General features: G+C 41.5%; 3 protein-coding genes and 3 non-coding genes across 6 annotated transcripts; 1 reads left to right on the forward strand and 5 right to left on the reverse strand.

Annotated features, from left to right (window-relative positions):
* Nucleotides 1-21,734: 21,734 nt before the first annotated feature.
* LOC114436462 (adenosylhomocysteinase B) lies at nucleotides 21,735-29,204 on the reverse strand. Its single transcript, XM_028406734.1, has 11 exons — nucleotides 29,047-29,204; nucleotides 27,103-27,293; nucleotides 26,127-26,202; nucleotides 25,883-26,035; nucleotides 25,331-25,443; nucleotides 24,351-24,558; nucleotides 23,856-23,943; nucleotides 23,660-23,777; nucleotides 23,203-23,325; nucleotides 23,017-23,088; nucleotides 21,735-22,884 (listed from the first exon to the last, which is right to left on the reverse strand). Exons 1-11 carry the CDS (start codon nucleotides 29,072-29,074, stop codon nucleotides 22,753-22,755), a joined length of 1,302 nt encoding a protein of 433 aa, XP_028262535.1. The 5' UTR covers nucleotides 29,075-29,204; the 3' UTR covers nucleotides 21,735-22,752.
* Nucleotides 23,464-23,600, reverse strand: LOC114436940 (small nucleolar RNA SNORA17). Its single transcript, XR_003670826.1, has one exon. It is a non-coding gene; the product is annotated as a small nucleolar RNA SNORA17 (small nucleolar RNA).
* On the reverse strand, nucleotides 24,648-24,780 carry LOC114436941 (small nucleolar RNA SNORA17). Its single transcript, XR_003670827.1, has one exon. It is a non-coding gene; the product is annotated as a small nucleolar RNA SNORA17 (small nucleolar RNA).
* LOC114436939 (small nucleolar RNA SNORA17) lies at nucleotides 25,552-25,687 on the reverse strand. Its single transcript, XR_003670825.1, has one exon. It is a non-coding gene; the product is annotated as a small nucleolar RNA SNORA17 (small nucleolar RNA).
* Nucleotides 29,205-29,728: 524 nt separating the features above from the next.
* On the reverse strand, nucleotides 29,729-35,820 carry chmp4ba (charged multivesicular body protein 4Ba). The gene is made up of 5 exons (XM_028406490.1): nucleotides 35,445-35,820; nucleotides 32,839-33,016; nucleotides 32,519-32,633; nucleotides 31,957-32,077; nucleotides 29,729-31,705 (listed from the first exon to the last, which is right to left on the reverse strand). The coding sequence occupies exons 1-5, from the start codon at nucleotides 35,626-35,628 to the stop codon at nucleotides 31,641-31,643; spliced, it is 663 nt and encodes a 220-aa protein (XP_028262291.1). The 5' UTR covers nucleotides 35,629-35,820; the 3' UTR covers nucleotides 29,729-31,640.
* Nucleotides 35,821-46,201: 10,381 nt separating this feature from the next.
* pck1 (phosphoenolpyruvate carboxykinase 1 (soluble)) lies at nucleotides 46,202-49,906 on the forward strand. The gene is made up of 10 exons (XM_028406003.1): nucleotides 46,202-46,317; nucleotides 46,508-46,788; nucleotides 47,029-47,213; nucleotides 47,285-47,488; nucleotides 47,568-47,755; nucleotides 47,835-47,997; nucleotides 48,086-48,310; nucleotides 48,397-48,528; nucleotides 48,614-48,709; nucleotides 48,800-49,906. Exons 2-10 carry the CDS (start codon nucleotides 46,565-46,567, stop codon nucleotides 49,255-49,257), a joined length of 1,875 nt encoding a protein of 624 aa, XP_028261804.1. The 5' UTR covers nucleotides 46,202-46,317; nucleotides 46,508-46,564; the 3' UTR covers nucleotides 49,258-49,906.
* Nucleotides 49,907-52,996: the final 3,090 nt, after the last annotated feature.

The raw sequence follows: 52,996 nt of genomic DNA on the forward strand, positions 1-52,996 counted from the left end.
ATACGGTGTTGCCATGCGTGCTGCCCCATAAAATATACTGTTCGGCTTTATGGCTCTTAGATGACATCTTAAGTTTCCTTCCTTTGGAGATGTCTGCATCACTGGAGAGCATATTGAACCGATGGCTGAAGCCATCAATTACTTTAATCGGATAGTATCAAATGAATATATACAAAATCAACAATGTTAATATTTATAGCGGCATTTCACTCTGTTTTTCTCTTACTTTTATAGTATGATGTAACACGATGCTGAGTTATAACCATCACTCCAGGCTCAAGTGATGAAGAGTGTGTGAGGTACAGTGGATCATTGCCGTAAATGCTAACCACAGCTAACCTGATGCACCATCTGGTTTGTTTCAAACAGCTATCGGGAAATTAAACCTTGTGGAGGCAGCTGCATTCTCATGAATTTTGTGAGATCACATCCTCACATAAATCCATCTTTACCACAGGTGGTTAGGACATGTCAGTGCACTGCGAGGAAGGACCAGCAGTTACGACTGCTGTTTTACTCAACATGACGGCATCACCTATGGTGAGAAGTGACTGCTCATTTGTAAACATCTTGCACATGCACCCTTGCATGTCATTGGGGTTTGTTTTTTTTCTGTTGTAGTGCACTTTTATTCTCAGCAGCCTGTTGTGTATCCTCGTTGGTCTGACTGGTTCCAGTTAGCTCACAAACTGTCTGGTGCAGATTAACGTCAACCAATGAAATCGCTTACAGTAATCTCAGAACACATCTTTAACTGTTGCCACAGTAGCTTGGATATATAAGTGCGTAGTTTTGAAGCCTAATCTCAGGAATCTTAAGGGAATCCAGATGCTTTTAAAGCCCCACTATGGTCATAGTGACAATGCTAACATGCTAATGTATATGTTTGCCTTGTCACTAAAAAAAACAATATGATAACGCCGTTGCCTGGCACTAAACTCTAAATCAGTGTGATTAGGATTCATCCTCAACATAATGTCCCGCAACAATTTTCTACAAATGGAAACATGTGCACTCACACACACACACACACACACACATACAGACAGCAGGACTGCTTGGAGGATTTGGATGATGGGAGTGTCATTTGTTCTGCAAATTTGTTTTCTGGTAGTCAAGTCCAATTCAGGAACACATTAATCAGCAAAAAAAAAACAAAAAACAAAAAAAAACAAATCACAAAAATGAAAACACACACACACATGGATGGTTTCCTAGATGGATCAGAGTGTACACCAGGGTCATATCACTCTTTAACAAAAGTATTTATTAACTCTGTAGGTTATAAGCCTGGTTTTTAGTCAGAAATGCTCATTACACGGTGGAAGAAATATGTGTATATGAAATGCAAGGCTGTGTTTTTTTTTAGTGTATTTGCTCCTGAGACATCCTGAATAAAGTCAGAATTAAAAAGCACAAAGAGAGATGTGGCTCATTTTTTTAATCACTTTTAAATATAGAGTTCAAATGCATGCACCTGGCTGCCAGAAAATTAAAGTTGTTGTTTAAACTCTGTACACCATACAGATGTTATGTCATGTGATTCAGTATCAGTCTTTGTATCACTTAAATAGTAGAAGAAAAAGTTTTTTTCTTCATTTTCATTGTTTTCATTGTAGATTAATACTAAGGACATCAAAACAACGAAGGAACACACATGGAATTATGTAGTCAAAAACTAGACAAACTAAACAAACTACAATATGTTTTATATTTGAGATTCTTCAGAGTAGGCACCTTTTGCTTGGATGACAGTTTGGCACACTCTTGGCATTCTCTCAGTCAGTTCCATGAGGCAGTCACCTGGAACGGTTTTCCTACAGTCTTTTAAGGAGTTCTCAGAGTTGTTGAACAATTGTTGGCTGGCTTCACTCTAAAGTCTAACCCATCCCAAAACATCTCAATTGGGATTATGCCAAGTAATTGTGGAGGCCAGGTCATCTGACGCAGCACTCCATCACTCTCCATCTTGGTCAAATAGCTCTTAGAACCCTTTCAGACTTGTGAAATCAATTGCACTGGCCAGATTGATGTTTTCTCAACCTGAACAGCGTAAATCTGGATAAAGATCTGAAATCTGGCTAATCCGAATGCAAATGGGACTAGCAATTCGGCTAGCGCCGTCATACTTCTGGGTTCACAGGGACAGTATTTAGGCTGCATACAAAAGCCGCATGTAAACATCCGTCAAACTACAAAAGCTTTATTTTCATCCCTGTCCTGCCGTGGTCTGAATTATTATGATGCGACACCTAACGGTTTAGAGTACAGCAAAGACGCCGGTTTGAGCCGGATTAAGCGCGGACGTGGGTGTGCAAAAATCTGATTTAAAAATAGATCTGAACGTATCCGGCTTAAAAACAATCCAGATTTGATTCCACCTTGACTGGTTTGACTTGCACGGCCTGGAGGTGTGTTTGGGGTGGTTGTCCTGTTAAACCCTCAGACACTCACACAGTCTCCTCTGAAAAGCACTTTGTTTACAAGCGTTTTGTTTACAAGATGCTAAAGCTTTAATCACTATTACATTGTTTGCTCCCACATCTGGATGAGATAAAGCTGAGGAGTACTTAAGAGCGTCAGCGGGATGAGATGTGATGTATGAACAAGACACAGCATGGATCTTTCTCCTGTGTGGATTATGACGGCTTGATTAATCGATTAATTCATCTGTTTGCCTCAGTAACATCCGCAAACATGCATTTTATTCCAATAAATCCTGCTTAATGCGAAACGCTGTCTGTTGTGTAACACCGCTGGGACTTATTGGAGATACTATTATCAGGTTTTAGACTGAAACATTTCCATCAGGCGTAAGTTCCATCTTCGCAAAAAGCATCTACTGGGAAAAGGATTAGAGTGGCGTCTTTACAGGCTCATGGTTTGCAGGCTTCCTCTGGAAATGTTTAACAACATGAAGTTACTGGATTTAACGTCAAAAACACCACGCATCTACTCTTAATGATTTCTTTCCCTGCAAGATTAAAGTTCCTAACCCCAGTATAAAGGTCAACCAAGGACACTTTCCAGACCACAGGTATTTGGACAGCATTTGTTAGACATTACTGTTGTTCTTCCTGTTCTGCAATTCATCAATCTGAAATAAAGAAAAAATCCATTTAAAGAGCCTGGTCTCCTTAATTTGATTGGGTTTGATGAATGTGGGTCATGTGTCAGCCATTTTGCTAATGAGGCACTCTAGTCTCTGTGGAAAAAAAAGGTTTTTGGTGCTGCAGTCTTCATCAAAAGGATGCGTATCCCGGTGTGAATGGTTACATTCTCACCTTCGAATAAATTGCTCATTTTTGTTCCTACAGTTCTCTAAAACTTTGAGCCTTAACATAATTCAGACTGGAGAATTCTACATGAAGGTCAATGGATGTCAATTAACTCACTTTTAAGGCCAGCCTCAAGTGGCCACTCATGTGTACTGCACGTCTATCTCTCAGCTCCAGAAGCTGCTGATTGGCTACAGCTAGTCACATGAGCTTGTTAAATGTATCCATGCATGCATATTTTGAACTTGCAAAAGTAACTGTAGTTAGGATTTAATTGTTCTTTTAATTTCCAACAATATTTCTGAAGAACTGAGATGCTGCATCCACACTGCTTCTTGTTTGCAGTGTCACTGGAGGACTATTGTAGGATTTAAGGCTGGCAATGTGTGAAACATTAGTTACTTATTAATTGATTTATAAAATGCCTGGGGTCTATTGATTAAAACCAGGTTCTCTTTCTGCAGCATCAGTAAAAAAAAAAAAATCTAACTGAATGGAAAATCGCGTTTGTACTCTTGGCCCAGTCTGTTCGGTCATGTGGTTTTCTTATGCATCCTGCTGGTTTCCTGGTTTCTCTAGTGCATCTCATAATGAAAAGACCTGAACTTAACAAGTCTAATAACTTCCTTAAAATTTGACTTCCTTAACCCCAATTAGCCTCAACAATCAACCAAACAGGAGGAAAGAAAGGAAGAATGTGTAAAATCTAAATTTCCACAGCTTTTAACATCTATCCGGTTAAACTCAGACGCAACCAGCTGTGTGAAATTAGCATTTATTAGCCTGTGTTGTTGGAGATGCTGTTGGTAAATTTTACAGCTCTCAGGCTACCAGTTGCACCTAAATTTAGAAACAAATCAAAAGGAATTATTTATCTACCTTAAAAGAAAAACTGGCATAACACATTTAATGAGTGATACAGCTGTTCAAAGCATCATCTCACAGCTACTTTGAGATAGCGCTTGGACAATTACAATGCTTAATTTCCTGGGGGAATCCCTGCATTCCAGCATCACTGCTTTGTTTTTTAATATTGTTCATATTTACTTTGTAGATGTTCAGATAACACTTCATTTGTCTGTAACTCTGGAGACAGAAATCACAGGCAAACACTACTTTAGTAGTGTACTTTTTTTTCTGCAGGAGTACTTTTTTCTGCAGGAAAAGTACTCAAACACTACTAGTGTTGAGTTTGTTTTGACCATAGGAGTCTATGGGCCTTGACTCAAATTTGGAGCCAGCAAAGTGAAATGTCTGCAGGAGTATAGTCCACTAACTGTTCTGACCAGAGAAGGAGAGTCTCTCTGTGCTTGATCATCTCTCTTGCTCTTGTCTCATCTCAAGCAAACAAACGCTAACTTACTTACTTACTCCAGCACGCTAGTGTACTCTGCACATGTGCTGTTGAGATCAGTTCTGCACATAGAGGAGCAGAATCACTTGAGCATAATGAAACTTGGTTTCCTCTTCTCCAGCCTGTCAACAGTTTTTCCTACCATCTACCATGGTGACAAGTCCCAATAAAAACACTGAATATTACATTTTTGGCCATATCTGATATGCTGATGAAGCAATATCACCATGGCTGTAATTTACCTTCTTCCAAAAATACAATCTTGTTTGGAGAAACCTTAAAAACTGTCAATTCTTGATGCTCCACAGAGGTAGGAACGAACATTCCTCAGGAAGAAACCACCATCTAACTGACAATAACAGACCTAAAGCATCCACACACAGGATGGCTTTTATTCATCACCTCAGAATGACCCATCAAGGACGACAAATGCTCCGGAATTCCAACTCTTTCTCCTCACAGCCATGGCATACCAAAAAATAAAGACTGACCAAACAGCCATAAAACTTTCTGTTACATTTCAAAGGGACACCTCACTATAATGTGCTCTTGGTTTTACACAGTGTCACAGTTATTCATTCTAACTTCCATCCTAACAGTTTAGGCAGATAATCATATTTAAATAGCGATAAGACATGTTTGTCATTATCAGCATGTTTCAGGCTTAATTTGTCTTTCCATATTCTGAAACCAAATTATTTGCCATAAAAATCACGTTATTTCTCACAATCATCTTAATTATTGAGCAATGGGTCATGGTGATACAGAGCGTGTGATCTTAGATTTAACTTCACCATGTCTCTAAAGCATAGACATCACTTCGAGACAAAGGAATTTGTAATTTGACTCTGAGCGTGAAGTTGACCAGCTCGCTCCACCCAGAAGATACGCCCAAAACCTGCTTGAGATAAAACTTTTCGCTTGCTTTGTTCATCAGAAGAGAGGTTCAATGCAGATCAAGAAGTGAAGGTCAGATCAACAACACAGATTAGATGAAGAAGATGAAGAGGCTTCTTCATCTCAGACTCAGCCCAGTCCAGCTCAGCCCAAAATGAGACAGAGGTAGAGGTAGACACCTCGCTTCTATGGCCCATTTTAAGCATGTGCCTGGCTCCTCCATGTTTTTATGTTTTTTTGATGTATTTTTAAGGCCACATGTGTGACTTTATTTTTGACTCTTTTACAAGCCTAACGTCATCTTGAACCTCAGAATCAAAAATTGTTTGTTTTTTGGACTTTTAAAGAAACTTATCACATAGACCCACAACTGAGGATCCAGCAGGAGGACTAGCTGCCTACAACCTGAGCACACCACCCGGTGTTACGACAGAAAAACGTCTGCTCTATTCTATGGCACTGCGCAGCACCAAGCCCAGTGACATCTGCTGCCTAGCAACACATAAGAACCTTCTTCAGGAGAACCACCCGGAGCCATCGTGAGAGGACAGCCCCACCGGCACTGAGGCTCTGATCCTAATAAGCATCCAGCTCCACCATCTCTTCAAAGTAGGCTACAACCTCCTCACACCTGCACCTTGATAAGGGTTGATGTCAAAGTTCTAATAATTACATTCTAACACCAATTCACAGCTTAGGAGTAGTTTATTTTCTTTGTAGAGACTTCACTACATTCTTATATCCTTTAGACCAAGTTGTTGTTCTGTGCGTTCATTTGAGATATGAGAGCTGAGGTCACTAAAGCTGAGGACTTCCAGCCTCTGATGTGAGATTGATTTAATTGATTCTTTAATATTTTTTATTAATATTTCATTAATTGGAAGTATTACTGTCCCAGGCCGAACCCTGGGTGGTGCCCCTTCTAAACAAGTGCAAACTTGTATTCAAAGTGTAATCACACTACAATTAGTTGTTGCCTTGTGAGGCTACATAAACCTCTGTACTCTACACTGATATTGTGCATCTACTTTTGGCCAATTGTCAATAGAACATTTTGGCCATATGCAGAAAAATATGAGTTTCTAAACAGTATCTCCACTAAAACATGCCCAAAGGACTCTAATTAGTCCATGTTATCTGCAAGCACACAGCTTGATGCCTGGCAAGATGAACGTCTGTGATGCCAGCCACAGAGAGTGTCCATTATTAAATATGTTTATTAATGTTGATGGTATTTATTGCTTTCTGAATCAGTTTTTATTATGAATTTTTATGGCATCATTACATTATATGTGTTCCAGGAAGTATAAATAAGACATGAAGCCTGCAGCACACGCTGCCTTGCAGGACGCAGCAGGGTGATGATGGTGGGGTTAAGTAGGGCTGCCTCCGCTGTGAGGGCGCAGTGGGAGCGATGACACACTACGGTCTGACCACTGAAGTGGATGGTGATTGAGAAAGTTACAACAGGGCTGGCATGTGTCTGTATTTATCCACCCACAGCGGGTCAGTGCTGGTTTTTCATGGGACAGCTGCGCTGACACAGATTATGGCTGAGAGTTAAAACGGCTACTCTGAACATGGCCCCAACAGTGTGTGTCCACATTCCAGCAGCATGTAAAATGACCACTGCTCAAAGAATGCTTTTCTCTTTCCTTCCAGCAGGCTGTTGGCTTTTAGCCATGTGATCACAGTATATCAACGTTAATCTGCAGAAACCTTTGGACCACGCTGAACATCATTCCTGCTTTTACTCTGTTGACACGTGGCCCTTTAAAATGAGAAATGATGTGCAAGGAAGAAACAAGTCTGCTCGTATTTTCAGCACTTTTGGTTTCTGCAGCTTTGTTCCAGGCTAGAAGTCAAAGGTGGCCTGATGAGAAAAACGCATCCCATAAAATGAGCTCACATCATATTGCTTTACTGCCTTTACCTTATTATAATATTTCTGTTCAAGCATTCACAGTTCTGTTTTCTTTGTGTGTGTGTTTCTATACATCACACTTTCTGTGATGTTATTGAACAGCTGCTTTAACACTCCATTGACATTTCAGCGCGAGTGAGAACCTTAAGCAGGAGGGTTAAGCAAGCAGTGATCCTGGATTGATGTTTTGGCTGATGGCGTTCTTGTTTGAAAGGTTTTTGGCATTCTATCAGATTTCCCATCATCAGATTTTTTGTCTTGATAGACCAGGTCAATTAAGTTCACCAGTGATTCTGTCATCACGTCTCTTCTCGGCAGTGATGAGTCTGATTGTGATCCACTAAGAGCAGACTTCAGGGACATCACTGCGTCCCAAAAAAAACTGATGATGGATTTTGTTTTAATTTTGTTAGGAAGAGGCCAGCAGCCAAGTCTCCCATTAATGAAATAATATGGCTGTCTGTGCAGCAGTACAAATTTCTTGATAAAACTGATAAACTGACCTTGATGCAGATCCTGTGAGCAGAAAAGTCTGTCAGTGCGCATACTTTTATCAAAAGGGTCAAAGTTTTAATGTCAACAAGACTGTTAGGTTTGACCAAAACGAGATCCAAGATCAAATGGCTAATCCAGAACCTGCTGCTCGGGATGATGATAATCTTAAATTAATGATAAGGCTGAATTTATTCATCAGTGATAATATAGCACACACACCATCACTGAGTGAATATACACCAGCCTGACTATTTCATTCCATCCCTAGTACTAAAAGGCTCCAAGTCTGAAAACAATTGTTTCACTAGAATTACCTAAAGAAGCAGCTGGTAGGTTTATACACAAATATAGTAAATTTATACAGATCTATAGAACTCAAAGAACAAAGAGAGCCTGTGAACTGTGAGTGATTTATTGATTCGATGGTGTGATGTTCTTAAGCACTTCACCAGGGCCAGCTGTGTTCTGTGTTCATCAAAACACCATTATAGGTTGTGCAGACTGAATGTGCTGTTTTGTATTGCTACCCTTTTCTCCTAGCAGTAATGTTCCTCATCTGCAGCTGAGTATAGGGGCATTGCTTGAATGAGTTTCAAACATCAACAAGCCCTTTTATGTCTTAGTTTATAAAACACACCTGTTGATATTGTGTGAGTTCAGAGAGGACCCAAAGGCAGACACAAAGAGCTGATGCATGCGTTTCAACTAGAGGTGAGCTTCAATAAGCAAAAATACAAGGAACAACAAAAAAGTCCAATGATACAGAAACTAACCAAAGTCGGGCATACACTGTGCGATTTTAGGGAAGTCTGTGTTTAGCACCAACTCACACAGTACGAATAAAACGCATGCAATGTCAAGTCAAAGCTCACGATGTATGTGCTCACACTGTACAGTGCAATGGTCGGCTGCAACATCACTGCTCACACTACACGCAAATTCAGGTGCTCAGGTGATCACATTGAACCGAAAAATGTGGGTGCTGCCATGTTTGTTATCATCTGAAACAATATCTTGTAGGTGCAGTGACGTCGAGCGTGTTCGGCAAACGCATGCAAGGTGGGGGAAAAAAAGACTTCGGGCCGTATCTCTGCTTAAACTGTGCGATACTGATCATGAGGGGCGAAAAAAACATCAAACATGTCAGAAATTCAACAGATTATCCGATCGCCATTCGTGCGACCTCTCGTGTCCTCCACTGGGGCTCACAAGATGCGATTAACGTTGCACGAACGGCGATCGGATAATCGGTTGAATTTCTGATTGTTTCAGATGATAACAAACATGGCAGCTCCCACACGACATTGGACAGAATTGATGGAGGCTATATTTGATGAGCTGAGGCAGCAACACGCAGCACAAACTCTGACTGACTTCGATTTTTACTTTGAAACAGCAACAGTTCTGGGTTAGACATGTTTAATTTCAGGTTCAAAGTGATCGTGTGAGCAGTGACGTCGCAGCCGACCATCACACCGTACAGTGTGAGCACATACATTGTGAGCTTTAACTTGACATCGCATGCGTTTTATTCATACTGTGTGGGTTGGTGTTAAACACAGACTTCCTCAAAAATCGCACAGTGTATTGGAGGCTTTAGGGAGTCCAGAAGAGCACAACACAGACAAAGACACCAGTAAAATCACAGAGAAACTGACAAAGACAAAAGGGGAGCACAAGACTACGAGGGTAATAACAAGACATAGGTGCGCACAATCAGGGTGCGGATGGTAATCACAGAGGGAAACGAGAGGAGGCAAAACACACAGGGAAACAGGTCTTTCAAAATAAGACAGGAAATAACCTAAACAAACCATGAAAACACAAAGATACTAACCATATATGACCAGGAAACTAGGGGTTAAATGGAAAACAAGACCAACAGAACACAGGATCATCACACCTGTGTTTGTTTGCTGACCTACAGTCTGAAGAGACTCTATGTTCCAGACACAATCACAAAAACTCCCCAAAAAGACCGCTGAGCATATGTTTGTGTGAACCTGAAGTCTGTGTTCCCACATCATTATTATTATGTGTGTGTGTTTAACAGAGCAGATGAGGTGATGTGGTGCTCTGGTCTTTGTCAGGGCAGAAGCAGCACCTTCTTATAAAAACCAAGTAAACAGTGTGGTCTGGTGGTTTAGACAAAGCATTAAAACACTGCTCCAGTGTAGGTGAACATGGTGTGAACATAAACATTAAAATGCTTGTAATCACTATATAATCACTATAGGCTGTCATCAGACCCAGAACACTCCTTATACACCACAGGACCAAGATGGACACCACATGCAGCTTCAGTGTACTGCTGTTCTGTTTTAAGTACTCTTGATGCAGCAGTAGATTTACAGCTGGTGATTGTTGGCATTATTGATTAATAATAATAATAATAATAATAACTTTATTTATAAAGCACTTTTTTAAACACTCAGCTTCAAAGTGCTGTACAATAAAATCCAAGCAGGAACAGCAGAACTTGGTTAAAATACCATCCAGTAACATTCATAAACACAAGGTGAGTCAATAAGACGTAAAACAATTTAAAATATTAAAAATAGAATAAAATACAAAATAATGATAAAAATAAGAATAAAGCATAAAAACAATTAAAAAGCAATAAAGTAAAACAATAAATGAATGGATAAATAAAACCAGTTTATGAAAACGCTAAACAATAAAAGTGAGTTTTAAGAAGAGATTTAAAAGAAGTCACTGAGTTAGCCTGCCTGATATCCTCTGGCAGGGAGTTCCAGATTTTGGGCGCATATGCAGCAAATGCGCGGTCACCTTTTGTAATTAGCCGGGTTTTGGGGATAGTCTATAATTAATCAGTCAATGCAATGGTAACTTTGAGTGTCTGTCAACTTCCTGGTTCAACGTGGCACAAAATAAAGCCTCAGTTTGGAATAACTCACCTCTCATCACCCCTCACCAGTCTGGGTTGAACACAGAACCAGAAGGACGGAGGCTGCAAACACATATGGTGGCTGGATGTGCACACATTTCAGCAGACGCATTGTTTTAGATTTAAAAACAGGCTCATTCAATGACCGAAGGAGAGAAAAAAGGAAACAAAATGGTTCCATATGAATGTGATGAGATGAGGTTGAATGTGAAAGGGCAGTGTCTCAACACATTACAGCAAAAAAAAAAGTATAAAAGGCAATCAGTGTCCTTTTAAGGCAAGCGTGTGACAGCTTCACATGATAAATTACCGTCTGTTTTGTTGCACACATGCAGCTTTTTAATTGTGTGATAACCATCTGTTCACCGCGGATCAGAGGAACTCTGAAGTCCACCAAGCTGTTTCATAGTTTCAGACTGAGAATTTGTCAAACCACGCTGTTAAAGAAAAAAAAACACATCACATTCGATGTAAAGTGCACCACTCAGTCCATCATATAAGAGGCAATAAAACACACAAGTGGGGGTTCTCAGATTCACACATTCGCACACATCTCACTGGATTCCCGCCCTTATCCTAATCACACCCATGCTCCTGAGCTCGTTCCAAGGTCTGCCTTCAGTTTTCATTTAGTGGGATTGTTTTTATTGTCTTGATGACCAGATATGAGACGAGGGCTTTGTTCACTCTTGACAGTTGTGCTCGGGTATATAATGTACGCGGGGCGGCCAAGACCCAAAGATGAGTGCCAGTTTGGCTGCAAGTGGGAGAGCTGGTGGGACGCCAGCCACGGAGAAGAGAATAATGAGCTGTCTCAGAATCCTGTCCAGACCTGAAGTGCCTGTTAAAGCTCCAAGGGCGGCGTTCACGTCATGTGACACATTCCAAAAGCTTTTCCATTCTCAAACCACGATTCAAGCAGATTCAGTGTAGTGGGATTTCCATTAAGTTCAATCCATCTGTGACACCTTTTCACATACTGGAACAAGCAGCATGTTCACATCCTGCAGAGCTGTTCATCGATTTTATGAGCCACCTAAACACGTGGGGATAAGATGCTTCCTGACTTTTTCTGCCACCTGAGCACACAGTGGATTATCAGTCACCGAGACCTGTTCTTCAATCAGCTGCATAGGAGTGACGGCATTGTGAGAGTCATGATTTTTTGATTTGTCCCTGGCCTTTTAACACCATTTAACCACTTCCAGAAGCTGCTCAGAGTGGCTGTCACACAGACTTTCATCAGAAAGACTCTGCGGTGAATGGGCCTTGGATTGTGTAGCCAACACAGGACACACCTTCCACTACAACTCTGCCACCTAACTCTACAGTGGTGGGGTGTATGAAGGTCATTCCTGTAGTTTTACTGTGATGGCTGAAAAAGCATCAGCAGGACATGAACATTAGCCTCCAGGATGAAACTCTGGAGCATTGTTAAAGCCATCATCCAAGCTCCTTCTGTGGACTTTTGATGACCTTAACGTCAACAGACAATAATCCTAATAAGACATTGGGAGAACTTCTGAGCCTGATGAGAACAGGACGATGCTGAACAAACCATGTCTCCATCATAGACATTCCACTTTCCCATAACACATCACAGAGGCACCTGCCTGTCTGTCTCAAGTTTATTGGACTCAATAAGACATGACTTGAAATTGGACAGACCTCACCAATCCCTCACATTCAGTCAGAAATGTCCTCGTTATGGATCCAGCTCTTGACACCGCTGTGTCTGCACCAGAGGTTTTCTGGGAAGTGTACAAAAACAACAGGTGTCTTCAGACCACAGGAACTACTGGAGCTGTTTTAAGACAGCCCCTCCGCTCTGGAATGCCCCCCCCCCACCCCCCACCCCCACAGAAGCTCAGTCAGGACTGTTTTTAAGTACCAAGTACTAGAAAAGGTTCTAAAAATGGCAGGGCTCGATGGTGGGTGTTTTTTGCAGGTTCTTTTCCGGTAAACAAGACAGCAAGAGGCATTAACCCTGATGACACAAGTTCCTGTGATTTTTAATTCCCCAAAACTGGACCATGGCTTTTCACAATTTAATGGACATGAGAGGCGGTCAGGGTCATGCTTCAACATAGAGAGAAAATGCTTTGTGTTATATTTGCTACAACAGCAATAAAGAGCAGCAGAGGAAACAGAGATGAATGTCCAAAGTTAATTTATAGTCATAAAATGAGATGAGAGTCAACACATTCATCAGAAGGCATCAGGATAACAATAAGAAATTCAGCAGCAGTTGTCTGCACATTCAGGGTCGGTTGCTAGCTAACAGCACAGTTTTCTTGTCATAAATATGTGCTATAAAGCACTATATAAATATATGTGTCTGACTCCTCCGCATGCTCAGACAATTTATTCGGCTCTGACAGAATCTTGCACCGTGTCAACACTAATAAAACAGTAATGTTTTTATAGTAAAATTTATACTGCCACTGAGCCTTTAAAACAGCAGTGCAAATGACTTTAACGATGATATGTAGCTACCCCAGCTTCATTCATGGGTAGACAAAGTCAAGTTATGCTTACGGGAGCACTTACTGACAGTCAGTCTTCTGTAAGCCTAATTAAGTTTTCACCTGAAATAAAACAGAAGAAATGACAATGGTGGCTAAGAAGCATATTATGACCATTCATCAGTTTAGTGTGTGTGTGTGTGTGTTTCTCAACATCTGGTGTTTTATAACTGGAAGCTGGGGGGCAATAAATGGTGATGTACTATATAAACCTGCAGTCATTTTTCCAATCACAGCTTCACCTCTGTTTGGATTTTAGAAGCTCATATATCCATGTGAAGGCAGGTTCACAGCTTTTAATCTGAAAGGGTCACAGAAGTGATCTTTGTCTGTGATTGTGTTTTTTATTGTTGCTTTAATTTGTATGGTACATGGACATCAGAGTGTTCATGACTACCATCACATTCTACATCATAGAAATCATCCAACATCCGACCTGCATGATAAAAATTTAAAAAAAAAATGTGGCTCACAAATGTAGCTCTTAGCGTAAGTTCAATCAGGAAGACTCTGTTTCACGTCATTCATCAGCTTCCCTAATTTCTCCCTCTTCACTATTCTTTCACTCTCTGTCTCTCCTTCTATCCCTCACTCCACTGCACTCCCTCTCTCTACCTCCCACTTAGGTGTTTAATAGAGAGCACCTCTCACCAATCAGCTGTCGATCTGTCCCTCTCCCGCCCAATCACAGCTTAGCAAGAAATTTAAAAGTCTTTTGTCTCCTCTCCAGCTGCCTTCTAATCAACTCCGGCAACCCTCCTCCACCCCAAGCACCACCAGAATCATGCCAATCAAAGCCTCCTCTCTCCTGCTCCCCAGCTTATCCACCACCACCAGGTCCATGTGGCCTCTCCTCTTGCAATTCCCCCCTGTTGGAAGAATTCATCCCCCTGCCGATATTGTTAACCTTTGGTGAGGTAATTTGCATCCTAGGGGTATAGAGATGTGGTGTGATATCCTGTGATACTGCCTTGATGATTTTAGCTATTGAAGATGTATTTCCAAGATGTATGTATTCTGAGAAAGACAACAGTGGTTAGGTAGCAGAGAGTATAAGAACGGAGTTGCTCTGAGTTGCTCAGCCCTACAGAGGCTACTGTCTGTGTGTGTGACTGCTCCTTCCTGCAGGAATAAATACACTTGAGCGAACCTCAGTTGATATCTCTTGTATATGTAAATTTAAGAAAGCAGCTTCAACGCTTGCATTACCATTTCCTTTAGCATAGGATGCACTTTATATTTTAACATCCTTTAAAAATAAAGGAAAAGAGAGGACAAACAAGCTTTCAGCCGTCTGATGGAGTGAGACATGACAGGAAAACGTGTCTGTAAAAGAAAATAAACTCTTTTTTTTTCAATGGGGTTTGAGGGCCTCTTCTATTTAATATAATATACATATACTCTATATAAAATGACCGTTGTAATGAATCGCTCTTTACAAATGCACTGAAATGTGTCCCTCTGGTTGCAGCCTGTCTTAAATGAAATTGTTCTCTGTAAACCTCCCCTCTTCAGACCACAGCAGGAGCTGCTAACAGTTACTAACAGAGTGCGAATATGTGTTCAGCCCCGGAGTCTAATTACAGGCCACCAGCAAAGTGCGTCTAATGAGGTCTTTATTTATTATCAGTAATATTTAGGCATTCAGGAACATGTGTGAGTGTGAGTTCAAACAGCAAAATAAACACACCAATTATTAAAAAAAAAAAAAAACCTTAGGAGCCCCGCCCACTTTGTCCTGACAGGAGGTATAAGTGAAAACACCTGTGTTTGTGCCTGAAGAGTCTTTGATGGATTCCGGGCCCATTGCTGATAACCACCTGTTCTGCACATGTTTACCGCAAATTCAAACACAACCTCCCGCAGCTTCAGTCTGCACTGTGTATATTTTTTGTAAGTTGGAAAGCAAGCAAAAATTGTGATGCTAAAAGCTTAAATCTCAGAAGAAAACATGAGCGCGCTTGATGAAATGTTTTGTAAAAACAACAATTTTAACCCCCACAACCCCAGACCTGGATGGAACTGTGATTATTCGACCAGTTGATATTGCATTATTTGCACAAAACAAACATAATTGGGCAAATCTGCATCTTCAGAAGAGGTTTTAAGAGGGCTTAAAGGATAAATGTTACACATAATGATTTTAATTTAATTTTAATTTACATTTTTGTTAAAACATTTAATTTACTTTTTTCAATCAATCATCTATGATTTGAACTGCCCTGGGTCAGCACAAAGACATATTCAAGTTTCTTTCAACACATACCCATCCTCTTTGGGTCTAATAAATCAATCACATTAAAATAAATGCGTTCTAAATCCTTACATTCTTTACAATCTGTCAAATAAACTGAGAGGATGTTAAGGGGTCAGTTTTCCTTCTCAGATTCTCTCTACAAATCCAAAATCAACCTCCGCTAGTGCTTCAGACCATCAGCTTACGAGGCCTTTTCACATGAACTCCTCTCCCACCGCACCGAACGAAGAGGCTGCCGCCATAAATGAAATACCTCCTGTTAGTCAAGCTCGACCCAGCAACTGAATGGAACTGGTCCAAAGTAGCTGCACAGAGCAGAAGATTATATCAGATGCGGTGGTTCACACAGCCTGAGGCAGAGCAAGAGCTGAAGTTTATTGGCTGCTACCGTCATGTTCAATCGTTCAACTCAGAAACATTTTTTTCAAGTCTTTTGCCATCTTGGTTTATCTATGTCTATGTTCAGCACAGCACCTTTAAGCTCTATGTAAAGTAAACAACCTGATTTTTGTCTAGCACAAAAAAGCACTTTTTAACCGCAGCAGTGGCGGTTGTTTTTCTGAACTTTAAACAAACAAACTTCAAACTTTATGTCCACATTAAGAAATAATGAAACATTCATTGTTGTGGTTTTCATTAACAAATGAAAGTTTATAAAATTTAACATTAATGAACAAGTTATTTTAGGAGATGACTGTTTTGTATTTGTTTTGTATTTTATATGCAACACAAAGGCATCAAAATGACAGGAGGTTAGAATTAAAGACTTTAAAGTAACTAAAGGAAAATATGCACCATGACTAATTCTTCCTTTCTTGTTGGACTGAACCATAAACTGACTCACTGTCCCATCATGCAACATTAAGTGCCATCATCATGGTATCATCTGCAGCTGGGTGCTGAGCACGACAATTTAGGCAGATATGCTCTACGTCAAAATGCATCAAATTTTACTTCTTTAGACATTTTTTGTGTTAAAGGTAGGGTAGATTTTATTCTGATGCCCTTTTTGTTAAATTAGTGTAACTTCTCTTTACAATCCGATAGCAACCGATTAGTTCGGCAGTTTCGCATTAAAACGAAGAATATGAATCATCTGTGGAAGCTATAAAACACTAAAAACATCAGCCAATCCTCCGGGTGGACCCTGCGCGGAGTATTGGCTGGTTGTCACTCTCTTCCTGCTCTGTGCGCACCAGAGAGGTACGTGCATGATGGCCGAAGTCACAGACTGGTTGGGAGGCGTGGCTTTGGGGTGAGCTCCGAGAGAAAGGGCATGTGTTTACTTTCAAAATCTGGCTGACTCAATGAGACTCAATCTCCTACTCTACCTTTAATAAAGTGTTGGATGTTTTAACAGGGCAGCAGAACGTGATACATCAGACATACTGCACAGACGTGCCTCTGTCATTACTGTGACTCAGAGTTTATCGTCCGTCAGCTCGACCTCACACACTGGAGGCAGCACACGAACCTGTTTTGTTTAGAACAAAGTCACTGCATCATAAAGATTTGTAATATAACAACATGCCACCTCCGGCACTGAAATTATAGGTAGGTATAAAGCATATTGCTTCCTCTGTCATGCAGAAGAAGCAGAGAGTAAAAACAGACAATGACCTAATAGCTCTGTTTGCACTTTATGGCTGCAGATTTTGTCCATTTATTTTATGAGTGATGAGTCATTCAGAGTAAAGGAGTTGTGGTACTGTAGGCTCAGCCTTGGTCTGAGACGTGGACACAGAGAAACCTTTTTAATCTATTCAGTCGACATTTGTCGCTGAGTCCATCTCTGTCTTCCCTGTTTTTTCTCTATTTCATCGTTTTGATTCATTAAATCCAGTGTGGAGAGGATTTTTCACCAGCGATTACACGGATGCTGGAATTCAATTTTGGGTAAACAGAGAGAATCTGCAGGCTTTTCTAAGCTCTGCTCAGCTGCAGCCGTGCTTCCTGACAGAGGCCGCGGTTCAGCTCCTGCAGGCTGTGCTGCACTTTATTGGTCCAAAAGCCCAGTTGCATAAACAAGAGCTCCAGGAGGTAACAAAGGGTACCGAGGGTAACAAGACTCCAGAGAGCAGCGTGTTATCGATAACTGTTGATATGATTCTCTGGACTGTTCTAGCACACAGGTCCAAGTCTAAACTAGCTGTGAAATGAGAGCAGTGTGAGGTGACTGCTTTCACTGGTCTCCTCTGAAAACATCCAGCTAAGCAGCTGCCAGCGACTGCTCGAGCTGCTCATCACGCGATACATTTTGTTAGGATTTCTTGCTGTGTGTTCAAGTTTGAGGTTGTTGTTGCTGGATGGCCTGAAGTAAATCTGAACCTCAGCATGTCAAATAAAACATCAGATGTTTTGTCTGTATTTAACCTTGAAGTCAAACCAGATTCTGGATTTGTGGGCTCCAAATACACTATTCTACGGCCTATTTGTTTTTCAGAAACTTGCACAGAAATCCCTTTACAGCTTCTATGTGTGTTGGTTTTATAAATATATATATTTAAAAAGCTATTTATGGTCTCATGCAGCTAGTCAAAACTTATAAGCGCTGCCAATTTTTGATTAGATAAAAAGGCCAACGGTACTGAAGCTGAAATCATCATATATTTACTAATTTACCAAGTGCAATTAAAATCAGTGAAAAGGGCGACCGTTCCTCACACACTAAGCTCCAAAAACAAAAATGAAACACGGTAAAGGTGGTGTGATCTGATGTATACAAGAATAATGGCCACCAAAAGTCTGAAAATATAGGTGGAGGGGTGGGTGGTGGATTGTTCCCAAGAAGCAACGTCAAAAGCTGCGAAAAGAAGCCAATATGTATGTGTCACAATTTCCAGTTCTTGCCCACCTCAGCCTACTTTCTTTGCCTGTATTTGGATTAACTGTGAGTTTAGGTGAACTCAGACAGCATAGCTATAGCCAGAGCCTCCCAAGTAGCCCACTGTAAAATGCTGTGACAAATCCAATGCTGAGCAATTCATTTGCATGCATAATATTCATATGACCTCATAAGGGGGCACCATGTAGAAAACTTTTCAGTCTCATGCTATGCTGCTATAGGCCTACGCTGCCAGGGGACACAAACACGATCCACAGTTCCCCCTATACCTCAGCCTCCTCCTCTTCCTCTCCCCTCATCAGGCTGACCTATGATCCATTGTTTCACATCACTAACTGTGTGTCCAGTCATCCTCACCTATGTCGTTCATCTATGTAGTGCTGAGTATAATTAACTTGAACAACATATCAGAAATCGAATTAAAGACCATGTTGACTGAAAGAGATACACATAAAATTGAATATTTGTGTTTACTCTATGAATGAAAGAACTGAGAAACAAATCAATTCGCTGTTAGAGGCTCTGTTAGATGTCTTAACCAGCTGCAGAGACAGCAACATCGTAGATTTTTGATGCTACACATGCATCCTTTATATTACACAAAGTAGATTGATTCAGTTGGTGAAGGATTACATTTTTTTTCTGCCCTGTTTTTACAATCAAATGCACATCTTTCAGAGCTTTCTTTTTCTTTCTGCACTGCATTGTTGTGTTGTTGTCCCCGGGGGAAAGAGGATATTTATTTTACTAAGGCTAGCGTGAATTCAAACGGATCACTCAGTTATTGGTTTTGGCAAAGCAAGCCCAAACACGTTGTGTCAAAAACATGTCATCATTTTTTTTTATTATTATTATTTTTTTCAAGATAGAATGTTCTTTCAAACATCCTCTTGCAGCTGTGCTAAACAAAGACTAATAAACACGTCAAACTGAAAGGACAGAGCAGTACAAACTGTGCGAGCCAAAGAGGACTGCCTTTATAGCTTTTTTTATTTTATTGTGAAAGGAAATCTGCTGTCTCATGGTCTATGTTATTTCCTCAGATTTCGCCTCCCATCCTGGGGGCTTGCCACTTTAACATCTCTGTCAATTCTTTTAACCTCTAAAGTGAAAAAACCTTCAGCAGTAAAGTCCTCATGATGAATGTGTCATCTCTTTATTGGGCTGAACTGGAGAACTTTTACACGTTTGGTTAAGACTCTTGAAACGAGAGGAAGCAGGGTCATCCCTTCCTCTCTGCCAATCACGCTGCACATTTTCAGGCATGTCACTGTGGTTTGTTTTTTTCTTCTTCTTGTGGCTGAATATCTCTAGACAAGAGAGGATACAAGCTGGTCAGTTCGCAGGGCTTAAAGCCAGAGTATACCAGGACAAAATCCACATACAAGTTCAGCCAAATGGCAGGTTTGATCCCTGAGCCTGCGTGCTGTGAGGTGACAGTTCAGAGGAGCCCTGTCCACAGGACCATGGAGATGTTAGATGCTTTAAAGGATGTTGTTATTAGTCTTTAGTTATGTATTGTGTTATATAGGCATTCAAAAAGGAGAAACATCATTTATCACCTTGAAAAATATTTCAAGGCGAGCAGTCTCCGTTTCTCAAATAACTGTCACATACACTTATGTTCTTCAGCGCAGATTTATTTTGTTGTGGTCAGGAAAAATTAAACCCAGCAGCAACATGTCGCAATGGGAGGAAAAAAATTTCCCAGTTACTGCGGATAAACCTCAGTTTTCACTGGAACTACTTATTTCTACATCTGAGGAAATAGTGCTGAAAACTGTTGTGTGATCGAGGCCATGTTTAATCATTGTCACTACATAGAGTTATAACAGCAGAGACTGTACTCGCCCACACCTGAAGCCTCAAAGTACATCTGTACCAAGCTTTCATAGGTTAAAGACATGAATGAAAAAAAAACAAAAAAAAACACCTGACTGAACTGGTAAGCAAATTTATATATTAATTCTCATGCAACACATTATCGTATAATCAATATATATGCGCAAATATGCGAGTTATCTACAAATGACAAAACCTTTAAATAAGAAAGCGTATGCTGCCATCTGCTGGTGAATGAAGGGTAGTAAAGCACCAATCTAAATTTCATGTAGGCATACTGAGGATATAATCTGCAAATTTATCCACCTCTTGCAGCCAATCTGCAGGTTCCAGCTTTATTTTCTTACGCTTGCCTCTACAGGTAATTCTTCCACTGTTGTGTTGTCACCAGATTTCTACTGGTAAACATTAAAAACCTACCTTATAAAAGGAGCTTTCCTCTGTTCTGACCCCATAAATAGCTACACTGCTGGGCTCACTAAAGTGTGTTGAACAAATTTGCCTGATGAAGCTTCACCATTCATGCTTAGAGCTTCTATTTAGACTAAAAATACATACAGGGTAAAAAGTGCCAATCATTTTTCCTTCCAGCCCACCTCCGAGCTTTAATCCAATCAGCCAAGTGGTTCTGAAATCGATTTAAACAGCTGCATCAGATCTGCTGCCGGGACATCTGCTCTGTGTTTTGTCAGCTAACTCAATTTTCAGAATCAAATAGGAGCTCTGATTTGAGCCTGGAGGACTTTAAACAGCAGACGATGTTATCAGAAATATGAGTCCACAGTTTTTATTGCAAAAAGCCCTGTTGTGGTGGATGAACAGTTTGCCATCAGGGGGCTTTCCTCACATGGAAACAACTTAAGTCGTCTTTCTTCATGATTCCTGCAGGTTATGATGTTCTACTGCAAATATTGGTCATGGTCACCGCTTGGTACCAATAATTTTGGGGAATGTTTGTAGATCTACACCATTTCAGAGAGGCCGGGGCTTCATAAAAGAGAGGTATGACAACAGTGTAGCAATGTGACGTCTATTACATGGAAAACTCCCAGCAATAGAATGTTTGAAGACGCCACAACCCGGGTTTGGACTGATAACTCGCAGCACACACACTGAAACAGACTAGACATGGTGGTGGCACAGCCTTCAATGCTATGGAGCCACATTTTCCTGAAAACTAAGCTAACAGCCAGTGGCAGAGAGGCTAGAAACATTGTTTGCATTAAAACTCAGCTTGAAAACCATCATATCCATAAGTTTCTCTGCGGTCTTTGTGAGATATACGCATATAAAGGTCAAGTCACTCCACTTAGATGCCGACCACCTGACTTGGTGGAATGGCCTTTTGAATTATAAATAATAAAGCCTCTTACAACGCAATTATCAAATGACCAAATGGGGACAAACAATTCAGAGCCGACATTTATTTTTTATTATTTTTCTTCGTCACACTCGACAGGCTGGACATCCTTCCATCATTTACAAGTAGTTGGACACTAAACATCAAGCTGTAACCGTTGAGAACTGAGACAACCACTTTAACATTCAGATATGGAGGGGTGGGGCTTGCACATGCTTTGGCCCTGTTTAAGTCAATTTAAATAATCACAATAAAAAGGAAGAAAAAAGAACAAAAAGGAAGAATAAGACTTATAAAATGCGGCACAGCTTGTAACATGCTTTGGTGGATACTTTGGCAACACCATGTCTTTGCACCCAGTTAAGCACTTTACGAGCATCTCCAGGCTTCACACACAATTCAAGTACAGTTTTTATAAGTGCTAGCACAGGGCAGTGTCGATGTGAAAGCACTGGAATAAGGCCGCATGTTAAACCTTTTGCCTTGATTCATCAAGAAGAAAAACCTGTTCTGTCACGGTCCGAGTCAAGCGAAGAGGATTTTAGTTGGAAAACTATTAGGATTTTTTGTTTATTCCGTGAAAGGAGAGGGAATGACAAACGACAAGAGGAATTCTCTTTGAACAGCATTCAGGTTAACGGTTCAGATGATGAGAAAGAGGACAGACAGCTGAGGATATTGGTGTTTGTGTGAGGGCTAAATAAGATGGCGATGAGGCAGATATTGTCAGTTGAAATGCAGGGCTGGATGACCTTTCTAACCACAAACCTTTAAAAAAAACTACTGACGGAGGCTGCAGTTTTCCTTTACCTCTACTTTTCACGAGTCAGTCAATGGTAGCTGGTTGGTAGATTATGTCTGAGCTCATCTTAGTCTTTAGCATGAAATGTAAAAAAAAAAAAAAAAAAAAAAAACTCTTGGGGAAAACAAATCCCTGAATCACAACATTTCCGTTCAGAGTGCAACCTGCTTCAACTCTCACCCACCAAACCCTGCTACACAACAACAATAACACCATTCTGGCCACACCTCTTCCTTCTTTCTTCTCCTCTTCCTCTCCAGGCTGCTCAGTAGCGATAGTGGTCCGGTTTGAAGGGCCCCTCTTTGGGCAGGCCCAGGTACTTGGCCTGCTTGTCTGTTAGCTTTGTTAGCTTCACTCCCAGTTTGTCCAGGTGGGCGGCTGCTACCTGCTCATCCAACTGTTGAGACAAAGAAAAGCAAAATTTTGTTAGAAAAGGACTCATTTTTGCTTTTTGCTCTCATATTTGGAAGAATTGCAAATTTATTTCATTGCAGTGAATGAAATAAAAAAAGATAACATAGCCTCTGACCTTCTTGGGCAAGAAGTAGACTCCAACAGGGTACTTGGCGGTGTTTGTCCACAACTCGATCTGAGCCAGCACCTACAGAAGAGGACATGTGATGACTCCTGATACTTTACAGGCAAACAATAATGACTTCAAGACATGTTTTGATTGTTTTATTCCCCCATAATCCAGCTCAAACAATCACAGTACCTGATTGGTGAAGGAGTTGCTCATGACGAATGACGGGTGTCCCATGGCACAGCCAAGGTTGACCAGTCTGCCCTCCGCCAAGACAATGATGTGACGGCCACTCTTCAAACGGTAGCGATCGACCTAAGGAGAGGGACAATGATGAAGAGCAGCCACGCAGGAACAGAAATACATGCATCTTTGACCCTACACTTTTTGCTTTTTTTGTCTACACACAAATCCAGTACACTAACACTAGGACACTAAAAGTTAGGCTGTTTAACTGTTGGTGGTGAGAATCACTCCGAGTCCTCTGTGTGTTGTAGAGTCTCAGTGCAGACTACCACCAGTTTCCTCTCTGCCACCTTATGACACAGCTGCAACACAGACAGTTGGGCTGCAACGCCTCAAGGGGCATTAAACATCTTTAAAATCAGCCCAAACACCAAGGAACAATGAAGAAAGAATGAGTTCCTACCTGAGGCTTGACATTGATCTTCTCAGCAGCATTTTTGTTGAGCCAGCTCACATCAATCTCACAGTCAAAGTGTCCAATGTTGCAAACGATGGCATCATCCTTCATGTTCTCAAAGTGGCTGAAGGAGAGGAGCCATGTTATAAATATGGATTTTTTTTTAAATAAAACATTTGAGTTCCGCGTCGATCAAACTTACTGTCCCATGATGATGTCTTCACAGCCAGTGGTGGTGACGAAGATGTTACCTTCCTTGGAGGCTTCATCCATAGTGGTCACCTCGTAACCTTTAGAGAAGGATAGGTGCTCATTTATTGATCGTTTTTCCAGATTTGGGGTCATTTTGAAGAAACTTTAGAACTTTAGAAACAAACTCCAGGTACAACACTCTTAAAATCCATTAAAACACAGGCTGGTGGTTGAGGAGGTGCGCCATCAGGAGGAGGCGGAGAGAAGCGCAAAGGCTGTCTGTCTTTGCCAAGCAGGGACAATGAATGAGGGTGTCTAGTATTACTCCCCAATTCAAATTTCGGAATACTGATGATGTGTCCAGAAATGTATCTTTCCCATATCTGAGAAACTGCTCTCACGCCATTCTCAACATCACAATGAACAGTTTACCATCACGTCCTGCGCTTCATTATTCATTAAATAATGAACACTCCAATTCTTTAATACACTCTTAATCACGTACCCTCCATGGCAGCCTGCAGGGCGTTGATGGGGTCGATCTCTGTGACGATGACACGAGCTCCGAACCCGCGCAGAGCCTGGACACAACCCTTACCCACGTCACCATAGCCTGCAACCACAGCGACTTTACCGGCAATCATCACATCAGTGGCTCTTTTGATGCCATCAATGAGACTCTCCCTGCAGCCGTACAGGTTGTCAAACTTGCTCTGCAGATGAGAAAGACCACAGACACAAAACAAATTAGAAATTTCTAGTCTAATATTTTTCATGCTACAAACATGCTTTGTGTTCATCTGTTGGTGGTGAGAATCACTCTGAGTCCTCTGTGTGTTGTAGAGTCTCAGTGCAGACTACCACCAGTCTCTCTCTGCCACCTTATGACACAGCTGCAACACTGAATGTTGGGCTGCAACGCCTCAAGGGGCATTTAGTCAACTGCATTAACTCTGAACCCGAAGAAGTGTTTGCAAAAATTTATTTAGCAAGTGCGGAATTTACCCAAGTGCATTATCAAAACTGGAAGAAAAAAAGCAAAAATAAATATTATGTACGTATTTTAACATCCTCTGAAAAAAAAAAAAACACTTTTTTAACCCTCCTCTGCACTCTGGAAAGCCAGCAGGTAGGTCAACGATTTTTTCACGCGACTGCTGGTCGCAAGTGAGTGTACCGAGCAGTGCTAAAGTTTTGGCTGTTACAGAATATTTTAAGTGCAAATATTATTATTATTATATTTAAATTGAAACGTAAAATACAGGGGTTTGATGAAACATCACTTTTTAATGAATATTTGGCCATTTAAAATGACTAGCTTTACTGATGTTTGTCTATCCACCTGCAGCAGTTTCAAACAAGTCAAATCAATTTTTTATTGAAGAAACATTGAGCAGGACCCGGCTCATAAGGGAGAACCTTCCTGCTGACAGTCGGCCGGGTAGAGGAAGATTCAGCTCAAAGAGTATTAAAGCTTGCAGGTACCTTGGTGACAGAGTCGTTGACATTGATGGCGGGGATCTTCAGCTCGCCCTTCTTCATCATCTTGTACAGGTTGTGGACACCTGTGGTGGTCTCCTCAGACACTCCACGGATACCTGGAAGCATCACATAAATATGGAATTGCATGCATTTATTTAAATACTGTGTGAATAATACAAAAGCAGAGAGGCACAAATGAACCATTAAAACTGAGGCTGTATGCTAATGTTGGTGGTGAGAATCACTCCGAGTCCTCTGTGTGTCGTAGAGTCTCAGTGCAGACTACCACCAGTCTCTCTCTGCCACCTTATGACACAGCTGCAACACAGACAGTTGAGCTGCAACGCCTCAAGGGGCAGTAAAATTAGCCATGTATTTCCTTCTTTGTTTCATCTGGGGCATGGCTGATTGAATGGACTTATATGAAAGAAGCAACTGTAAAAGACAGTTGGGCTGCGACAATGTGTGATTATTAAAAAAAAAAACATGTATTAATAATAGTCTTCTCTGAGTTCTGAGGTTTACAGAAAACAAACTGTGTTGATAAAAACTAACCTGCCAGTAGTTTAGGGTACTTCTGGTGGACCAGGTTGGTGAGGTCTCCTCCATCATCCAGGATCATGTTCAGGGGCTGACCATCTTTGAAGTACAAAGTCTGCTCGATGCACCACACGTACTCCTCGTCTGTCTCACCCTTCCATGCGTACACTAGAGAGGGAGACAGATTTGATCTACTCATGCAGGCAGCTCCATACCTGTCGTTCCTTTAAAAGGCATCTGTCCATCTTGTGTGTGTTACCTGGGATGCCAGCCTTGGCAATGGCAGAAGCAGCGTGATCCTGGGTGGAGAAAATGTTACAGCTGGACCACTGAACCTGAGGAAAATGACAGAATACAGATGAGAAAATCAAAAACAGAAATTAAATCAAATTATAATGTTGTATTTTACTCAACGGTATGTTTGAGTCATTTTGCTTTGCAAGTGCATATTTCACTCCAGAGACAGGGCAAATGCAAACCACCAAACCTGCTTGAAATCAGTTGCAGAGCCATACTGCTCTTTACTTTTGTAGATGGAGGGAGTGGTGTAGAACACTGTCGTATTCACACCATTTGTTAGTAATCCATTTGTTGTGGTTTTATAAATATTAGCGCTTTGTGCCTAAACGGAGAATTACTTATGTTGAATACACAGAGCCTGGTGGCTATTTGACTGTAGTAACTATTTGTATTATTACTTAAAGTTTGTTTAAGTTAAACTAATGACTGTTCTGTTTTACACCACTCCCTCCATCTTCATAAGTAAGCAATAGTTTGATGGCTTGCTAGGGACAATAACATTGAGGACAGACCTGAAATGCCATCTAGTGTCCAAAACAGATTTCCAGTTTTAAAGAAAATCTTACAATTTTCTGGCTTTAGTAAAAGTTTCGAGTAATTAGTTTTCTAATTGCCCAATTCTTCTTCATAGAAACATTTGGCCATTAAACACACTTAACTAAAAACACACAGAAAACGGATTTGCAAGTGACAGTTTCACCGCTTTTCAGAGAGAGAAGTAAAACTGTACGAGGCGACAAAACACAATGCTGAGAGAGCAGGTTGATATTTACTCTGCAGGTTTCTCAGGGTACTGGTCCCTGCAGGATACGACCAGATCTGATCAGCCAGACAAAACTAACATGATAACTGAACAGGCCGGCCTTGAGAGAGGGAGAGAGAAAAATCCCCCACTCTATGGATAAATCGACACACTCACGTCCTTTATACTTTACCTCTGCTCCCAGGGCCATCAGGGTCTCGATGAGGACAGCAGTCTGCAGGGTCATGTGGAGGCAGCCTGCAATACGGGCACCCTTCAGGGGCTTGGACTGACCGTACATCTCTCTCATCTTCATGAGACCGGGCATCTCATTCTCCGCAATGTCAATGGCCTTACGCCCCCACTCAGCCAGGCTGATGTCGGCTAGGAGAGAGTATGAGATGGTCGGATTAACAAGAGCAGATTTGTCAGCTAAATGTTCTATTTCATGTTGCAGGTGACAGTTAAATGAGATGATCTTCTAATGCACGTGAATGTCACCGTTCCCATTCTTACTCTGATGCTGCATTCAGAAGAGAACTGTCAACGGCAGCTGCAGCACAACACTTGTACTGTTAGTAGTGTGTCTACAATAGCTGCTTTCACTCCTTAACAGCTGCTGCCACATGGTTTTATTGGCTTTGCATGAGAGTGTAGAACATTAATGAAATAGCCAAGAGTATTATGCATTAGAAACTTCAAAAAGAATGGACAAAATTAGCCGATATGCACAGGATTAAATCTTTACCAGCACTTTGGTGCAGTGATGTTTTTTTCTACCTCTCAAAAAGCCTTTTCCTGATCCCATCAGCAGCATCAGTACAGCTGATCTGACCAAATTTTAAAAATATTGAGGGGGAAGTGGGGGAAAGCATGCATGTGACTGAGATACTGCAAATGCTCCACTGCTTTATTGTGATTTATACTGCATTCCACTGTTGCTCTGTGCTCTACAAGGGGTTTAGTCAGAACTAGTTCTCTATTCAGGTTCTAACAAGTTGGCCAATTCACCCAGCTACATCAGACAAAGTAAAATATTTAACATATAAATAAGCAAGGTGAACTGTGTACACCTACTGCTTGTGGTAAATGAGTGATATTTCATGACTGATCCTGTCAGGGCTTAATAAATGCTGTTCAACCAGCTAAATCCTCAACCTTGATTGCATGGAGGCCTTGGAAAGCATGTAGACTTTGCCCTGGAACTATCTGTTAGCTGGACATTGTGTAACTTCTTCTGCCTCCAAGCCAGCTGCTTATAGACCAGCAGGAATCAGACTCAGAAATACCTTATTGATCCCAGGGGGAAACTGCATTTTTAAGGTACTTTGTTTAAACAGATCTCCTGGATTTCATTCATTTATGTGTACAAATATTTTTTCTGCTAAATTAGTCATTTATTGTGTGAACGTTTCTCTCAGCAGTTTATCTATTTTTGATTTATTCAGCTTAGAAGTGTTTATGTTACTGGAAACATACAAATGGATCATCATATTGAAATGCACAAATTCAACAACATATAATCAATAGCACACAGCTTTCAGAAGCACCACGTGTAGTCCCAGCGTAACAGCTATGTACACTCCGCACAGTGCCTGTTCATGTCACTCACCCAGAAACTGGCGGTGAAGCGCAAGTCATCATGGGAAGTGGAGTTTAGAAAACAACGCCGAATTGATTGGTAGCTAAACCCTAAGCCCGGATAATAAACTACAATCCCCATGAGGCTTTGGATATGGTTAAGCTCATGCTTGCGGCTAGTGTGGCGGTTACATGTCGATTCATTCGCAGAATCGAATTCAAATCTACAAAGTGCAAATGTCAAGAAGTGGAAGTCTGCAAATTAGAAACTAACAAGACTAACAAATAAATAACCAGCGTAGCTAACTAGATGCCATTAACAAAGCCATATGCTAGCAAGTTAACATCAGCAACACTAACACGCTATTAATCAAACAGTAAGCAACGACTCAAATGTGTAAATGCAAGTGTTTGCTTGCAGTTAGCTTTACGGATAAATGCGAGCTAATCCACGAACTACCACAAACTTAACAACAATCTAGCTACCTAACCGCAACCCTGCTTCACCAACCTGCACTTGCCAGCACAGTTAAATGCAATAAACATTCACACTCACCAACTTTGTAGGGCAGTTTCTCAGACATGGTGGTTTTATGTTGTTTAGTTCTGCGGAGGGTGAGAGCAACGGCAGCCTAGCCGACGAACAGAGGCAGAGAGGGAGGGACGGGAACATGACGGCTCGCTTTTTATCGTCGGAGCCACATCCAGACGAGTTTACACCACAGGACGACTCGAAACCCGGAAGTGCTTTAGGCTCCTATTGGCTGCGGCAGCTCCCGCCCCACTCACGAAGGATGTGATTGGCTAACAGTGGATATGGGTGGGACAGCTAATCATAACTCGAGTGATTTGCGTAGTTTGCAAGTTTGGTCTGGACTCTGCTGGTGTTCTCCCGGTAGGCAAATAAGTGACATATTGTTGACTGTGTGTGTAGTATTTGGTTGTATAAACATAACTGCTTGCTAAGCTTTTTTTAGCCACTTGTTCTGTAGTGCTGCATGTTGCTTAAAGTATAGTATATATGTAGAAATGAGTTGGTTATTAATGTCCAAAGTGACCTAAAATTGTAAATTGTTTGTTTTTTAATTTCTATTTCTTGGTTTTAATTCTAGCACATGCTGGACAAAATGATTTTGTGGCTTCTCATCACAATTTTGGGTGAATATATAAGGGGTCACAAGAGGTTTTTTAATAGTTGTGTGTTTTGTGAAATTACAAATAAAACAGCTCCTGACTCCTGCATTGAATCCCACCTTTATTAAGATAAACTGTATACAATCCCACTTTAACAGCAGTCACATTGGAAAATCCAATGACAATCCTTTCTGTACAGCTCTGAGCAGAATTGGCTGCAGGTCACAATATATTTCTGTACAGCCGGAGAGAAAAAGAGTGAATATGGAGGTAAACAGGAACAAAAAAAAGAAAATCTAACTCTTTTGGCATATACAAGTGTTTCCTTTATAAGCATCCAGATTGGGATTGAGTCACTCTTATGTTTTTTTTTTTTTTCAAAAATTAGCAAAAATGATATCCTCAACCAATCCAAACCAACCCCAATCTGTCCATTCATAAACCAATCTACTAGGAGTAGTGTGGCAGTGAGCTTAATCAGGTCAGGGAACACACACGTCCCACTCCAGACTCGTCTCAAAATCCAACTCACCACCGCAAATCTGACAAAATCTTCACAAGAGGTGACAGTGTCAAATAAAGGCAAAAAAAAGAGAAAAGAAACGTCACACACGTCTTACTTTATATTCAACCGATGTAGGACCTTTTCAGATTCTGTCACTGTTAAACCACAGAGAGGAAAGGAGCTGGAGATGTCAGGCACAAGTAATTTTAAAGTCAGTGACAAGAGCACGTCAGGTGGTGGAATGTGCCTTCTGGCAGCCATGTGCTGAGCTGTATAACTTGTCCTGCTTCTACACATTTAGTTCTTTTAGAATCCACTGAAATTACAATATTTGTTTTCTTTGTACAATTTGTTTTTTTAATGAAATCGGTGTCCATGATCTTTGAAGTAAAATTGACCTTTTTTTTTTACATTTTTGCTATAAATTTGATTTTCTTTACTGGGAAAAAATGGCTACGCCATACATTTAATGCTGAAGCACAAATCAGGGCAAAGCATGCGATCACACTTGACAGGGTTGTTTAGATTAAAACAACCTCCGGTAGTGTGGAAGTGTGAATGCTACCACCTGTATCTGGTTGCAAACGGAGTGAAATCTGGTACGTGACCAAAATGTGAATGCAATGTGCAGAAAAAATGAGGCCAAGACAACAAAACTGAAAGTTTGAACACACCCACATACAAGTAGGAGCGGCCCGTCATTCCTGTTTACTTATAAAATGAATTTGTTTACTTGGAATCTGCCTGCAGGTTTGATCTTGTTCATGCAGGTCTGACTGATCTAGATTAAATAATCCAGATAAAATCTGAGCTACTCCACATTCAAAGGATGTCACAAAGGGTCAGACTGACTGACAGAGATATCAAGTCCTGAATCCTCCACTGCAGTAGCATGTCCTCATTTTGTAACTTAACAGTGACATTTCAATGACAAATATTTTTTTATTATTATTTTTTTGCTGTTGGTGTTTTATGCAGAGACGGTTGTCATCATCATTGAAGGGCAGCTGAGAGATGATGACACAGGAAGCAGAAAAATGGCTGAATGATAGTGTCTTTATGTTTACTGTTTTTTCCCCAGGCATCTGTAGATTTTTCAAGCCTCCTTTCGTCATTCACCTCCCCTAGAAGTATGCACCTAAAGGCTCATTCATGGACTCTTTTTCTTTAATTATTATACCACATGATGTGACATTTTTCGTTCTATGCCCTTCAGAAACAGAGGAGTGCACAGCTGGAGCGAAGAGATTCATTCTGTGATCAGAGGACCAATGAGGGGAGAAAAGCCTGTTTTCATTTCATTTGGAGTCAGCAGACATGTCCACAAAGTGCATACTTTAGGGTTGGGGTATGGTTAGATATTAGGATGTAGGCTTTAAGACAGAGCAGCATGCCGGTAGCCAGCTCAGCAGCCCAGAGTCCCTGTCTCTCTTCCAGATGTCTGGGACAAGGTCTGGTAGCAGAAAGACAGATGGGAGAGGGATGCCAACCAGCTAGCAGGGCAAGCTAGCTCAGTTAGCCGCCCAGGCCTCCAGGTCTGCCATGTCATCCTCGTCTTCTTCCTCCTTCTTCTTGGCTAAAAATGAACAGAAATAAAAAGTGACTTTTAATTCTGATGTGAATGGAAATTTTTGGCTCAGTCCTATTTCACCTCTTGCCCCTAGCAATTTGTTTGTACAGATACAGGGGATCCTGAAAACATGATTGGTGTATTAAGTTTGTAAAAAACTTTTTTTAATTTTGCAGGTAATGATTTTTACCACTAGTCCTTACAATTCAGGTATTAATAAGTTTTATCTTGTCTTACAGCCTGACTGTGTGTAGTACCTGGTTTTGATGGAAGTGATGTAGATGGTACACTGGGTAGAGGGACGTCTCCTTCGATTTCCAGAAGATTTTTGTCCAGCTCTTCCTGTTCCAGCTCCTCCAGCTCAGCCATAAGCTCATCCTAAACACACATACAGAGGAGGAAATCACATACAGACAACCATAATGACTAAGAAACTGGTTCCACACATGGAATATACTGAGGCCGAGTTAAAAATCCATTACAATGATGGTCACTGAGAAGTCATTTTGGGTATCTGTCACACTTTTCTGCCCCATCAACAGACTGTATTGATGTCAATAGTGAAAAGTATTAAAAGAGTGAGTATATTCCTTTGCTAACCAGGCAAATTGCAGTTATATACAAATAAGATACAGACAAACCCCTAACCACTAAAAAAGCCTGTTCAAAAGTGTTTCTGCAGTGTATTGATGTTAACTTGTAACCTTTGGAATATAAACTGTCATCACTTGATCATTTTATTCAACTAGACTATTGTTTGTAATGTTATCATAAATAATTTGTGAGTTCTTGAGTTGATTCTACTTGTTTTTTTCTCACCTCATCGTAGTCTTGCCCAAAGCCAACTGGTCTGGAAATGACATCTGCAATTTCCTGAGCCACTTCATGCTGTTCTGAGATCTCGGCCATCAGGTCATCCACTTTATCTATGTCCCTGTGAAATGGCGAGATTAAAAAGAGAAAAAAAACACATTTGAATAATTTCAATCATGTCCATAAGATAAGATAAAACTTTATTAATCCCAAAGGAAATCCCAAAGTCAAATCTTTGGCCACTTGCCAAGAGAAAAATATTAAAATATATGGTATGTACGGTGAGAACTTTTAACCTGCAATTTGGCTCTGAAAATCTCTCTTACATGTTTTCATGTGCAGCCTTCAGTGCTTTAGCAGCAAAGCCCATGTTCTTGAACACTTCTGTGTTAGTGTTGGCATTCTCTAAAGCCTCCCTCTGGAACTCAATGGTGGACAAAGTCCCGTCGATCTGAGCCAGCTGGCTCTCGTAGCGCTTTTTCCTCTTCAAGGCCTGTAGAGCCGCTGGATGGAAAGAGAAAGGAGAAGACCAAATTAGTTCAGAAGCAAAAATACTCAATATTACCCTAGAGGATACGCTGCTTCTGGTAACTTTGACAGATGTACAGTTAAATGGCACTTTAAATGTCAGTGCTTTGCTAATTTCTATTTCATGAATAAAAGAGAACATTTAAACAATTAACTGTGGCATGTCGACGACCCTTCGGATTCAATAAATGTATTACTACAACAAGCCATTGAGCAAACAGAACATGCCTTTTGCCATTGCATTACAACATAGCAACAGCTGCAGCTTGCAGGTAACTATTAGTTAGAGTGCTGTCCTATGGAAGCAGGACTCAATCTGATCCTGCTTCAACTAAATCTCTACAAGCAGACGCAGTACGCTCCAGTCAGTTTGTCCCTTCAGTTTCTCCTTGGAACCAGACCTGCACCTCAAAGGTCTTTCACATGGGAAAATAGGATGCTTGGCATTCCAGGGAAAGCTGTTTGATTGCCTGACAAACCAAAGATATTAACCACTAAATGGAGTTGGCACTTGCCCTGCACAAAGGGCATTTAAATACTTCACAACGGGAGTTCATTAAAATGACAACATGGGGAAATCCCCTTTGCCACTGACGTAATAAACTGTCTCGTCATGGGAGCTGTATTCACACATAAACCTGCTGAGTCACACAGAAAAGGCAGGAGCGATGGAGCAAGAGGAGAAACAGCAGAAACGATGTCATTTCATATTAACATGATTATTCTTGATTACTTATAAGTTGACCGATTTTATATAGGTCACTGTATAGGTTTGGTACCACAGAGTTCTAATAACAACATTGCACAAGTTTCCGTGTGAAACTTTTTTAAAAAGTTATGTGCTCATAACTTAAATACAGTATATTAGTAAACTACATTAAGGCTTGGGACTGACTCTCTCACAAAGCAGCAGCAAGCTCCAGCACATAGTAACATGTTGTGGTTGTGCACAATTTAAAGCTAAAACGAATCTAGTAACATTATGTATCAGAATCAGAATGACTTTATTTATCTGAGGGGAAATTCTTTAAATTATTATTTATATTTATATAATTATTATATTACTACTAAAATAACTGCATCAATGTTGTTTAACAAAGTGCATATGTTTCTTGTATTGATGTGTTATTTCTAAACAGGGAGCAACAAAAAATTGATGAGCTAGCATGTTAACCATGGACTGTAAACATTTCATGGTATTACTGGTATCCAAAGGCTTGTTTGTTTTTTAAATAGTGGTGGGAGAGGCTCCAGCTATCCTGACAGCACCTTAGCACCTTGTCTCCTCATCAAGGATGAGTCCCTTCAACTATGCACAATTTTCATGGGTGAGTTATATTCTGCTGCTGCTTTATTACAACAACAATACATGCAAATAACAAAAAAACAAAAAGTCTGTGTGTGTCTGAAACTGCTAAATATCAACTTACAAAAATCTAGCGATGTACTTTGTTGGTTCTATCCACCAGGAGCCAGGCAACAGCAAACAATTCCAGTTTGATCAGATTATGTCAGCACACACACTTATTCTTGGACCGATAACATTGTTACCCAACATCACACCAATCATTATCAGATTATGTGGGTTGCAGAGATGCATGCAGAGTGCCCCCTTCATGTCACAAGGTCACATTTCGTCTATTTGACAACCTCAGTGGCACTGAAGAGTCTTCGTGTTTTTATGGCATGGCTGCTATGTTTACTATGAGAAATTTATCTGCTGTGTATTATGATTCACCCCTCGCTCTGATGACGACGAGATTACAAGATGCGCTATGTTGAAAATCAGGTTTCTGCTTTGTAAATTAGTGTGCCATACAAATTAGAACAGGATGTGCTAGAGATTGGCTCACAGTGCTGTTGTTTAATGTTGTGTTGTTTTTTCCCCTCTTAGGGGCTTTGTAGTGGCATCACTGATCTCCCAGCAACCACAGAAGAAAAAAAAATCATTAGCATACATGTTACCAACCAGGAAGCAACGATCAGTCACAAACCTACACACAGACCTGGCCCCTCCCTGTCGCATACATAGACTCATAAGGCTTTTCTAAGAAGATTGTTTGGTAAATACAAAGGCCATATATGTAAGGTAGTTCTGATGTGTATTGTACAAGCAAACAGCTGTAGGATTTAAATATAAAATGTGTAGAAACAGAAAGACAACAGCAAATACAATGCTGTCTAAAGATTCTACTTATATTGTCAGAAGCCATGTTTCGTCCCATGTCAACGTGTCAAACAGAAACGCTTAAGTTACACTTATTTTTACTCCGCCTGTCAATTTCCAACTTCCCTGTTCCTTCTCTTCAGTTAGCCTGCGGGGGCTAACTAGCTAAAACTAATTAGCGGTGTGACTTTATTGGCGTCAAATTTCGTAGACTACAGAAACGGCCTTTTCTCTTACCTCGTTTGTTTTTCGTGCCGTACTTCTTCGCTGTCATGAGTTCCGTGTCAATCTTCTTTTCTAGAAATTCCTGTTTTTTGGTTAACATCTCCTCCGTCTCTCTGAGTTTCTGAATAGCCTCCTGGGCTGTCGGTGCTTTACCACCCTTACCCCCGCTACCGAATAACTTACCAAATACCGACATTTTGTCAGTAAATGTAACCAATAACCGGTGTATAAAGTGTACAAAATCGGCCAGAAATGAAAGATACCGAACAGGAAATGGTTAGGTCGCTCAGATGTCCTTCTTCTCAACTAACGCCGTCGAGCCGAAGGCTTGCCACCACCGCTGTTGTTGTTTTCGTCTCTTCTTCCGGGTTTCCAGACAGGCCTCGTGATGTCATTACGTAAGCGCTGAGTCATGCGCAAGCGTCAACTACCGGAAGTGGTTTAAACTGATAATACTGCAGCTGGCCGGTAGGGGGGGCTGGCTCAAAAATGGCTTTTGTCATAAAATAGTTGATGTAAAACATATCCCACCGGTCATAACGGTGTCCTTCACTACATATTTTTATCTTATCAATACCTGGCGGAAAATAAATCTGAAAATAATTGTATAAATAAAAAGATAAGCAGGCGTGGTTTATTTTATTCAGGGGATTTTCCAGACAGCATTAGGTTTGATCATCCCTTCCATCATGGTTAACACAATTCATCACACACATGTTTTTCGTGTTGATGTGTTGTTTTGACTATAACCATAATAATAAAAAATCATTTCATATGAGCTAATTCTATAAGTAACTGCAGGGAGAATCCAAACTACACATGCTTTGATAAAAAATTGTACAAGTTACACTCAACAAAAATAAAAACGCAACACTTTTGTTTTTGCTCCCATGTTTCATGAGATGGACTTGAAGATCTAAACTTCATTCCAGATACACAATATTACCATTCCTCTCAAACATTGTTCACAAATCTGTCTAAATGTGTGATAGTGAGCACTTCTGCTTTGCTGAGATAATCCATCCCACCTCACAGGTGTGCCACATCAAGATGCTGATCTGACATCATGATTAGTGCACAGGTGTACCTTAAACTACCCACAATAAAAGGCCACCCTGAAATGTGCATTTTGTTTCTGCTTTATTGGCGGTCTGGGGACTCAGAACCAGTCAGTATCTGGTGTGACCACCATTTGCCTCATGCAGTGCAACACATCTTCTTCGCATAGAGTTTATCAGATTGTCTATTGTGGCCTGTGGAATGTTGGTCCACTCCTCTTCAATGGCTGTGCGAAGTTGCTGGATATTAGTGGGAACTGGTGCACGCTGTCGTATACGCCAGTCAAGCACATCCCAAACATGTTCAATGGGTGACATGTCCGGTGAGTATGCTGGCCATGCAAGAACTGGGACATTTTCAGCTTCCAAGAATTGTGTACAGATCCTTGCAACATGGGGCCGTGCATTATCTTGCTGAAACATGAGGTGATGTTCATGGATGTATGGAACAACAATGGGCCTCAGGATCTCATCACGGTATCTCTGTGCATTCAAAATGCCATCAATAAAATGCACCTGTGTTCTTCGTCCATAACAGATTCCTGCCCATACCATGACCCCACCACCACCATGGGCCACTCGATCCACAACATTGACATCAGCAAAGCGCTCACCCACACGACGCCACACACGCTGTCTGCCATCTGCCCTGAACAATGTAAACCGAGATTCATCCGTGAAGAGAACACCTCTCCAACGTGCTAGATGCCATCGAATGTGAGCATTTGCCCACTCAAGTCTGTTACGGCGACGATCTGGAGTCAGGTTAAGACCCCGATGAGGACGACGAGCATGCAGTTGAGCTTCCCTGAGACGGTTTCTGACAGTTTGTGCAGAAATTGTTTGGTTATGCAAACCAATTGTTTCAGCAGCTGTCTGAGTGGCTGGTCTCAGACGATCTCGGAGGTGAACCTGCTGGATGTGGAGGTCCTGGGCTGGTGTGGTTACTCGTGGTCTGCGGTTGTGAGGCCGGTTGGATGTACTGCCATATTCTCTGAAACGCCTTTGGAGACGGCTTATGGTGGAGAAATGAACATTCAATGCACGAGCAACAGATCTGGTTGACATTCCTGCTGTCAGCATGCCAATTGCACGCTCCCTCAATGCTTGTGGCATCTGTGGCATTTTGCTGTGAGACAAAACTGCACATTTCAGGGTGGCCTTTTATTGTGGGCAGTTTGAGGTACACCTGTGCACTAATCATGATGTCAGATCAGCATCTTGATGTGGCACACCTGTGAGGTGGGATGGATTATCTCAGCAAAGCAGAAGTGCTCACTATCACACATTTAGACAGATTTGTGAACAATGTTTGAGAGGAATGGTAATATTGTGTATCTGGAATGAAGTTTAGATCTTCAAGTCCATCTCATGAAATATGGGAGCAAAAACAAAAGTGTTGCGTTTATATTTTTGTTGAGTGTAATATCATCATCAGTACATTTCACCTTGAAAATAAGAACATCAACAGCTGTAACTGCTAGGAAAGATTAGCATTGTTCATGTGGGAGCAGCCAAATTGTATTCCTTCAACTCCACAAACTGACACACAACCAGACACCAGGTGGCACCAAAGAGACGTTATTGTAAAGCCTGTTCCCTTTGTTGACCTCTCTATAGCTCATGATTATGTGGGTGTTACGAAAACGAGGTTGATCAGTAGCACTGTTGAGTTTGAGTGTAGCTTGAATGTACGAGGAGACAGTCCAACACTATGTGCTGATCAATTGTGTTAAAAGTGTTGTAAAAGCAGTTTTGCATATTGGGGTGGGTGTGGCCTGGGTAGAGTTCTTACAATTAAAACAGGCACCAGTGGGTCACATGACCATCTTTACGACCAAAACAATATATTTTTTTAAATAAATAAAATAAAAACAAAGTGCATACAAAGACAACTTACTCTTATGCTTAATTAGTGGGAGCCTTTGAGCTTTCTCAGCAATGAGGCGGTCCTATCTGGGGATAATGGGAGACAATGACACCCGAAGCGTGTTTATGTCTAGTCCACTCCATAATTTTGTTTTGGCCGTCATTAATTGCTTCTGTCCTTCTTGTTCACGTTTTCTTCTTTCACTCCATGGCTTGTCTTTTAATGCAGGGTGCTTGGTCTTAAGTGCCGAAGCAGTTTTGAAGGCTTCGTTGCCTCATTTGCGAGTCTGTCGCCACATGTCACTCAGAGCGGACTTGGTGTGTGAGAATCACCTGTTGCAATAAATCTGTATAGGACTCCTGATACAGTCTTTTAAATGCAGGTTTCTTTTTCTTTGAAGGGGTAGGCTCCTCTTCTTCTGTCTCCTCGTTTATTTTTTATTCATTTTTGCTAGCTTGTGGGCTTAATTTTGGGGTGCCGTATCCCGTGACCGAGACAAGCGTCTGGGCAGACGCAATACTAAATACTAAAAATGCATGTCTTAGTAATAGTGTGTGTCCACACACACATTTTAAAATGGCCCGTTTGGACCCCCCCCCCCCCCACATTTACTGAGTAGGAAACTCCAACTAACGCTGTTTCGATTGTTCGTGAAAAAACTCCGTTCCACTTGGTTCATAAGAGAATAACCTCACCTGGTTACCACAGCGCTGCAATACCGTTACTACAGTAACGGGGCTAACAGCGCCAGTGGCTTTCTGCCGGCGAGCGTAAAACACCGCAAAGAGGACCGTCAGTGCTGGTCGAAGCTGGAGGAGGTAATGTCAGTGTCATCCCACAAAGTCCAGCTCATGCTGAAGACTTACTGTTTTGTCACATGGCCCCAGGTGACGTTAGGTTGATGTTAAATCAACTTTGTTGAAGAAAAGTTGGGAGGAAGCTGCTGTTTACTTTCAGTTACAGTAGACGGTATTATTTGTCTGACGACATGTTGTTGCCTTTTCTGCTCCCTCCCCACACACAATGGACATGTCTGGACAAAGACACAGAGAGTTAGAGTTGTTTTCGGTATTAACCCATATTGTTATGAGGCCAGGTTAGCTCCTGTTAGCCTGCTAGCTTCAGCCTCGCTTAGCCAGTGCACACAGCCACCTGCTCCTATTCTTATCAGCAAGGATAAAATACATGTAATGGATGAATGAATTGTTGTGAATTAAGCAGTTTTATAAGCAAATAAAAATAAAAACATGCATTTTTAGTATTTCAAGTTAGTATTGTTAGTGTTTTAGTATTATCTGCATTAAGCAGAGTTTGGTTCATGGTCCAACAACTTTTTGAAACTCAGATGATGAGAAGACCACTGTGTTAAATAAACAATGAAATGCTGATGTTATTTCATTGATGATACATATATTTGAAAGCTCACTTACATTGGGTGTTAATTGAAAAGTAAAGCACAATCCATCTCCATCTCTTGATATTTGAGGTTGGTACTGAGAGTGAGTCAGAGGCAGGGCCATCATGTTGGGCCAGTGGAGGAAGTTCTATTGCTGAGGTGAGTGATGACGGGAAAACTCAATCAGGTGGACATGAGGGAGATTTGCCAGTTTTTTGTCTCTGTAAATGAGAGAAGGCGGCAGATATGGAGGCTTTGTATCATCTGTTAGTGTAGTGCCAACAGTATGGTTGAAAAAATTGTTGTTTCATTAGGGCCCGAGCACCGAATGGTGCAAGAGCCCTATTGAAACCCTTAGGATTATTATTTTTCCTTCCCCCCCTTAGATCGCATTTTTGGGGGCCTTAACATGCCCAAAAACTCACCAAACTTGGTAGAAAAATTAATTCGCCCGAAAAAAAAAATTTGCTGACTTTTGAAACGCACATAGGAAAAAGCGCCCCCAACGTGTAGCCCCTCTGGCCGGTTTGACACAGGATAATGAAAATTGGCACACATATGTATCACCTCAAGACGCACAAAAAAGTCTCTTGGACCCCCCCTCCAAACCCAACAGGAAGTCCGCCATTTGAAAGTTTGTGGCCATTTTTGGCGATGTGTGACCCTGCTGCCAAACTTTTCACGCCTCGCATACTTCATCGGATTGAGCTGAAAGTCACCGTGTCCACTCAGGCCACCATAGGGAATAGACGCATTCCAAAACTCTTACAAAAGTCTGACGGTGTGGCCGGGGCGTGGCCTCAAAGTTTGACCATTTCAGAGGAAACAGGAAGTCGCTATAACTTCTTCGTTTTCTGTCCGATCTGTACCAAATGTCACATGTATGATCAGAGTCTGACCCTAAACACATCTATACAACAATATTGAGGCTTTGACAGAGCGCCACCTACTGGCTACACAAAATGTTGTGTTTTCATAGGTTTTTCTGCCTGCCCCCCTGGCCTGTTTTGAGTAGGGTCATGAAAATTGGCACACATGTGTATCACCCCAAGATGCACAAAAAAGTCTCTTGGACCCCCCCTCCAAACCCAACAGGAAGTCTGCGATTTTGAAATTTCTGTTAATTTTTGGCGATTTGTGACCCTGCTGCAAAACTTTTCACGCCTCGCATACTTCATCCAAATGAGCTAAAACTCACTGTGTCAACTCAGGACACCATAGGGAATAGACGCATTCCAAAACTCTTACAAAAGTCTGAAGGTGTGGTGGGGGCGTGGCCCTAATTATTTTTTGCCCTAACGAGTAGCCCGGCTGGCCAGTTTGACACAGGATCATGAAAATTAGCACACATGTGTATCACCCCAAGACGCAGAAAAAGTCTCTTGGACCCCGCCTCCAAACCCAACAGGAAATCCCCCATTTTGACTTTTGTGGCCATTTTTTGCCTATTTGCGACCCTGCTTCAAAACTTTTCACGCCTCACATACTTCATCGAATTGAGCTGAAATTCACCGTGTCCACTCAGGACACCATAGGGAATAGACACATTCCAAAACTCTTACAAAAGTCTGACGGTGTGGTGGAGGTGTGGCCTCAAAGTTGACCATTCGCCATTACAAAGGAACTTGCTCTGTTTTATGCAGTACTACCCATATACTTCATGCAATGTGGACAAAATCTTACAGTACTGCTATGGACCCGAGTCTGAACAGATATATATGCTAATAGGATGATACGGTCATAGCACCACCTACTGGTAGCAGGAAAGTTTGATTGTAAACATGTCTTCGTTGTATATCTGTGGAAATAAGAGGAGGAGAGCATAGCACAGGAGAGTATAGGAGACGAGAGCATAGGAGAGAAGACTGCGATGGCCCCGCGGATCGCAAGGTGCGCGAGGGCCCGCAATGCTGCTTGCAGCTTTAATTTGGAATTTGTTTCTGTTTGTCACTGTGTTTTAAAATCAATGAGTTTTTGTTGAATCTGTCTCTGAAATAGTCATTAAGTGTTTACTTCTGAAGGTAAAATAGTTTAACAACCTGTTAAAATCCTGTGTTTGCTGTCTTCCTGTAGTTTTGTCTCTCTGATGATCATTCTAATGCTTATTGTCTGCACCAGTCTCTGTTATTATTTATTAACTGATGATATATACATCCATTATAATATAAACACAATGGTTTAAGCCTGCTTGACAACATCAACCTGTCATGTTTGTTCTCTGTAATGTTTGATGTTTGCTGGATGTCTCTCTCTCTCTCTCTCCTTCATCCTCTCTGTCCTGTCTCCCTCTTCATCTCCTCCTCTCTCTTGCCGACTGTCAGCAGGAAGGTTCTCCCTTATGAGTTGGGTTCTGTTCGAGGTTTCTTCCTGTTAAAGGGAGTTTTTTTTTTCTTGCCACTGTTGCTCTTAAGAGTGTTTAGGCTCTGAGTCTCTGTGAAGCACTTTGAGACAATTTTATAAAATGAATTATAAATGTACCTGATTAACCCCTAATCACTAACTAATCAGCCAGTCTGTGAACAGGAAAATAATAATAGGGAAACATTCTCAAAAGGGAGAAAAAGGCCTTGTAACATTTTCACAGATCATCTTATTGACAAATACATTTTACACCCATTCTCTTCAATATGCAGCTCCCGTGTCTGTCCACTAAGTGTCACTGGTGGCCTGTGAGCCTGATTAGTCTCACTCCATCCACCACAACTCACTGGATACCCAAAAGGAACACTGCACACTGTGGCCAACCTTCACTTAGCCAGCCAGTCACTCAGGTGTCTGTGTGTAAAATTCAGAATATGAATTTTAATACAGAATATGTATAAATAAATACATATATTTTTACTGGTGACTCTAGATTGGCCATAGGTGTGAATGGCTGTTTGTCTGTAATGGACTGGTGACCTGTCGAGGGTGTACCCCACCTCTCACCCAGCCCCCCGTGACCCTGCACTGCAGGACAAAGGGGGTTCAGATAATGGATGGATGGTATTGAGTGGCTATGTGCCCTCCTGTGGCCGTGCCAATAAATACATGTTAAATCTGACCCATCACCCTGGTGGCAAAAAAATGCTGTAGAAGCTCGCTTGAGATGAAAGAAGTTTGTCTTGTAAAATATATAATTTCCTGAACTTAACCAATATGTTTTTATGCTCAAACCAAAGCAAACTAAAGCAAAACTAAAGTAAGACAGTTAAGTTACCAGGGCGTGGACCGGGTGTTTCTAAAACCTTTCTATAAAACAGATTAGTGCCACTTGGAACTGAAGTGGATATACACCAAAGCTACATGTCAGTTAGGGTTTATTTAGCTTTTCATCCACTCTGAAAGGTGCATCACTGTTTTCCAGCTTGTTGATGAAGATTCTCAGTCATCCAGGTCATCATACGTAGAGAAGATTGAAGCAGCGTCTGGACTTGTAGAGTCTCTACAAGTCCAGACGCCTTGCTTCAATCTTCTCTACAAGGCGTCTGGACTTGTAGAGTCTACAACTCTACAAGTCCAGACGCCTTGCTTCAATCTTCTCTATGTTTTCCAGCTTGTCTCTCTGTATTACATCAGAAGGCCTTCTCCGTGCAGAACATATATGTTATCAGGTCTGGAGCTATAGACGTCACAGCGTTTGGTACTTTAACCTCTGGTGTTTGCTATAGAATTATGCACAGTGCAGTTCAGAGTGAGGCTGGATAACACAATTCAATCTGCCGCTGTCGTCACTCTTGCTGAAGAAGGTCAGAGTTCATTAACCCCTGAAGTGTGGCAGAGGTAGCGCAGAAATTTCATTTGTATTAAGGTGGCTTTTTAGTCCATTGTCTTGTCCTCGCACACAGCTCCACACTTCTAGCTAAGTTATCAGCTCACTTACTGAAAATTTAGAAGCAACCTTGTAGAGAGCTGTTCTTCTTCATACCATTTTAATGCAAACCTTGGTTTTTTTGGTGTAAATGTGCTTTGTTTGGTTTGCTATAGTGTATATCGTAGTCCTTCTGTAATACTGCAACAATCAGCGGGCGCTCAGTGATCTTTGAGTCCCTGGTGTTTTCAGCTGATTATCAGCTTGCACATCATTTATCCATCCTGTCTTATCTGGACCTACAGATAAAACTTTGTCGAAGTCTTTCTTCCATTTAACCATAAACCAGATATAAGACTGTCTGCAGATATAGTGTGTATAGTGTGTACTGTAAGAACATAAATATGATGGAGATCACAGCAGGCTCCATGTGAACAGGAAATGCTAACAGGTAGCAAGGGTACATTATTATTATAACATGTATACCTGTATATAAATGGGACATAATAAAAAATAAGCTACTTGAAAGAGACTGAATGGAATTTTTGGCAAAATGACCTGGAAGGAAAACATGATATTCTCACCTAACAGCATTAAAATGCCAAACATTCAGTTTGCTCGCATACAAAATGTCATTGTTTAATAGTTCTCAGACATTTTGTTATTCTCAAGTTTTCCGGGAGTACAGAATGTGGCCTTTAGTCACAAAAAAATGAAAAACATCTAAATGAGAGCTAAACTTTAAGCTCGGTGTCTTATTTTGTAGGTGTTTATGAGGTTTAGTTTAATGGATGTCTGGATTTCGTCACTCTAGCTGCAAAATAACAAGAAAAGCACCAACCCACAGCACATAATCAGTTGTTGGGCAAGTTGTTATTGATGAAGGTAGATCAGTCAGCACTGTCCTATCAGTGTTTTTGTCATATAGAGCTGATAAATGCTTCGAGACACAAACACACACATACCACACGCACATGCAGGCTGGTGGGTACCCAGTAAAGTAGAATGGGAGCTGTTTGAGGTCAAAGTACTGCTTCATTTTGTCCCGATGTTCCATGCAGAGCTTATTCCATGTTCTACTGCTAGAAAATACGATGCACAATGCATGATGGGAAAAATATCATTGCCATTCCTTTTATCTGCTTCCATGCCTCGCACCACTCTTCGCAGAGGTTTTCCTCCTTGCCCCCGCTGGCGACATATGGTATTACACATGTTGCTGCGTCACGTTTTAAAGAACTGGACAACACATGTTGAGACGCAAGCATGGCGACTAATGAGTCTTGATGCATCACAATGAGTTCACGTCTGCATGTTCTATGAAAAGGTCTTAAACCAATTTATTACAGTTTTTACCTTTTCATGATTTGGATTTTTCTGTACGCTCTGTTCCGTAAATCTGTCTAGCTTCATAGTTAGACACATAAATGTGAGATGATGTCCTTTTATGTTTCACACTGGTTTGTTAGGACAGTGCAGCAGTTCCTCTGGTATCCCTCTACCAACCATGACCAAACTAACTTGACCTCTATTTCACGGGTTTAGTATAATCAAATACATGAAATGCATCAAAGTAAATGATATATAGGCTCGATAAAAATAGTTAAGGTTCTTTGCTCACATGCTTAAATGATCACCCTGTGAAGGCCTGAACATTTGGATTTGCAATCATAACCATGACCAGTTTGTTTTATTAGGAATTTTGTTTTAAACTTAAACTAAACCTGAATTAAAGTTTAACTTTTATTTTAGAACCCATTAAACGGTACAACTGTAAAGACTGTATTTGTGCTGAAGATCTTTAACCATGTTCTTCAGTTGTGTTGCGGTGTACAGCTGCCTTTATTACTTCTTTAAAAGATACAGCTACTTTTACAACTATCAATCCTTTTAACTCACCTCCAACTTTAAATCAAGAACATTCCTTTAAAGGCTAAAAGTTGGCACCTTTGTTCAGAGTTTCCTTTTAATGGTTTCTTATATGTGCATGCGCACACACACACACACAGACACAGACTCACGCACATTCCTCAGGCCAATAAAAAAGGAGGTCAGCCTAGGTACTGCCCACGTCACTCTCACTTACACACACACACGGACTGACGATGCTTGAACCCTGAACCTCTACACTCTGCAATGTGGGTCAAAGTTCAACAGCAGCTGCTGCAAGAGGACGAGAGGGTTACCACACCAGGAGATGGACACTCAAACAGGGAATTATTGGGTGCTCTGACTGTGAAATGTGCAAGAAAAGTAAACGCAAAATCAAAATATGATGCAGTTTTTAAGTCTTGTCTTTGTCAAAGTTGGAAAAAATTAGAAGAATAAATGAATATTTCGGTCATTTTTTCTGAGAATATGTGACAGCACTGTTTCTCCCTCTGATCTATGGCAGCTATCAGCGCTCAGCCAGCATGCAGAAGGAACCAGTTACGCAAAGAAGACATTACGTCCTGCTGATTATTAATGATTCACCGACAGCCTGTAACTTTCTGTGTTTTCCAGATTGACCAGAAACAACAGGTTTGTGCTGTTAACCCAAGCCTTCCCCCTCCTCCCCTTACACACACCTCCTTCCTCACACACCCCCCACCTCTCCGCCTCCTCCTTCTGTGGGGACATCCCAGAGTATAAAAAGAGCAAACCTCTCCACAGCAGATACATCTAACCAAGAAGGACAAACAGTCCTCAGCTCTCCTGAAAACAGCCAGCAGAGACCTCAGCGGATGAGGCCGAGCTAAACGTTTGCTGCTTCAAACAGGCTACTGAAGGTAACCCAATGCTCTTTCTATGCAAATGCACAGAGATGCTGTTGCATCATCCAGGCTCTGTCTGGCCTAGAGGTTGCATCAGTTGCATGAGGTTGGATGTGGGAGACTTTCTGGAAGGTGCTAACCTAAATCTTTTTATTCCTCTCCTCTTTCCTTTCTGTCCTCTTTTTTCTTTTGTCTTGTCTTTCAGATTCCTTTTTGTCTTTTCCTTTTCTGAACTCACTCTCTTGCTCCAGACTCCGCCGCCATGCCTCCTCAGCTCCAGTCTCAGAACCAGAGCAGCTGTAGGGTCCTGCAGGGTGACCTCAGCACCCTCAGTGCAACCGTCAGGGAATTTGTGGAAACCAACATGAATCTGTGCCAGCCTGACTCCATTCATATCTGCGACGGCTCAGACGAGGAGAACCGTGCCATTCTGACGCAGCTAGAAGAGCAAGGGATGATCAAGAAGCTCACAAAATATGAGAATTGGTAAGTTGGATGCATGCAGTTGCAATCATAGTACTGACTAGCTGGAGGAAACACGTGTCATCATCTGCTGTTTAGACAACATACCTGAAAAAGTTCAGTGTCTGACAAACCTGTCAGGCCAGCTGGTTCAGCCTGACTGCAGCTGTCAAGGCAATAATTACTAAGTACTGTGTGTCCATCCAGTAACAATGTCCTTTTCTTTTACTTTTGACTTCCATCCTTCTCCTCCTCCTCCTGCAGCTGGTTGGCCAGGACTGACCCAAGAGATGTGGCCCGTGTTGAGAGCAAAACTGTAATTGTTACCCAAGACCGGAAGGATACAGTGCCCACACCACTGGCAGGTGGAGTCAGCCAGCTGGGCCGCTGGATGGCCCCAGAGGAGTTTGACAAAGCCATGGCTCAACGGTTCTCTGGCTGCATGAAAGGTACATATGATGATGGCATATTAAAAAGATGCTGTCTGTCAGAATACTTAACTGTGCCTCTTTGCCCTCAGGTCGTACCATGTATGTGATTCCCTTCAGCATGGGTCCAGTGGGCTCCCCACTCTCCAAGATTGGAGTGGAGTTGACAGACTCTCCCTATGTGGTGGCAAGTATGAGAGTGATGACCCGGATGGGGAAATCTGTGCTATCTGCTCTGGGGAACGGAGAGTTTGTCCGCTGCCTGCACTCTGTTGGGTGTCCTCTGCCACTCAAAAGTAAGACAAAAAAAAACATTTCATTTTGGACACAAACGGTGTATTTTCAAATTAACTAATGTGCTGTTTACCTTCCTAGAACCCCTGGTCAACAACTGGCCCTGCAACCCAGAGCAGACACTGATCGCCCACATTCCAGACCGCAGACAAATCGTCTCATTTGGCAGCGGCTATGGAGGAAACTCCCTCCTGGGGAAGAAGTGCTTCGCTCTGCGCATTGCCTCACGTATCGCCAAGGAGGAAGGCTGGCTGGCTGAGCACATGCTGGTAAGGAAAGGACAGAAACATCCATCCACAAGTCATCATGATAGGTATCTACATACTTAACAGTATTTCTTGTGTTCAGATCCTGGGCATTACCAACCCTGCAGGAGAGAAGAAGTACATGGCGGCAGCCTTCCCCAGTGCCTGTGGGAAGACAAATCTGGCCATGCTCTGCCCCACTCTGCCCGGCTGGAAGGTGGAGTGTGTAGGGGATGACATTGCCTGGATGAAGTTTGATAACCAAGGTGAGAGAGGAAAGACATTTTAATGCCATCAGCAATCATAATAACAATAAGTCAGTACTGACAGCAGGCCTTTTTTTCATCTGTTTAGGAAACCTCCGCGCCATCAACCCTGAGAATGGCTTTTTTGGTGTTGCACCTGGCACTTCGGCCAAAACCAACCCAAACGCCATGGCGACCATCATCAAGAACACCATCTTCACCAATGTTGCAGAGACTAGTGATGGTGGTGTGTACTGGGAAGGAATGGACCAGGCGCCGCCAGAGGGAGTCACCATCACATCCTGGAAGAACAAACCCTGGAGCTTAGAAGATGGTAAGAAGCTTCCTCAGACTGGAGGTTAAGATCATAAATCCATGAGTGTTTCAGAAAGGTACCACCTTTCTTTTCTCTCTTCTCAGGTGAACCCAGTGCTCACCCCAACTCTCGATTCTGCACTCCAGCTGGTCAGTGCCCCATCATCGACCCACTGTGGGAATCCCCAGAGGGAGTCCCAATTGAGGCCATCATTTTCGGAGGACGCAGGCCAGAAGGTAAGAAAGGAAACTGGTGGTCGGATTAGAGTATAGAATGGAAAGATTAAAAACAAAATGATCTAATCCTTCTTTTTTCCTTTAGGCGTCCCTCTTGTGTATGAAGCCTTTAACTGGCAGCACGGAGTGTTTGTTGGAGCAGCCATGAGGTCCGAGGCCACAGCTGCAGCTGAACACAAAGGTGAGAGTTTCACCGATGTTTCAATCAACTGTTAGAAAACTTGAAATAATGGTGCAAAAACACTCACTCTGATTTCCTTATTTTATTCAGGCAAGGTAATCATGCACGACCCTTTCGCCATGCGCCCCTTCTTTGGCTATAACTTCGGCCAGTATCTCTCTCACTGGCTCAGCATAGCCAACCGCCCCGGTGCCAAACTTCCCAAGATCTTCCACGTCAACTGGTTCCGCAAGAGCCCCACCGCCGGCTTCCTCTGGCCCGGATTTGGCGACAACATCCGTGTCCTGGATTGGATGTTCCGGCGGATGAAGGGCGAGGCAGGCGCCATGCCCTCTGCCGTGGGCTACCTGCCCTGCCCAAAGTCCCTGAACCTGCAGGGCTTGCAGAGCCACGTGGATCTGGATGAGCTTTTCTCTCTGGACCAGGAGTTCTGGCAACAGGAGGTGGACGATGTGAGAAAGTACTTCACCTTGCAAGTGAATGACGATCTTCCCAATGAGGTGGCCTCGCAGCTGGAGCTGCTGCAGCAGAGGGTCAAGCAGATGTAAGAAGTCAGGGATGTTGATGAGATTCAGAGCGGCCATGTTTTTAATTCTTGCTCACTTTAAGAATCAATTTTGTAATTGTAGGACAGAATGTCAGCAATGCTAGAAGAGAAAATGAGTAATTCTGAAACAGCTGAATGTCTCTGATGGACTTTTCTAAGAATTCTTCCTTTGAGATGTAGACGAACAACCTTTAGGAGAAAGGACAATTCTCATAATTTTTTTTTTTTTTACGTTTTGGTTGTAAATTCTTTAGTTCTTTAGGTAGAAGCCCTTTTTCTTAGATTATTTCTGTTAAAAACAAACATTCCTCATCTTACACTTAAAAGCCTGAAGAAACCATCACTGCTGAATTCATCCACATGCTGTCATCGAAGCTCTGTTTTTGTAAACCGTTGTACTAATGTGTTGTGCTCCTGTACGTCTGATAAGTATTTAATAATAATTTATTGTGAATGCACATCATACTCTCACTGCCTCGCTGTAGGTGCAGAAAGAGTCACGGTTATCTCAGCTCCAGTGTCATGTGACCCTTCTAACAAGGAGGGGAGATGTATGTTATTTTTTTGTCTTAATTTATTTTTATACTACATAAGTATCTCTTGTTCCTGTTTCTATTTTAAGACAACAATAAAAGTGTTTTTAACTTACAGTTGACCCTGGTTTATTTTTTCTGAGATCTGGTTGTGTTAATGTATAGAATAATAATACAATACACACACACTATACACAGTTTGGCATGTGTGTGTTTCGGGAAGTGGCAGCATGGTGTGTGTGGTCAGATTCTGTTGTATAAAGATCAATGCATGCATGGGCTCAGTAGCACCCTGCATGCTCCAGGCTAAAAGAGAAGAGCAACCATCTTGATTGTTATCAAGCTAACTGCTAGAGCTTTGAAAAATCCTCAGTGGGTGCACTGGCGCATCATGTTAGCTTTACCAGTCATAGACTGGAAACATTCAGACATAAGATAGTGAGAAGAACTGTAGAGGTAAAAACAAAAGAGTTGGAAGGCTTGTTATATATAGAGAGGCTTTCCTTTAATATGATGTTTCCTAATGCACTGTGTTCCCTGAGGAAATCATTTGTCCCTCAGGCTGTACGGCTCTTCAGCTCTTCCCTGTGGGCAGGACTGTTGCGTATGGACTTTCTATACTGACAGCACTGCCCATCTTTTTCTGCACACTATGGACAATGCCATTGTTGCACACTACATGCTGCCACCCAGCATCTAATGCCTGGGATCAATACAGTATGTATGTATCTAATAACATCACTAACTAACCCTGTTTCCAGCACACGCTGTATTAATGTAACATATCAAAACAAAGCATGTGTTTACTCACTGAAAACCTGCACAGTTCAGCTGGAGGCTGCATGTTTCTGTTTCACTGCAGCTGTTGTGTAAGGTGTGAAGATAATGGAGGTTAATCATCGCTCACTTGTTTCTGAGTCTGTGGTTTAAAGTGTGTGCTGATGTTCTGACACTGTGCTCACTGTGTGCTGTTACAGTTCAAGGTTTCTTAGAAGTTAAAACACAAACAGCACCATAAAGTGTTCTGTCATCTCATTCATCATCAGCGTGACAAATAACTCAACCTGTTACCTCCTTTATGATGAAACAGAAACAGTCCTGAGAGACTACTGCATGTTCCTCAAAAGACAAGACACGATGAGACAGGTTCCACATACTCTAATGCTAAAAAAAGGACTTTTTTATATTAAGGTCAGCACATTCAAACACATCGTTATGCTGTACGACACAGTTAGACGACAAATAATTCAATAGTTGTATGTAAATTAACAATTTGTACAATTTTTATGTCAAGTAACAAACTCTGTCACATTCTATGGATATTTAAAATTTGCACTCCCACTCTATTCTACACATCAACTGCAGAAAGCATGCTGATCAGCTAGACACACAAGCTTTCTGCTATCTGACCACTTGTAAATTTCACAGCTACATTAATGAGTGCAAGTGGTTTATTATTGTGCATACACAATAAGACTTTGATGATCCATGATATTTTATTATTCATTGTGATGAAAGAATTGAGGTGTAAAACTAAAAACATCAGTTTCTCTTGCAGCCAGTTTGTAGCTTCCTGTGGACAGCCCATCTTTTTACTCTGAGCTCTGTCAATACGTCTTAAACAGTAAAGATGTCTTCCGTTGCTGTGTGTTGAAAGCCTACATGGATGTTTGTCTTATGTTTTTTAGAAAGTTCTCTGCTTTGAGACAATGATTTACTTCTTGTGTCCGGCCAACAACAGACTGGATGTTCTGTGTGTTCTTGTTTTTCATAGCCTTATCTGAGGAAATAATTACCTCACAACCACATGTTTACTGCATGTTTAAAAACTGCCTGCTGTGCACATTGTAAACTCTGCACGTTTGCTGTTTGTTCCTCCATGAAGTGTTACATTGCATCCTTCTTGGTTGAAATTATTATTAATAAGCAGAAAATGTGATGATTTCAAATGTCAGCAGAAAAACGATGCAGTTTGCTGTAAAGTTGGACATTCTGACATTTCTCTGTAGGGATAGACTCACTTTGTGGAGCCAGCCTTCAATGAAATATGAGGACATTACAGCCTGAGATACAATTATATTTGCATGTCTAATGTTAACGGACTGTCAGTATAGTACTCCACGGACCACATATAAAGATGAATGATCATGTTCCAACTCCATGCACTGTACAAATGTGAGCCTTAAATACCTAGGAAAAAGAGACCATCTTGGAACAAGAGCCTACGATCTAAACACGTCTAGTCCGCATCAGCAGAGATATTCCTCTAATGATGTTGTCCAACATAAAGACTATACTGGACTGTCCCTCTCACCCGCTCCACACTGTGCTGACCAGCTACAGGAGCTCGTTCAACAGACTCCGACTCCCACGATGCACCACTGAGAGACACAGGAAGTCATTCCTGCCTGTCCCAATCAAACTACTGAACTGTAACAGTCACTCAGACACTGTACATTCATACTAGCACATTCACGTCATGCTCTTTACTATGTAAAGGTTTTTATACAATAGTAAATATGTTCTTCTTTATATACAACTCAGGGATTTAAATGCTACCTAGGAATTTAGATATTTATTATATATTTCAATTTCATATTGTCTCATATTTGATTTGTCTTCTTGTCTTGTCTTGTTTTTGGTTTATTTAAATGTCACATTCCTGGATCAGATGACATGCGGACCTTGTTCAGCACTTAAAAACAATGTTGCATTGAATTTCTCTGTTTGCGGAGACCTTATCTCGCTCTGAGAACATGAATGAACGGCAGCAGATGGATTCCACTTCAGAGGAAAAACATGCGCTGATATCTCTGCTGTTGCAGACTCTGGACGTGTTTATCAGCTGTATTGATAAAATACCATCGCTGTTATCTGAGTAAATGTGTTAGTGTGTTCCAATGGCTGTCAATTAAACCTTATCATATATGAAGTGATCATACTGAAGTGAAAAAAATTGTCAGTTTTAAGGTGTCTGCTTGCAGTAAATGCACAAAAATGTGAAAAACAAATCTGTCTAAACTGTCACAAAAACACATTAAACCAGGCATACGTAAAAGAAGAAATATTGCGTAGTGAATAAAGGCCGGACGACAGCGCCAGAGGTGAGGCCTTATCAGCTTTTTGTGTTCTTGCGTAGTGGACTACGAAGCTGATGGTAATATCACTGTGGGTCACTCACCCTCTGTTAGACGTCAGCAGCAATGC

This window comes from Parambassis ranga, chromosome 5 (assembly GCF_900634625.1).
Source record: "Parambassis ranga chromosome 5, fParRan2.1, whole genome shotgun sequence".
Taxonomy (NCBI): Eukaryota; Metazoa; Chordata; class Actinopteri; family Ambassidae; genus Parambassis; species Parambassis ranga.

Bases quoted from the DNA above. Each gene is read 5' to 3' on its own strand.
- LOC114436462 (XM_028406734.1), bottom strand. From the start codon at position 29,074: ATGTCTGAGAAACTGCCCTACAAAGTTG. The intron at 24,559-25,330 runs GTACCTGCAAGC...TCTCATCTGCAG, and splicing joins TCAACGACTCTGTCACCAAG to AGCAAGTTTGACAACCTGTA. The intron at 23,778-23,855 runs GTAAGTTTGATC...CCTCTCCTTCAG, and splicing joins GAAGACATCATCATGGGACA to CCACTTTGAGAACATGAAGG.
- chmp4ba (XM_028406490.1), bottom strand. From the start codon at position 35,628: ATGTCGGTATTTGGTAAGTTATTCGGTAGCGGGGGTAAGGGTGGTAAA. The intron at 32,634-32,838 runs GTAAGAGAGATT...GCCATTTCACAG, and splicing joins AAGGCTGCACATGAAAACAT to GGACATAGATAAAGTGGATG. The intron at 31,706-31,956 runs GTACTACACACA...GTTCATTTTTAG, and splicing joins ATCACTTCCATCAAAACCAG to CCAAGAAGAAGGAGGAAGAA.
- pck1 (XM_028406003.1), top strand. From the start codon at position 46,565: ATGCCTCCTCAGCTCCAGTCTCAGAACCAGAGCAGCTGTAGGGTCCTG. The intron at 47,756-47,834 runs GTAAGGAAAGGA...TCTTGTGTTCAG, and splicing joins GGCTGGCTGAGCACATGCTG to ATCCTGGGCATTACCAACCC. The intron at 47,998-48,085 runs GTGAGAGAGGAA...TCATCTGTTTAG, and splicing joins GATGAAGTTTGATAACCAAG to GAAACCTCCGCGCCATCAAC.